The sequence below is a fragment of the Schistocerca nitens genome, chromosome 9 (genome assembly GCF_023898315.1).
Source record: "Schistocerca nitens isolate TAMUIC-IGC-003100 chromosome 9, iqSchNite1.1, whole genome shotgun sequence".
Classification (NCBI taxonomy): Eukaryota; Metazoa; Arthropoda; class Insecta; order Orthoptera; family Acrididae; genus Schistocerca; species Schistocerca nitens.
Window position 1 is genome coordinate 421,765,203 of NC_064622.1, and position 72,089 is coordinate 421,837,291.

The 72,089-nt window shown below is 41.9% G+C and overlaps 1 pseudogene; it reads left to right on the forward strand.

Moving 5' to 3' along the window:
* Positions 1 to 28,596: 28,596 nt before the first annotated feature.
* LOC126204600 (5S ribosomal RNA) lies at positions 28,597 to 28,714 on the forward strand (annotated as a pseudogene).
* The last annotated feature ends 43,375 nt before the right edge of the window (positions 28,715 to 72,089 follow it).

Below are 72,089 nucleotides of genomic sequence, written 5' to 3' on the forward strand. Positions count from 1 at the left end.
TGCAAGAACGAGACATCAAAAGAATGATCGCAGAAGGTAGCATGTAGGGATGCTAAGTTAACTAAATTCCAGGAGACATGTATCGCCATCAAAGCCAAAGAGGCAATTGAATGCCAGAAAACTTTACATAACGGTAAATATAGTGAGATGAGGTTAGTGAAAGAAATTAACTTAAAACTGGATTCTAACAACGCAATCGTGATTAAGTCAGATAAGGGCAGTACCTCGGTTGTCATTTACGAAAAGGAATATATAGATAAGACAATGCGGTTTTTTCAGGAAAATGGAATTAAAGAAGTCAAAAAAGATTTAACAAAGAAGTTTCAGACAGATTTAAAGGCAAGGATTGAAGCAATACAATTTTTATTCACTCCAAATGAAAAAGCTAGATTAGTAAAGATGAATCCAAGAACACCAGAAGCAAGAGCGCAAATAAAATTGCACAAGGAGAATAAACCAATGCGTGTTATTTGCAATGGGAAGGAAGCCGTTAATGAGCTCTTGAATAAGGCTTTGTACCGTAAGTTAAAATCGGCGTATAAATACGAGCAAGTTTACAACGTAAAAAATAGTGTGTGTTTCGCGAACGAAGTGAAGGACATTGCAATCCCAGAGGATGCAGTCCTAGCCTCATTGGACGTCGTGAACCTCTACACTAATATACCAATACCGGACACTTTGCAAATTATAAGGAAAAACCTGATAAAAAATAAGTCAATGAGCATGGGTGAAATCGTCGAACTCGTAGATATGCTAGAGTTCACACTGAGTTTTAATAGTTTTATTTTTAACGATAAAGTTTTTATTCAAGACGAAGGTTTAGCTATGGGTAACAGTCTATCAGGTATTTTAGCTGAAATTTTTATGAATGACTTTGAGAACAAAGTTTTTAGCTCTTTTCCAGAAATTAAGGAGAAGTTAATTTATTACAGACGGTATGTTGACGACACTATTTTATTATTCAAAGGGGAAAAAGAAGACGTAGAGGAAATGACTAAAGTTTTAAACGAGCAGCATCCAAAAATCCAATTCACACTAGAAATGGAAAACAAAGGGGCGATTAACTATTTAGATTTGACTGTCAGAAAGGAGGGAGGCAGGCACGTTTTCGGCGTCTATAGAAAAGAGACTTGCTCCGACAACATCATAGTAGCGACGTCGCACCACCCGGCACAGCATAAAAGAGCGTACTTTTATGCAATGTGCAACAGAGGCCTCAGATTGCCACTACAGGAAGATGAGTTGCAGAAAGAACTGGATATTATTAAGCAAGTAGCAGCAGCTAACGGATACAGGACACAAGATGTTACACGTATGTTTAACAAAATCAAAAACAGATCCGCGGGCGTCAGTAGCGATTCTAGGAAAATTAAAGTTAAGAAGAAGTTTGTCACCCTGACATACAAAGGGCGTGTGTCGGAAAGAATTGCTAAATGCTTTCCAAAAAACATCGCAGTGGCATTTCAGAACCAAGGGCAAATGGCACACAGATTAAGACATAAACCAGCAACGACGAAACAAATGAAATACAATAAATCCGGAGTGTACAAGATTAAATGTGCTGAATGTGACAGTTATTATATAGGACAAACAGGGCGGAATTTTGAAATTCGATACAGGGAACATTGCAGTCATAGCAATCGAACAGCATTTGGAACACATGTAAAAGAGAGTAGACATGAAGTGAGTAATATAAATGATCAAATGGAGGTGCTACATAAAGCTCCAAAAAGTCTCTATCTCAACGTGCTCGAAGAGATTGAAATATACGCACATCACAATAAAACCCCAGACCTACTACTTAATGAGCAAAGTGATTTTATGCACAGGAATTATTATGAGATTTTTAAAGACCTGTTTTAGGCTTCCTCTTGAATACAACAGCACGACCCAGTAAGAAACAGCTACAGCGGAACGGCCCTCAGCGTACTGGCGGCGAGGTGAATTGGGCGCGGCGCAAGACGACTCGGCGTGGCGTTGTATACGTTCTGACGTAGGGAAAGCCACTCCACCACCAATCGAAAACAAAGAAGAGCAAACGCACATTTTCGGAAGAATATCTACATTTTAATTATATTTTACTTTTCTCTATAAAATTTTTTTTAAATTAATGTAAAAATTTTTCGTTTCGTGGTCCACTCAGAATGATTATTCATATGTTATTACCTTAAAAATTGTTTTATTAAAAAGAATATTCGCCATTAATATATACGGCGAAATATATGACAGATGCACAATTGTTATAGGTAGAGGGCACTTTTTACTGTTACCAATCAGGTTACTCTTAAATACTGCGATATAATGTTTTAACAGATTGAAATTTACTTTACTTATGACAGTGAACTGTGTGTTCTGTACGGACAAGTTACTCTGTAACTACAACATATGGTATGTTGGCATTTAATACATTCCATAATTTCTTTTTGTAAACTAAGATATTTTTATCGCTAACTGTATCTCTCTTATTAATTACATTTTTAACATTGTCTAACAGATCTGAAGATGGGCAGCTAGCCCGAAACCGGTTATTGAGAATAAAGAATAGCGATCGAAGACTGAAACGCCATATTTTACTTAATGAACGATCGCGGACCTCACAGTGAGACAACCATGTCTTGTTTTGATAAAGGTTGATCTGAATACGCTTAGACGTGCACAGCTGTGTACAAATGTTGCAGGGGATCACTCTGAACATCTTCTGTAAACGTATTTTTCATTGTAAAGAAATGGTAATTCCATTCCAGCTCCTCGTTTCTGTAACTTCACCGCATTTCCTTATTCTTACATGGGCTACTTTTACCTGTGCCACCCTCTATATGAAACTTCTATTACAGGGCTAGAGAAGAAGGCCTGAAAAGTTCAACACTCCCCTGCAGTGTCTTCAACAAACGGAAGTGACTTGATTTCTTCAAGAATCTGAAAACTTCGTTTAGGTAGCTGAAAATACTTTTAGTGATGCAGAGTCTCTTTACTTGACCTCTCTATCAGTTTTGAGTTTCCTACGATGCTGATGAAGTCTAATGGAGGCTACACCAATGATTCGTACGCTATTTGGTATAATAACAAAAGTTGAATCAATAAGTGATTTTTAAAGGCCATTAGAATAGAGCGCGTTGAAACTGAGTGAAGGGGGTTCTAAAATATATAAATCTCAAACAAAATGGTGAGTCATATTTATTCCTCATTCAACAAGTTTATTTGCTAACTCCCAAATGTCCGTTGTGTAATATCTATTTATAAGCCCACCTCGTTCTTTTATTTGATTAAAATTCAGTCTCTTTTGTGTGCAGTGACTAACGGGTAAGTTATTGAGAGCTCTACAATGTTGTCTGTCTCCTTTGATGTGAAGTAGCACAATTATAACATTCTTTCAGTTTTAGGAAATCGTCATCTTTCCGAAAAGTTCTGTAAATAATTTTACAATTTCCTTAAGCATAATTTTTCTTTCGGTTGTATTCATTTCTAGCGCTATTCTGTTGTCTTCCGGCACCTTTCTTTTCCCCATATCTCGAAAAGCTTTATATGCGTCATTATGCATCACTAATCGTTAGTCATGATTGTATTACAAACTATCTGTGATTCAGCTTTATATCCTGAACTACATAAACATTTAGAATTGTTCTACTGTCTGAATAGCGTCCACCCAATCGTTAGCTGATGTGTTATTTGCTACGTTACTCAACATAAGTCACTTCTCACTTCTTCATAGTGTCATTGTCTTACGTTATTTCTCATAGCAATTTTTTTTCGTATTTTTTTCCTATTCTCTCGAAGATATTGAACAATTCACCCCATCCGCTTATAATTTTACTACAGTTTATTTGAAACTCTTGCCTTCTCTTTACCAGTTACCTTGTTCCCCTTGAGATTTTCTTTTGACTTCATCGTAATACAGTTTTTGCTGTTTCTCTAAACACTTTTGTTAAATAATTACTCCTGTCATATACGTCAGTATAATCTTCATTTTATAAGAACCTAAACTTTATGTTTGATTTGATTTCGTTCAACATCGTATTGGTGAGTTTGTTTATTTCTAGCTTCGTGTCTATTTTCACTTTGTGTCTTATAGGCTTTTATCGCTGGAAACTGTAAAATGATTTATGTTCGCCATATCCTGTGGAATTTACTATTAGATAAAATGTAGTACATTCCATTGTTTTTAAATTTGGTGTTCATTGAGTCCATTTCTAATTGTTTTCTTCTGAAATAGTATTTTGAAGGTAAGAATATTGTTCGTGTACGCATTTTCTACTAATGACCCATTTCATTTATGCTGCCTTACGCAGTAGGAATTCTTTGAGGTGTGCAGTAGTAAATATACAATAAGTTACCAGGTTGATTATATCTTTGTCAGACAGATTCAGAAAGCAGGTAATGGATTTAAACTATATGAAGGCGCAATTCTAGATTCTAGTAACAATCTCATTATGGTGTTATGATGAGTAGGCTCAAATTCAACTGTAAGAAAGACTCAACTACGAGTTGGGTAGTACTGAGATATTAAAAAACATGTTCATTCTAAGTACTTTTAAGCCTTAGATATTGCGATATTAAATATCACAATAAATATTTCGGTTGAGGACAAATATATATATCTAAAAATGGTAATCACAGAATAAAACCAAACAGTTGTAAGCATACGACATGTAAGAGAAGTAATTCAATCGATTGACGAAACAAAGAAGTACGAAAATGTTCAGAAAAAAGGGAAAACAGTAAAAAACGTCACTTAGGAAAAGTAAATAGGATTTACTGGCCATAGAAAAATAGTTGCTAGAGAAATGTGAAGAAATCAGAAAAAAAATGATCGCCAGAAGTACAAACACAGCACGCAGTAAGCTGAAAAATTTCTGGGGAATTTCGAAGCAAAGGAGAGAATATTAAGAGTGCAAAAGGAATTCCAGTGTTGAACGCAGAGTAGAAAACGGACAGGTGGAAAGAGGGGTGTCTACCAGGTTGAGGGTCTATCTGCTGACATGGCAGAAAAAGAAACGGGCATCTATTTGGAAGACATTCGATTTCTAGTAATAGAGTCTAAGTCTGGTAGCTTTGGACGACTAACTGCCTGCCGGCCGCGGTGGTCTCGCGGTTCTAGGCGCGCAGTCCGGAACCGTGCGACTGCTACGGTCGCAGGTTCGAATCCTGCCTCGGGCATGGATGTGTGTGATGTCCTTAGGTTAGTTAGGTTTAAGTAGTTCTAAGTTCTAGGGGACTGATAACCACAGCAGTTGAGTCCCATAGTGCTCAGAGCCATTTGAGCCATTTGACTAACTGCCAAACAAGGCAGATTGAACAGAAAACAGTGCTTATGAATTTATGAAATCATTGCGGAAAGTTTCAATCAAATGATTATTCAAGTTAACGTTTACGATAAAGGAGACTAGAGACTACCGTCAGTCTTTGAGATGAGTAGCATTCACGTCCACATGGTTGAAATGTTTCCACCTAAAGACTTTTGCGACTGTGAGCGCCTTTAGAATGCGATGTTCACAATAGTCTCACTATCAGCAGGGGCAGACGACTGCCAGGACTACCGAACAACACGCTTGATATCTCATGCATTAACTTGCCAACTGGAGTAACACGAATCATGGAGAAGAAAACTGATGGCTTATTAGATGACATGTTTAGCTTAGAAATGGTAAAGGTAGCAGAGACGCAGTTACACTTGATAGCGAATGCAATACTTGCGAAAATTAAAAAAATCATCGTATGATAATTAGGTCCAGAAAAAGAGTTTGACAATGTAAAGTGGTGTAAGATGTTTGAAATATGTTACAATATCTACAAGAACTAGTAAGGAAGAAGCAATGAAACCTAAAAGAAAGGTTCAGATATGGTGTTGAAACTGGTGATGAAAAGATATGACTGATCAGATTCACAAATGATATCGCTAATCTCTCTAAATGTAAGGAATAATAACAGTACTTGCTGAATGGAATGAAATGTCTACTGAGCGTAGAATGTGGACTGATGTGAGGGCAAATCAAAGGAAGAAGAAAATATCAGGAAAAAACAGAAATTATAATAGAGACTATCTTAATAAAACTATGAACTGCGAAGTAGACGAAGTGAAGGAATTTAGCTGCCTTGAAAGCAAAATAACGCTAGGCGGACGAAGTGTTCCAAATGGTTCAAATGGCTCTGAGCACTATGGGACTTAGCTTCTAAGGTCATCAGTCCCCTAGAACTTAGAACTACTTAAACCTAACTAACCTAAGGACATCACAGACATCCATGCCCGAGGCAGGATTCGAACCTGCGACCGTATTGGTCGCGCGGTTCCAGACTGTAGCGCCTAGAACCGCTCGGCCACTCCGGCCGGCTTTCTCTCCAAAAGAAGTCCTTAGATCTTAATCAAGGAAGAAAATTGTGAGAACGTACGTCTGGATTACAGCACTGAATGGATGTGAATCAGAGCTGTGCGAACCAGAAACTGAGAGGAAGCGATTGAAATGTGATGTTTCAAAAACAAAATTAAGTGGAATAATATAAGAAATAATAAGGTTCTCTGCGATAGGGCGAAATGGTGGGACATGAATCGAGAAATCAGGAAAAAATTCCATATCATTAGAGGGAGCAGTAAATGGCACAAATATGAGACAGAGATTGAAATATAAGTGCGAAATTGAAGATGCCTTGCATCAGCAATGCTCTGAAATATAGAGACTGGTACAGGAACGAAATTGTGGCAGAGAGCATCGATCTATCAGCCTTGCCACGGAAGTCAAGGTCCCGCGTGCGAGCCCCGGTCTGGGACGCACAGTTTTAATCTACCAGGAAGTTTCAGATCCTCGCACACTCCGCTGCAGAGTGAGAATACATTCTGGAAACAATCCCCAGGCGGCGACGAAGCAATATTTCCGCAGTATATTTTCTTCTAGGAGTGCTAGATCCACTAGGTAAGCAGGGAAACTTCTGTGAAGCTTGGAGGGTAGGAAATTAGTACTGATGGAAATAAAATTGCGAGGACGAGTCGTGAGTCGTTCTCGGGTAGCTCAATCGGTGAAGCATGTCAGTAGCACGTAACAAGTAGACTAGGCAGGATTTACACCACAGAAGTTGTTCTACGTAATGCTGTAGACTGCGAGATCTGGCCAGTTAATTTTCCGGACCGTTGTGCCTGTAAAATCACGGCTCACTACAAGTAGAAAATAATGCCTCCTGGGGCGAGGGGTCTGGAAACTCAGCCTGTCGCTTCTCGATGACGGGGAGACGTGAACTCAACGCCTCCGGACCCAGACAAGTTACCCAAGGCATTTATCTGATGAATTCGTCTGTAAAACAGCAAATAAGAAAACGTTTAATTCAATTTACCCGAACAAAATCATACTGGCGGAAACACACAATGGGATACTAAACACACCAAAAAAAGTTTTGCATCACCACGGTTTCCAGAACACAGGTACAGTCCCTTTGACTGTTCAGAGCTGTCACTGAACCCGCCCAAAAATATAAAAACCCATGCATGAGCAGCGGCTATTAGAGTGAGGGGGGACCGACAGTCGATCAGTTCCAGTCATTCCACCAGGAAGAAGGTACACGGCTCGTGTTGTCTATAGTTCAACCATGCCTAGACGGTCAATAGCGCGGTTCCATCGGTCCGCATTGTTACTTTGTGCCAGGAAGGGCTTTCTACAAGTGTCCAGGCGACTCGGAGTGAACCACATCTATGTTGTTCGGACATGGAGGAGATACAGAGAGATAGGAACTGTCGATGGCGTGCCTCACTCAAGCCACCCATAGCAGTGAATGGCCGCTACCAACGGATTACGGCTCGGAGGAACGCTGACAGCAATGCCACCATGTTGAATAATGCTTTTCGTGCAGCCACAGGACGTCGTGTTTCGACTGAAACTGTGCGTGACAGGCTGCATGGCGCAACTTCACTCCCGACGACCATGAAGAGGTCCACTTTTGCAACCACGACACCATGCAGCGCTGTACAGATGGCCCCAACAACATGCCGAAATGACCGCTCATGATTGGCATCACGTAGTATTCACCGACGAGTGTCGCATGTGCCTTCAACCAGAAAATCGTCGGAGACGTGTTTGGAGACAACCCGGTCAGGCTGAACGCCTTAGACACACTGTCCAGCGAGTGCAGCAAGGTGGAGGTTGCCTTCTGTTTTGGAGTGGCATTATGTGGGACCGACGTACGCCGTTGGTGGTCATGGAAAGCGCCGTAACGGCTGTACGATACGTGAATGTCATCCTCCGACCGATAGTGCAACCACATCGGCAGCATATTGGCGAGGCATTTGTCTTCATGGACGACAATTCGCGCCACCATCGTGCACATCTTGTGAATGACTTCCTTCAGGATAACGACATCGCTCGATTAGAGTGGCCAGCATGTTCTCCAGACATGAACCCTATCGAACATGCCTGGGATAGATTGAAAAGGACTGCTATGGATGTGACCCACCAATCACTCTGAGGGATCTACGCCGAACCGCCATTGAGGAGTGAGACAATCTGGACCAACAATGATGAACTTGTGGATTGTATGCCACAACGAATACAGGCGGCTGAAGGTCCACAATAAAATTTTTAAGATTTTGAAATAAATTACGATAACCTTTCAAAGGCAAAAGGCCGCAATGTTTAAGCTTAAAAAGTAATTTTAAGAATAAGGTTCCAAGGCTGAAGGCCCACAATTAATTTTCCAAAATTCTAAAAAAATATAGCCATAAACCTTAAGTTTTAAGCAGCTGAAACCGGACTAAAAAAAGACCACACAACGGCAATGACCTTTCAGCAAATATCCACTTGCCGGAATTCAAACTTACTTACATAAATCACAGTAAAACCAAGATTTTTTTAAATTATTGGCTATGATAGATTGTAAACAGACAACCAAACACCGTAAAGTAAAAGACAGTAAAGACAAAAGCACTTAGAAGGCTCCAGGGGGTCGGTCTGCCCTCGTTTACTTAGGCGAGACAGGTGGTGAACCCAATTACACGTGATCCGTCGGAACCCAACGAACGGACAGCCACGGACTGACCGACAATCGACTTGATTGCCACCAATTAGTACATGAGAATTAAAACACAAAATGTTATTTGCGTGATTATCCACAATCAAATTTGTATATGTATTAAGCTGTCAAAACTACACACCGGGTTGGACAGCGACAACAGGTGAGGAAAGGACAGTGCCTGAAATTACGTTAGTGTCCAGGGCAGTTAACCGGAACACTAATGGCCGCTGGCGCACTTGCATTGTAGTCAACCAATATAGTTAATTCCACCGCACGGCGGCTTAATATCAGCAATACAAACATTCGGTGTTGCGCACAGGAAAACCTCCCCAACAGTGAACCACCGAAACGAACCAAACAACATGAATGGACGTGACTTGGGTACTTAAAACACACTTCAACTTTGACGTACTGGGTCGGTGAACCACGAAGCTCGTAGCGATCGACAGCTCCACGCACGCTCCGACACGGCGGTGGGGCCACCAGCGGACGCAGCTGACTGCACCGTGAGGAGATAACTTCCCTGGTCTGCAGTAACTGACCAACTCCTCTCAGAATGCCAATAACATCTAAAATATTCGTTAGTGTAAATAACACCAACTACACACACAACCTGCCAAAAGCTTGCAAGAAGACCTGAACGATACCCCAGCAGTAACTAATCACGCACGAAGACAAGTCGGGAGTCGATGCACACACACACAGCCGACTCATGAACGATCGACGAGCCAAAACGCGTCGTCCGGTAGGACGACCGACCGACGATCCACCAAGACCGTGGCCCGGCTCAAGTGATGCGTGGCGGCAATGGTCGGGCGAGCCATGTCGACGTAGACCTCACTGCTCCAGCCCAATTGCACTAGTGCCGCATTGCAACTCCCCAACTGGCAGGTCCGGACAGCGCTCCAGACGCTTTCCAACTGACTGGCAACCCGAACTCGCGACCCGAACTGCCTTACGACAGACAACGACCAGGAAGTAATAGCAGTCAAGCAAAGATAATACGAGAGGATATATTGATACGCACTGCTAGCAAAACAGCAACTCAATGAGACCAGTAATTTATATTAACGTAGATAGGTGGAAGTACGTTAAAAATAGGGTGTAAAATACATGATTGCGGAAACATGAGCCACGCACGGCTCAATGTCCGAAATAATGCTGGAGGGAACTGACACCATGAATCCTGCAGGGTTGTACATGAACCTGTAAGAGTAAGAGGAGGTGGAGATTTCTTCGGAACATTGCAAGGCATCCCACATATGCTCAATAATGTTCGTGTCGGGGAGATTGGTGGCTGGCAGAAGTTTTTAAACTCAGAAGAATGTTTCTGGAGCCATTCTGTAGCAGTTCCAGAGTGAGCTGTGCTTGGCTCGTGTTCCCGCCATCATGTATTTTACAATCTGTTTTTAACGTACTTCCACCTCACTACGTTAATTTTAATTATTACTGTCACTGCTTTGCCTGACCATGAGCGGCGTTAGCAGTGCGTATCGATATATCCCCTCTCGTAGTATCTTTGCTTGACTGCTATTACTTCGCGGTCGTTGTCTGTCGTAAGCCAGTCAGTTAGTGAGTTCGGATCGGCAGTTCGTGTCGGGAGTTCGGCGTCGCGAGTTCGGATTGGCAGTTGTACGTAGTTCGGGTTGCGAGTTCGGGTCTGCCAGTCAGTTGGAACGCGTCTGGAGTGCAGTCCGGACCTGCCAGTCGGGGAGTGGCAATGTGGCACTTGGGCAGTCGGGTTGGATCAGCAGTGAAGTCTGCATCGACATGGCTCGCCAGACCATTGCCGCCATGCAATACTTGAGCTGGGCCACCGTCTTGAAACATCGTCAGTCGGTCGTCCTACCGGACGAACCGTTTTGGCTCGCTGATAGTTCATGAGTCGGCTGTGTGTGCGTGCATCCACTCCCGATTTGTCTTCGTGCGTGTTTAAGTACTGTTGGGTATCGTTCAGGTCTTCGTGCAAGTGTTTGTCAGATTGTGTGTGTAGTTGGCGTTATTACTTTGACAAGTAATTTTAAATGTTGTCGGCATTCTGAGAGAAGTCGGTCGGTTGGTGCGAACCAGGGAAGATGTCTCCGCGCGATACAGTCCCTGGGTCCGTTACCGGACCCTGTGCAGTGTCGGAGCATGTGTGGAGATCTCCGATCGCTACGAGATTCGCGGCTCACCGATCCAGGATGTCAGGGTTGAGTAGTGCTTTCAAGTGCCCAAGACTTTGACAGCTAATACATACTCCATTATGGATTATCACGTTTGTAACATTTCCGGTTTGAATTCTCATGTACTGATTGACGAGAAGCAAGTTGTTGTGTCGGTCGGTCCGTGGCTACCCCCTGGTTGGGTTCCGACAGATCAAATATAGTTGGGCTCACCACCTGTCTCACCTACGTGAACGAGGGCAGACCGACCTCCCTGGAGGCTTCTGAGTGTCACCGGTGTTTAATTATCTGTTCTCAGTTATTTTAAATTTTAAGCTTATGGCTATTGTTTGTTTCTTAAGTTTTGCAAATTAAATTTTAAATTTATCTTTGAAGTAGAAACACCTTGGTCTTCTGCCTTTGAAGGTCTATGGTAATATATTCTAAAATTTTGGAAATTAATTGTGGCCCTCAGCCATTTGTATTGCACTTTGCGTATGTTTTTTTTTTTTAATTATCTTGGTGCTACCTTAATTTGGTTTTATCTTGTTAAGATTTCTTTTTGAAGGCCTTCAGCCGTGAAAGAATTGCTAAATTACAATACATGACAATTAGAAGCAGAAACTGACTTCTGCCCTTGGCCCTTTCCACAATCCTATTACCTGTTCTGCCCAACGGTTTAGCGGGCGTTTCATGGAGGTATGGGGTGTCGCATTTTTCTGCTGGAATTGCCCAAGTAAGTCGGAATGCACAACGGACATGAATGGATGCAAGTGACCAGACGTGATGCTTACGTACGTGTCACCTGTCGTATTTAGACGTATCACGGGTCCCATATCACTCAAACTCGACACGCCTCACACTATTACAGAGCCTCCACCACCTTTAACAGTCCCATGCTGACATGGAGGATCCATGGATTCACGACATTGTCTCTATACCCGAACACGTCCATCCGCTGGACACAGTTTGTAACGAGACTCGTCCGACCAGGCAACATGTTTCCAGTCATCGATAGTCCAATGTCGCTCATGACGGGGACAGGCGAGTCGTAAAGCTTTGTGTCGTGCAGTCATCAACGTTACGCGAGCGAGCCTTCGGCTCAGAAAGCCCATATCGACTATGTTTCGTCAAATGGTTCGCACACTGACACTTGTTGATGGCCCAGGATTGAATATGCTGCAATATGCGGAAGGACTGCACTTCTGCCACGTTGAAAGATTCTCTTCAGTCGTCGTTGTTCCTGTTCTTGCAGGATATTTTTCCGGCCACGGCGATGTCGGAGATTTGCTGTTTTACCTGATTCCTGATATTCACGGCACAGTCGTGAATTGGTCGTATGGGAAAATCCCGATTTCGTCGCTACCTCGGAGATGCTGTGTCCCATCGTGCGTGCACGTCGACTATTACATCGCGTTCAAACTCACTTGGTAACTTGTCATCGTAGCAGCAGTAAGCGATCTAACAACTGCGCCAGATTCTTTTTGTCTTATATAGGCTTTGCCGACCGCAGCGCCGTATTTTGCCTGTATTTGAATACGCATGCCTATACCAGTTTCTTTGGCGCTTCAGTGTATAAGGTGTACTAGGTAGAATGCAACAACACCAAACAGGGGTTTGACGAAGCAGTTAGAGTACTCAAACAAACTGTAAAGCCAATACAGTAAAACTTAGTGGAAGAGACCGATTCTTTCGTTAGAAATGACTCTTGCAGCAACATGGTGAACATGTTGTTCACAATCGATTCTCTTTTTATTATATAATAACATCTTGTAAAGGGAAGTTAAAGGCACCAGAGCGGCACTTCCGACGTTGTAATTGATAATGAAAGAAAGACTAAAGAAAAATCAAGACACGTGCATAGGGTTTGTCGACATGGAAAAAGTGTTCGATAATGTCAAATGGTCAAGATGTTCGAAATCCTGAGAACAATATGGGAAGCTATAGGCAAAGAAGGATAATACACAATATGCACAAGACTAAAGAGGAGACAATAAGAATGAAGTGCACGAATTCAGAAGAGTGTAAGACACTGATGTAAGTAATCTTTCATCCATACTGTTCGATCTATCTACATGTACGTGGTTACTCTGCAAATCAAAATAGTTCAAATGGCTCTGAGCACTATGGGATTCAACTTCTGAGGTCATTAGTCCCCTAGAACTTAGAACTAGTTAAACCTAACTAACCTAAGGACATCACACACATCCATGCCCGAGGCAGGATTCGAACCTGCGACCGTAGCGGTCTCGCGGTTCCAGACTGCAGCGCTTAGAACCGCACGGCCATCTGCAAATCACACTTAAGTGCCTGGCACAGGGTTCATCGAACCATTTTCATACTACTTCTCTACCATTCCACTCTCGAATGGCTCTCTTATTTTATTATGATGAACATTTCTCCCTACGTAGGTGGGTGTCAACAAAATATTTTCGCATTCGGCAGAGAACGTTGGAGATTGAAATTTTGTAAATAGATTTCGCGGCAAAGAAAACCGCCTTTGTTTCAGTGACTGCCACCCGAACTCGCGTATCATATCTGTGACACTCTCACCCCTATTGCTTGTCGAATGGACTGAACAGTCTAATGAGTACAGAATAATGATTGACAGTAAGCTGTAAGAAAGACGAAAGCAATGAGAAGTAGCATAAATGAGAACACCGAGAAACTTAACGTCAGAATTGATGATCACGAAGTAGATGAAGTTAAGGAATTCTGATACCTAGGCAGCGGAATAACCCAGAGGAAGGAGGACATTAAAAGCAGATTATTACTGGATAAAAGGCGAAGAGAAGTCTAATAGTGTCAAACATAGGTCTTAATTTGAGGAAGACATTTCTAAAAAAGTACGTTTCAAAAATAGCATTATACCGCAGCGAGACATGGACCGTGGGAAAATCAGAGCAGAAGAGCATGCATACATTCGAGTTGTGGTGCTGCAGAAGGATTAGGTGAACTAATAAAGTAACGAATGAGGATGTTCTTCGTAGAATCGGCAAGGAAAGGAATACATGAAAAAAAAACTGCCAAGAAGAAGGGACGTGATGCTAGGACATCTGTTAAGACATCTTCCACATATTAGAAGCCGCTGTAAAGGGTAAGAACCGTAATGGAAGGCAGAAATTGGAATACATTCAGCAAATAACGGAGGACGTAAATTTCGCAGGAGAGGAATTCGTTTGGGCCAGACAGTCTACAAAAACGGCGGGCCAGGATCAGCATTCAGCACATCACGGCATACGACCTCACGGTCCACCTTATAGGGCGACACAGACAGCGAACTGGGAGGGACAGAATGTTCTCAGGACGGCGTGTGAGCCGACCATACTTTCGTCGCAATCACAACCTCATCTGCAGCAGACCAGGCGACGGGGAGCGTCAACCCGCCGCTCTCTGAGACTCCGGCCTGTGTTCGGCTATGGCCACACTTGCCTTTTTTGAAGCTGGACGCTCAACGTCAAACGTAGCGGCCTCTAGTGGTGGCCACACTGTGCGGCATATAGATTCTTTCAACTCAACGACGCCAGACGAGAATGTGGGCAAGTCTAGCTCAGCAGCGTTTCAGACCCGTCTGGGTGATAACACAGCATTAAAATATAGAAATAAATCTGCAACAATAATATGTGCTGCATAGTTGCCGGTTCGATGGAGACGACGTAGACAAAGAAGACGGTTTTGATTCATCCAATAATTGGGGGCAGATAAGAAAGAGGAAAATTCAGTCTACTACACAACAGACTTAAAGAAAGCCCTGAAAAGTTTTTTTTTTTTTTAGTACTAAAGGATGTTTATTAAGTCATACAAAACTCTGCTATCTAATGTGTCGAGCACTATTGGTGGAAGAAACTCTCGACGCGCATTTGGGAGGACGACGATTCAAACCCGCGTTCGGCCATCCTGATTTAGGTTTTCCGTGATTTCCCTAAATCGCTTCAGGCAACTGTCGGGATCGTTCCTTTGAAACAACATGGCCGTTTTCTCTCCCCATCCTCCCCTAATCCGATGGGACCGACGACTTCGCTGCTTGGTCTGCTTCCTCAAATCAACCAACCAACCAACCAATCTGACAGTTCCCCAAAGTCCATTGTAGGTGTGCTGCTTGTGGAATGAGATGATCGTCGGTCACATACAGACGTAATTCTGGACGACTTTGCATGTGTGCAGAACTGAACCAATTGTAAATATTTCAACTGTAAATTCATCTTGTCAGCTGGGCTAACGTTCTTAATAAGGGGCAAGAACATTTCTCTGAATTATCAGTTCTAGGTTCCGTTAGCAGTGGTTTCATGCTTTTTTCAAACTGATCCTGTTTCCGTTTCTTTGGACACGGACTTTCTTTCTCCCTCCTCCCTTTTCAATTTGCGACCAGGGGGAGTGGCTTTGGATGTAGTATATTGTATTGTAGGTGTCGGCGTGTGTACTTTTTGTGCAGTGTTGTTGTCGGCGTATGCATAGTTTCTCTTAGATAAAAAAAATGGTTCAACAGGCTCTAAGCACTGTGTGACTGAACATCTGAGGTCTTCAGTCCCCTAGACTTAGAACTACGTGAACCTAACTAACCTAAGGACATCACACACATCCATGTCCGAGGCAGGATTCGAACCTGCGACCATAGCAACCGTGTGGTTCCTGACTGAAGCGCCTAGAACCGCTCGACCACAGCGGCCGTCCCTTAGATCAAAAGCCATATTCAAAGGCGTCTTATTGTAAAAAGAAAAAAACTATAATTGTCCACAGTGTGTGAGTTGCGTCTGCGTATGTGTGTGTGTGTGTGTGTGTGTGTGTGTGTGTGTGTGTGTGTGTGTGTGTTGTGTGTGTCTACGTCTATTGTTGACGAAGCCCTTAATGGCCGAAAGCTTTATTTATTTGAGACAGTCTTTTTGTTGTGCCTATCTACGACTCAGCATCTCCGCTTTACGGTGAGTGGCAACTTTCCTATTCATAATATTGTTATATTCCACCCTGGTGTTTCCATTGTTGGATTTTATGATTTGTTTTACGAGATGTATATTTTACCATTTATATACTGTATTTAAAAATGTAGAATATGTAGGCCTGTATCTATCCCACATTAGTACCATGGCAACTGTAGGTTGATTTAGGTTGGGATAGGGTTCAACAGATTGTAATAAAGTAGACTTGTAATGGAAATACGAAGTGCCAGTAGTTAACCGTCCTGGCATTCACGGAGAGTGGACTAGAAACCACGGGAATCTAATATCACTTCGCCCCCCCCCCCTTCTTTTTTAACATTTCGGGGGAGGTCGGGTGTTGTATCCCCAACCCCCCTCTTTGGATACTTCCATGCAACCGCCACCATGTTACCATTATAACCATTACCAAGACAACTAAAATCGAAGGACATAGTCAGGCAAAGACACTATCAAGATCTTTAGATCTTAGCCACTAGGCAAATTATCTACTAGATTTTCGGATAGGTTATTTGATAAAGATTCTTTTTGAATTATCTACATGTAACTATGCTACAATTTATTCTTTCCGACAGTATTTTTTTCGTTTCAAATTACGAATTTCGTAGAGACTGTGCAATATATTTTTACAGGAGAGGTTACCGTATACTTCATCATCTGATTTCCCCCACAATTTAAAATTGTTTGCGATTATCATATTAGCTTATTAATAGGAACGTAAAAACGCACTAACTTTTTGCAATACTCACTGCCTTTTTACACATGAAGATTGGAGAAATGACAGTTGTTTGCGATAAATGTATTGTTTTCTGGGTTTTGATGGATCTCCACTTTTGCCATCCTGATCTTTGTAGTGGCAGTCCTTACTGCTCTTCCACTGTTTTTGCACATCCTTCCCCACAAGAAAACACTTAACAGTATAGATATCCGAGAGACATGCTCAGCGATCTGGGTGATAATGCAAGGCCAATATCTGAAACAGTTAACTGTTGAAGGCTGGCTGAATATTAGTTTACAGTTTGATAAAAAAAGCTAATTTTCCACATTGCGTGGGACGTATTAACAATTAGCATAGTAGAGTGCTTAATCTATGGGGATCGAGTAGTGAATACGTTAACTACAAGAAGTATTTTTCAATAGTTTTAATAGCAGTAGCTAAAGCAAATTACAGCTTTAGATCTATAGATTTTGAGGCCTTTGGACAAGAAGGAGATTGAAACATACTAATTTTGGCAAGAAACTCTATTCCAACAACTTACCATTAGCACCACCAGCCGTCTTACCAAACGATACATCTGGTCGACTACAGCCGTATGTGCTTGTGGCAGACGAAGCCTTTTCTCTGTGTGAAAATCTAAAGGACATGACTAACATCAAAAGAAAGACAGGTGATACGTGGAATGTTCATTTGGTTAGCCTATAAATGGCGTATATTCCACAGTCCGATTGAAGTCAGCATCGCCGGTCAGTGTGGACGAGCGGTTCTAGGCGCTGCAGTTTGGAACCGCGAGGCCGCTACGGTCGCAGGTTCGAATCCTGCCTCGGGCATGGATGTGTGTGATGTTAGGTTAGTTAGGTTTAAGTAGTTCTAAGTTGTAGGGGACTGATGACCTCATATCTTAAGTCCCATATTGCTCAGAGCCATTTGAACCATGTGAAGTCAGTATCGACTTGGTTGACACCATTGTTTACTGCACAACTTAGTGACGGAAAGTGATGGGTACAATTTTGAAGACACGTAATCGTGTCCTTTGGACAGCATTCCGACCCAGGGGGGACAACAGGGGCCGTGAAAGGAACACACACACACAAACACACACACACACACACACACACACACACACACACACACACACACACACACAAGAGGTCAGTTTGCTGAATATTTCTGTTCTTTACCCTGGAAAAACCGATATACAAACATTGCTGAGTAAAAGAAGACTGCTGGCTTAACAGGACTCCTCAATTATTCTATTCGTTAAAAAAGCACATATATTGAGACCTACATCTTTCATAAAATATGAGTATTAACTTTCATGTATTTTTGATCTTTTTATATTACCGTAATTAAATGTTCTCTTTGCATTTACCTAACGCTTCTTTTTTTTGTCCATCTCGTCCCAACCTTCATCAACAACACTGGATGTCACTGCTAGCCAACCATCTCTTCTGTTTTATAAAAAAGAGTCGTATAAAAATGTCATGTAAGAAAGGTCGAGCTTCAATTTAAAAAATAATACGTTCGCTGTCAAGTTCCATTTTGTCTACTGCACACATAGAAACAGCTGTAATTCAACACGTCACTACCCACACTATACTACATGTGTTGTACCAGGACTGGCGCAAGCCCAACTGCCGTCCTGTGCGGGATGCTAAATTGCCGCCCCCCACCCAGTCTTTTTTTTTTACAAAACGTTTGTGGAATTTTATTTAAACAAATCTGTAGGAAATGTCAGCAATCAATCGACATTTTTGTTTTTGCTTTTCAGATCCACCTAGGTTTCGGCCACTGATTGGCCAGTCTCAAAGCTTTTAATATGTGCTTATATCTAGTGTGCGAGTAGTATTGTCAAACAAAAGTGCCTGTCAGAGTTTAATTATTGTTCATGCAGGCGGAGACAGGTGTTTCATCGCTCAAAAACCAAAACGTCCGACTATCACTCAGAAACGGATTGCAAAAATTTTCAAAAATACGTCGAAACCCAACTTATGCCAGGCTTATTAGCAATGTCTTTATCCCTTGTAATTACTCGCAGCGTATTTATCCATTCGGAATACTTTTATCCATTGTAGGTGTGGGACATGTTTGACTGTAGTGATATGCACCCATTTTTTTCCATAGTGAGGGAAGAATAAAACATTCAGAAAGGGCTTAGCAAAATTGCTTCATGCTTAACATGTAACCGCAGTATCGAACATTGCATTCGATTTTCCAAATTAGATCTCGTCTTTTGCAAAATTAGTTGTGAGTAAACGCACGGCGCGTAACAGGCTGGCAGCGCTCCACTGATAAGAATACTGGCGTGTACACCAGACTGCTTCCCCCTCTCTGTTCCTCCGGTGTAAATACGACGGTGCTGCCACAGTGGCGAGGAAGAAATTAGCCCTCCTCCCTCCCCTTGTTCAACAGGGGCGGCTGGCAGGTAGTCGAGACGCCATGCCACAGTTCCCGAAGCCGCTCCCTCCGAGGTTTGGTTTCGAATCCCGTCTTGGGCATGAATGTTGAGTTTGTCAAAAAAAAAAAAAAAAACAAGTGGGAGGGGTGGGGGGAGGCAGATTTGTCGCCCCTCAGAAAGTCCCGCCCCGTGCGGCCGCACGTTTCGCACGTGCCTTGCGCCGGCCCGGTGTTGTACGCACTGCAAAGAATCTACTGAGTTCGCGTCGGAACGCAATGTGAGCAGCGTCAATTGACGCTAGGAAACGGGCCTCGGCCTATACGACCAGCGTCTGGCCTTGAGGATGCGCGTTCTCGTCCGATGTTGGCATAAAAAGACACTGTGTGTGTGGCCACAACCGCCCCATCCTGTCTGCCTGTAGCTGGGCGTCCAGTTTCATAAAAAAAGCGGGTGTGGCCGCAGCCTTCAGGGTTGATGCAGCCATCTTCGGCAGTCCTGAGTCTGCCTCTGGATTCAGCAGGTGCCACTCAGGCTTACGAAGCCATCAGCCGCCGCGGAATACATGGCGACAATATGTATTCTGAGGTACACCAGTAAGTCGGCATCCGTACTGACGAAACAGTTGGGGTGTCCATCCCAGGAGTGGGTGACACCTACATAGGCATCGCCAAAAACTTGTTCACTATCTTAGCCTCGAAAGACCATAGGGAGCTAGTAAACGTGGGACACATTAATGACCAACTGGCAAGCTACTCATCTCACTGACCATGGGACAACAATAAAATCCTATAGAACTGAAATAGCCAACCAAAAATTGGGAAAATGTCTGGAAGATCATAAACAACAACGTCCTTAAGTGAGACCTAAGAACTGTGTATTATGAGATTGTCAATGAGAAAGTTCTAACTGAGGGAGAACTGTGCAAGATTAACTGAAGCCTGAACGATGTTGTGACCACTGCTATCTGGCAGACACGATAGCACTTACTTTTGTTTGCAGAGACAGCACTAAGATCTGGAACCGGACGCAAAAAAAAAAGACTAACACTCATCAACAGGTCGTCGGAGACCACAATATCTATACAGGAGGTGCTCTATCCAGACTGTATAACCCAGCACGACACACAACAGTTACGCCCGGCTGCATGGAAATTTCGCGAACAATGCAATTAAGGGCAAAGTGGTAACGCTGAAAGTTTTTTATGATTTATGTTGGAGTAGAACACTTTAAATTAAAGAAATTCCACAAATCCAAAGAGCGTCCTCAGAACATCATTATTAACACTTTGAGATAGGAATGTAAATACGTTTTAATGACCTGGGTTAGCAAAAACGTGTTTAGCTTACGTTCAGAAGTTTTTCTTTCATATTACCGTCACCTGGTCGCTCCAAGAACATAGAACTTCGGACAAAAAATAATATTGTATTACTTTTCTTAAGAAGACATCAATTAAGTTCAAGGAGATTGTTTATTTGTACTTCACCCTGTTTACCACTTCGTTCCACGTCTGAACGACGCAATGGCGGAAGCTCTTCAGGTAACATAAAAAATTAATTAATTAAAAATAAAGATGAAATAAGAAAATATGTGGGCAGCTTTCCGCGAGTGACTCGTTCAAAGTTAACACACACGGAATCAGACAACAAACAACGGGAAATCGCCATAAGGTTATCGAATAAGCCGGATAACATATATCCAAGAAGAGGTACTTTGAAGCAGTGACAGAGACGAGATAATCATAAGTTACATTTTTAAGGGAATACAAATTTTAGTTCATTTATAGAGGACTGTACAAAATTTTTTTTTACCGTTTTCTGAGCCAGAATTCCACGCTGATATTCCGTTGTGGGTCGGGTAACTCCTGTGGAATAAGCTCTGATGTAAAGCCGAAAATTGAGAGCGTTTGAAACTTTTTCGGTGATACAGAACATCTAAAATGCCATAAAGTTTAATCCCCGATATGTCTCCTTAAATCCTTATGAAGAACTTGTATCCGGTACTTTTAATTTTCAACGATAAATAGGAAAGTGGAAAGTATGTAGTGAACGCCAGATGTAAGTATGAAACCAACACTTTATTATCTTTTTGTATAGTGAGGCGTATTCAGATTAGTTGTCGTTAGTGCGTCTGTGGACTATTCCGTAGATGGGGTACCAACCGATAACGATGAAACTTCACTTAAAACGTAGGTTTCGCTGGAATTGCAGAGGCCGCATACATCATCTCAGCAGTTCTCCTCCAGCCGCCGCGCCATTCCGCTCGCAAGCCGTGAAACACCTGTTACCCGTACAGGCTGCTGTACACGGGGCCAGAAGTGGTAGCCAGTTCTGGCGATCAGAAGTGGACGGCACCAGTTTTACCGGCCAGTAAGCTTAAACAAGAAGCCAATATTGGCTTCCAGTATTTTCTCATCTGTGGCCGCCAGTGTGTCGTCACAGGTGGTAGAGTAAACAGTGTTAAGGGTTTCTTGGTGAAAAATATGGAATGTGACAGTGATAGAGAGTTTGAGGACGCTTTTAACGAAGTGGTGGGTGAACTTGTTGTAAGTTTAAGTGAGGAGGTGAGAACAATTTTAAATAAACATAGAGTGTGGGTAAAAGACTGGGTAGGTCGAAGGGAAACCCTTGGAGCATCATCCACTTTGTTTCGTGAACTGTCAGTGGAAGATCGTTTAGAATACAAGAGACAATTAAGAATGACTGTTGAACAATTTAATGAGCTTTTGAGCATAATTGAACCGCAAGTAGCCAAGAGAGATACTATTATGAGAAATGTAATAACTGCCAAATAGAAACGAGAGGTTACGCTGCGGTATTTAGCAACTGGCGATAGTTTTCAGTCTCTAGCATTATTATTTCGCATACCAGACACCACAATTTAAAGATTCATTCCTGAAGTTCTCCAGTCAATCATAAGTGGATTACAACACTACTTAAAGGTGAATTTTACTGGTTGATTATTGTATAATTTGATAAAAGTAGAATTTTAGAAAGTCATCTAGGCATACCTTCTATTAATTACGTAATTACTTTAAATGATTATTTTATCATTATTATTTAGAAACAAAAAAATCTTTATCCATAATCTACTATTACGATATTTTGTCAAGGCATATAAAAAGTTCATCGGTTTTTACTAAGGAAAAACTTTTTACAAATGAAACATTACTTTATATAAGCATTAATTCAGTCTTTATTTCTGGAGAAGTTACTGAAGTTTTCTGTATAGCCTATCATCAACTGTGAATAGGTCTGAGTCCAAAGTGGGAAGGTCTTCCTCTTCATCTGACACATGTGAAGAAGTACTTCCATATGGTGATGCAGAAGTAACTAGTGTATCTGGCGGCGAGTATTTTAGCTTCTCATTGGTGATAAGGCTCTGGAACTTTTCTGGCAAGATCGCAGAGCTTCTGGCAGGAGGTGTTCTCAATTGGCCAGCAATATGTTGGCCAAACAGTTCGTACTCGTCCACAACTTTTTGGAAGATGATGGTCTATCCATTGCAATTTTTTGTAATTTGTTAATTGCACTTTCAACTTTGGAAGGTTCTGAAATGCGTCTTCTCTTTGCACCTGGCGACGCAAATTGGTTCTCTTGCGCCGACGTTCCAGTTGCGTTTACTGTGCTCTTTGCAATGCTATCATCATCCATGTCTTCAGGATTTTCTTCTTCATTTTCTTGAGGCTCAGTAAGGACACTAATGAGTTCCTGTTGTCCATCATCACATTCTTCAGTGGGACTTCTCTGAAAAATACAAATGCGACATTACAGAAATTTGCGATGATTTGCAGATTTAAATACTATATTGTTTGGTTTTGACATAGATTAACAAATCAATAATATTTTAATGTTTATTTATTTTGTTGATGGTACCTCAAACTTTGGAAGAGCAAAGACATATACAAAATAGTTTTAAGATTTAATGGAATTTTCCATCCTGTTGTGGTGCATTGGATGGTAAACACATAGCAATCAAACGTCCACCTGGAAGTTGTGCAGAATTTTACAACTACAAAGGGGGTTACAGCATAATACTGTTGGCTTTGTTTGACGCCGATTGTAAATTCATTTATGTAGATGTGGGAATAAATGGAAGGGCTAATGATGTAAGTGTGTTTAGGCTGTGTGCTTTGAAAACAGCCATAGACAAAAACAGCCTGAATTTGCCTCAGAAATACATTATTGTAGAAGATGGCGCATTTCCCCTGTATACAAATTTGATGAAACCAATCTCAAGAAGAAACTTGTCCTTAGAAGAACGCATATTCAACTACCGGTTATGAAGGGCACGAAGAGTTGTTGAGAACGCTTTCGGCATAGTAGCAGCTAGATTTAGAATATTTCGAAAAAACTTTGAAGTTAATTTATCCACAGTTGATGTAATTGTGCAATCTGCATGTACGATTCACAACTGATTACGTACAGTATCGCCAGGTTCGTACTTTGAAAGGGGGTGGGCTGATTATGAAGACACAGAAACAGGAGTGCTGCATCCAGGACTTTGGCGCACACCTGGAACGGAGCTACCACCCATGTTCGTATAGCAAACGCCTACTCAAAGCAGGCATCAGAAAAGAGGAATAAAATGGCTGCTTACTTCAACAAAGAAGGACAAGTTCCTTGGCAAATGAAGGCCATCGGAATGTAAATATGATGGAAGATGTTTACTAATTAAAACTTCTGATTTTACCTACTTTTGTACAGCGACTTAGCTCTTTTACTCGTACAAAATTAGAATTTTAATTATTTCTAATAAACAGTTCAATCTCAAGATATAGAAGCTTGTAAATACTATTTTGTAAATAATCAATAAAAAATTAGTTATCAAATTATTAAAAAAATTGTTTCATTTTACCATTGAAAGTTTTTTGCTTACATTGGAAAATACAAATAAACATTCCATGTATTAACAATTCTAAAATTCTAAAAAGCCAATTTTTAGCCATTTTTATATTTAGTAATTTTCAAGCCATGTACTTAGAATAGAATACGTTAACTTACCAAATTTGATTGAGTCTCGAGTTACGACGACGCTGTTTAGTAACGTGTCAGCCGTTTTAAACCAAGGTAGCTTCGGCGTATAAACATCATCAGCCCCAGTTCCGCTTCTTTTTGACGAGTCTCTATTCTAGCTCTCAAAATCGCAACATCGGGAACAGCTACATCCTGACTTTCAAGGTCTTCTTTGAGTTTCAAAATACTACTTTCCCTTTTTGTTTTGTTGGAGTAATCTTCATGGCGTATATTCCACAGTAGTTCATAGTTTTGGAATGTTTATAGAAATGTTTCAGTATTATCAGGCCCCCACTTCACGTTCTTCTTAGTACAGGTATCTTTGTTTGCTTTTGAACAAGACATATCAAGTCACTACACGACAGCACGGCACAACTGCTTGATCTAGGCTCAAAAACAACGGCACAGCTCCTCACACGGCGGCTGAATCAGCTCTACTGACGGCCACTACACTTAAGAACCGTCCAATAATGGCCGCAGGTAGATCACGTGACGAGCTACTGGCCGCCTCTTTTTTTTTTTTTTTTCATCAGTCTACTGACTGGTTTGATGCGGCCCACCACGAATTCCTTTCCTGAGCTAACCTCTTCATCTCAGAGTAGCACTTGCAACCTACGTCCTCAATTATTTGCTTGACGTATTCCAATCTCTTCCTCTACAGTTTTTGCCCTCTACAGCTCCCTCTAGTACCATGGAAGTCATTCCCTCATGTCTTAGCAGATGTCCTATCATACTGTCCCTTCTCCTTATCAGTGTTTTCCACATATTCCTTTCCTCTCCGATTCTGCATAGAACCTCCTCATTCCTTACCTTATCAGTCCACCTAATTTTCAACATTCGTCTATAGCACCACATCTCAAATGCTTCGATTCTCTTCTGTTCCGGTTTTCCCACAGTCCATGTTTCACTACCATACAATGCTGTACTCCAGACGTACATCCTCAGAAATTTCTTCCTCAAATTAATGCCGGTATTTGATATTAGTAGACTTCTCTTGGCCAGAAATGCCTTTTTTGCGATAGCGAGTCTGCTTTTGATGTCCTCCTTGCTCCGTCCGTCATTGGTTATTTTACTGCCTAGGTAGCAAAATTCCTTAACTTCATTGACTTCGCGACCATCAATCCTGATATTAAGTTTCTCGCTGTTCTCATTCCGACTACTTCTCATTACCTTCGATTTACTCTCAAACCATACTGTGTACTCACTAGACTGTTCATTCCGTTCAGCAGATCATTTAATTCTTCTTCACTTTCACTCAGGATAGCAATGTCATCAGCGAATCGTATCATTGATATCCTTTCACCTTGTATTTTAATTCCACTCCTGAACCTTTCTTTATTTCCATCATTCCTCCTTCGATGTATAGATTAAACAGTAATCGGAGCGCTTCACCAACGTGAATAGTCGTTTTGTTGCCGCTTCCCCCAATGATTTTAGAAATTCTGATGGAATGTTATCTATCCCTTCTGCCTTATTTGACCGTAAGTCCTCCAAAGCTCTTTTAAATTCCGATTCTAATACTGGATCCCCTATCTCTTCTAAATCGACTCCTGTTTCTTCTTCTACCACATCAGACAAATCTTCACCCTCATAGAGGCTTTCAATGTATTTCTCCACCTATCTGCTCTTTCCTTTGCATTTAACAGTGTAATTCCCGTTGCACTCTTAATGTTACCACCGTTGCTTTTAATGTCACCACTAAAATCAAACATGTTTGACTTTTCTGGCCGCCACTCGCTAATTGCCGTGGAAGGCGCCAGTACCCCTACACACGAGGCCAGTAGCACCATAGTTGGTGGCGGCCAGTACTGGCCAGTTATAGTGGACGCCACTACTGGCCCTGTGTACAGCAGCCTGTCCGCATGGGTTACCAACCGATAACGCTGAAACTTCACTTAAAACGTAGCTTCGCTTGGCTGTTCTCATGCTGCATTACTATTCCAGCAGCCTAGCCGAAGCTACCGGTCAACAGGCTAAACGGCACACGCCAATGACAGTTTATCCAGTCGTTAATCTTGAACCGTTGCACGTATGTGTATACATCCGCAAGCCAGTTCTCTCCAGCCGGTTTCCTGTTTTCCGCATGATCTCACCGACAGTCACAACAGGCAATGCTAGGTGGTTTGTGAGTCTATTACAATTAATCTCAGCGGCCTGCTTACGAAATTACTGCACCAATTTCAAAGAAGCTAACAGTCTCTAGCTTTTTCCGTTTGCACACAATGACACTAGTAGAACAACGATATGGGTGTTGTGAAAAGCCCGCATCTCGTGGTCGTGCGGTAGCGTTCTCGCTTCCCACGCCCGGGGTCCCGGGTTCGATTCCCGGCGGGGTCAGGGATTTTCTCTGCCTCGTGATGGCTGGGTGTTGTGTGCTGTCCTTAGGTTAGTTAGGTTTAAGTAGCTCTAAGTTCTAGGGGACTTATGACCACAGCAGTTGAGTCCCATAGTGCTCAGAGCCATTTGTTGTGAAAAGATTATGTATCACCCGGGTTATATTGCAGTCGATGACATATGTCAGCAGGAGAATTTATATATGCAAATCATTATAAAGTGATCGACATAAGGTACTTCTCATCTTTCCGCACAATGCTTCTTTCTATTGCTTCATAAATAAAATATGGACAGACTAATTGATGAATGCCGATGTTCGAACTGATGTTAATGGAATTTTGTGTTTATGGTCTCTTTGGGTCAGAGGAGTGAAACACAGAGGATTCTTACCTGGAATCTAGTTCATGGAAATTTTTATGTAGACTTTTCTTTTGATTGTTTGTCGTTTGATATTCTTTGTTACGCTCTCCTGCCGGACGGATCACTCTGTGATAATTCGTGTTCCATTATTTCCATATATTGCAGTACATGTTTGTAGCTACTACTACCTCCCAGTTGTTAAGCCTAGATTTTAGCGCAGCCACATCAGAGAATGTTGAGGCCGGCGAAGGATTCAGTAGATTCTCTCCACGCTATAAACGTTTCCTAACTCCGATGTGGATGTTACGAGATATCGGAATGTCGGCTTTCAGCCGGCACCCTAAATAAGACGGAATTCATAGGGAACACCAGTTCCAGACTACAATAGTGTAGTCGCCTTGAAGAGAACCACTAAAAAGACGATCGAAACATCGCTTTTACACTGTTTTAGTGTTTCGAAGTGATCCAACCTAACATCAAGAAGCATTTTATTCAGAAAGGGCCGGTCGCGGTGGCCGTGCGGTTCTGGCGCTGCAGTCCGGAACCGCGAGGCTGCTACGGTCGCAGGTTCGAATCCTGCCTCGGGCATGGGTGTGTGTGATGTCCTTAGGTTAGTTAGGTTTAAGTATTTCTAAGTTCTAGGGGACTTATGACCTAAGATGTTGAGTCCCATAGTGCTCCGAGCCATTTGAACCATTCAGAAAGGAATAGCAACATGCAGAAATAAAATGTGGGCTTGTTACTAGTATAAGTAGCAAAATATGGCAGTTTCAAAGAGGTGATTTTAACAGATTAGGAAATCCTTTACCTATAAACTCCTAGTAAAGATGATCGTTTATAAAAAGGATTTTTTTAATCTGTGGATTTGCAGTAAAAAGAATGTGAAACATGTTGATGGGTAAGAGAAGGAATATAGGCATTTGGAAACTGGTGTTGCAGATATGTGATATTTATTATAAGGCAAGATGCTCTCTTAAAATGAAATAGGACTGAAAGCACACAACAGAATTTTTTTTTTCAATAGCCGTAACAGGTCGATGGACAAATATATTTGACCTAGACATGGGCAGTGAAAAATTGCTCAGAGATGGCACAAACTGTTGAGTGAGAGAGGGATGTAGCGGCATTTTTAAAAGCAGTACATGTGCTTAATTAAAAACAGTTAGGAGTACGCTTAATGACACATATTATCTGGATTTAAGAATAGGAAATTAAACTGTTAGGAGCTCAAAGGGGTGACGGGCTACAGACGGATGATACTAATAACAAACGAGCAGTTCCATACGTCTAAAGCTCACAACCAGAAACGAAACTTAATAAAATAGGTTTAGAGATAATTAGTTTCTGGAAATCCAGCTTTAGACTGCTCGAAATAAAAGGTTGCTCCAAAATATCTCCTTGCAAGAATGACTAAAATCGAAAAGAGCGTCTTTCATGATGTTGGTTCCATTCACAAATATTTGGTTGGCACAAACTGGATTTCAAGACCATGGAAACGGAATGCAGATTTATAGGAAAAGCTGATTGTAAAGACTATACCATATATGCATAGAAGCACTCACATTTGACTTTTTCACGAAAGATATGCATACTCTTGTCTGAGACGTTCCAAATCAAATGTTTACCAAAACGTGAGTTTCATGGGGCTACATATCATCGCCCCTCGTAAAACATGGTCCTTGACGATTATTGGGAAGGCTTGCGTGCGTCAGGCAACAGCCTTGCTGCAGTGGATACACCGGTTCCCGTCAGATCACCGAAGTTAAGCGCTGTCGGGCGTGGCCGGCACTTGGATGGGTGACGATCTGGGCCGCCATGCGCTGTTGTCATTTTTCGGGGTGCACTCAGCCTCGTGATGTCAACTGAGGTGTTACTTGACCTAACAGTAGAGACTCCAGTCAAAGAAAACCATCATAACGACAGCGAGAGCAGTGTTTTGACCCACGCCCCTCATACCTGCATCCTCATCTGAGGATGACACGGCGGTCGGATGATCCTGATGGGCCACTTGTGGCCTGAAGACGGAGTACATTGAGTGCCTCAGCGATACAGACAGCCGCATAGACGTACCGTAGGCGCAACCACGATGGAGAGGTATCTGTTGAGAGGCCATCAAACATGTGGTTCCTGAAGAGGGTAGAAGCCTTTTCAGTAGTTTAGGAGGCAACAGTCTGGATGATTAACTGATCTGGCCTTATAACAGGAACTAAAACGGATTTCTTAGGTAAGATAGTCACCCTTTCGGATCTCCGGACGGGGACTACTCAGGAAGATGTCCTTATTAGGAGAAACAAAACTGGAGTTCTACGAATTGGAGCGTGGAGTGTCAGATACCGTAACTGACAGGTTGTTTGAAAATTTGAAAAGGGAAATCGACATGTTAAAGTTGATATAGTGGGAGTTAGTGTTCGGTGGTAGGAGGAGCAGGACTTCTGGTAAGGTGAATACAGGATTAGGAATCCAAAATCAAATAGGGATAATGCAGGAATAGGTTTAGAAATGAATGAGAAAATGGAAACGCGGGTAAACTACTATGAAACGCATAGTGAACGCATTATTGTAGCAAAGATAGACACAAAGCCCACACACACAATAGTAGTACAAGTTAACATGCCAACTAGCTTGGAGATGATGAAGAGATTGAAGAAATGTATGATGGGATAAAAGAAATTAATCAGATAGTTAAGGGAGACGAAAATTTAATAGTCATGGGGGACTGGAATTCGAAAACAGGGAAAGGAGGAGCAGGAAAAAAATAGGTGAAAGGAATGAAAGAGGAAGCCGTCTGACAAAATTTTGCACAGAGCATAATTTAATCATCGCAAACACTTGGTTTAACAATCATGAAAGAAGGTTGTATAGATGGAAGAGACCTGGAGACACTAGAAGTTTGATTATAAAATGGTAAGACAGATTTCTGATCCAGATTTTAAATTGGAATACGGTTCCAGGATCAGATGTGGGCTCTGACACCTGTTTATTGTTATGTACTGTAGATTAAAACAGAAGAAAGGGCAGAAAAGGAATTTAAAGGGCGGGACCTGGATAAACTTACAGAACCAGAGGTTGTTGCGAGTTTCAGACGGAGCATTAGGGAATGACTGAGAAGAACAGTGGAAGGGAATACAGTAGAAGAATGAGTAGCTTTGAGAAATGAAATTGTGAAGGCAACAGAAGATCAAGTCAGTAAAAAGACGAGAGCAATCAGAAATTCTTGGGTAACACAGAAGATATTGAGTTTCATTGATACAATGAGCAAATATAAAAATACAGAAAATGAAGCAGAGGAAGAGGGACACAAATGTCTAAAAAATGACATTTACAGCAAATGCAAAATGGGTAAGCAGGAATGACTAGTGGGCGAATGTAAGGGTTTAGAAACAAATATCAGTAGGGTAAAGCTAGACACCACCTACAGGAAAATTAAAGAGGCTTTTGGAGGAAACAGAACCACCTATATGAATATCAAAAAGTCAGATGAAAATCCAGTCCTAAGCAAAGAAGGGAAAGCTGGAAGGTAAAAGGAGTATATAGTAGGGCTATACAAGGGAGATTTACTTGAAGGTAGTATTATAGAATTGGAGGAGGACACAGATGAAGACAGATGGGAGATAGGATACTATGTGAAGAATTAGACAGAGCACTGAAAAGACCTGAGTCGAAACATGGCCCCAGGAGTACACGATATTCCGTTAGACCTACTGAAAGCGCTGGGAGAGCCAGCCATGACAAAACTCTTCCATGTGGTGAGCAACATGTATGAGACAGGCGAAATACCCTTAGACTTCAAGAAGAATATAATAATTCCAATTCCAAAGAAAGCATGCTGACAGGTGTGGAAAATGGTGAACTATCGGTCTAACAAATCATGGTTACAAAATACCGACTCGAATTATTTACGTAAGAGTGGAAAACCTCGGGAAAGATCCGTTTGGATTTCGGAGAAATGTAGGAACGTCCAAGGCGATACTGGCTCTACGACTTCTCACAGAAGATAGGTTAAGGAAAGACAAACCTACATTTATAGCATTTGTAGATTAAGAGACCTTTGGAGTAAAGAGAACCACTTGTATGAATATTAAGAGCTCAGATGGAAACCCAGTTCTAAGAAAAGAAGGGAAAGAAGAAAGGTGGAAGGAGTATATAGAGGGTCTATACAAGGGCGATGTACTTGAGGACAATATTATGGAAATGGAAGAGGATGTAGATGAAGATGAAACGGAAGATATGATACTGCGTGTAGAGTTTGACAGAGCACTGAAAGACCTGAGTCGAAACAAGGCCCCGGGAGTAGACAACATTCCATTAGAACTACTGACGGCCTTGGGAGAGCCAGTCCTGACAAAACTCTACCATCTGGTGAGCGAGATGTATGAGACAGGCGAAATACCCTCAGACGTCATACTAACGCGAATTCTTTACAGACGAATGGACCTCGGGGAAGATCAGTTTGGATTCCGTAGAAATATAGGAACACGTGAGGCAGTACTGACCCTACGTTTATAGCATTTGTATACATAGAGAAAGCTTTTGACAATATTGACTGGAATACTCTCTTTCAAATTATGAAGGTGGCAGGGGTAAAATATAGGGAGCGAAAGGCTATTTACAATTTGTATAGAAACCAAATGGCAGTTATAAGAGTTGAGGGGGCATGAAAGGGAAACAGTGGTCGGGAAGGGAGTGAGACAGGCTTGTAGCCTCTCCCCAATGTTATTCAAACTGTATATTGAGCAAGCAGTAAAGGAAAGAAATGAAAAATTCGGAGTAGGTATTAAAATCCATGGAGAAGAAATTAAAACTTTGAGGTTCGCCGATGACATTGTAATTCTGTCAGAGACAGCAAAGGACTTGGAAGAACAGTTGAACGCAATGGACAGTGTCTTGAAAGGAGGATATAAGATGAACATCAACAAAAGCAAATCGAGGATGATGGAATGTAGTCGAATCGGGTGATGCTGAGGGTATTAGATTAGAAAATGAGACACTTAATGTAGTAAAGGAGTTTTGCTATTTGGGGAGCAAAATAACTGATGATGGTCGAAGTACCGAGGATATAAAATATAGACTGGCAATGGGAAGGAAAGCGTTTCTGAAGAAGAGAAATTTGTTAACATCGAGTAATTTAAGTGTCAGGAAGTCGTTTCTGAAAGTATTTGTATGGAGTGTAGCCATGTATGGAAGTGAAACATGGACGATAAATAATTTAGACAAGAAGAGAATAGAAGCTTTCGAAATGTGGTGCTACAGAAGAATGCTGAAATTAGATGGGTAGATCACATAACTAATGAGGAGGTGTTGAATAGGATTGGGAAGAAGAGAAGTGTGTGGCACAACTTGACTAGAAGAAGGGATCGGTTGGTAGGACATGTTCTGAGGCGTCAAGGAATCACCAATTTAGTATTGGAGGGCAGCTTGGAGGGTAAAAATCGTAGAGGGAGACCAAGAGATGAATACACCAAGCAGATTCAGAAGGATGTAGGCTGCAGTACGTGCTGGGAGATGAAGAAGCTTGCACAGGATAGAGTAGCATGGAGAGCTGCATCAAACCAGTCTCAGGACTGAAGACCACAACAACAACAGAGTAAGAGAAAGTTTTTTGCAATTTTGACTCGAATATTCTCTTTGAAATTCTGAGGGTAACAGGAGTAAACTATAGGGAGTGAAAGACTATTTACAACTTGTACAGAAACTGTGGTGTCACCGCCAGACACCACACTTGCTAGTTGGTAGCCTTTAAATCGGCCGCGGTCCGGTAGTATACGTCGGACCCGCGTGTCGCCACTGTCAGTGATTGCAGACCGAGCGCCGCCACACGGCAGGTCTAGAGAGACTTCCTAGCACTCGCCCCAGTTGTACAGCCGACTTTGCTAGCGATGGTTTACAGAAAAATTACGCTCTCATTTGCCGAGACGATAGTTAGCATAGCCTTCAGCTACGTCATTTGCTACGACCTAGCAAGGCGCCTTTATCATTTGCTATTTATCTTGTGATGCATGTACCGTCGGTGCGATGTTCACCAATTATGGATTAAAGTTAAGTATTCCAGCACTACGTACTTTTCTTGATAGTCTAATTACTTTACCTGTTCCAGACCTCACGCCAGCCTGCGTGAGCTTAAACGCATGCCTTTCGGCTTCCTCCAAACCCCATGGATTGGCGACGAGAATTTTGCGTTCGTATTGATATTCCTGATATACCTGTGTCATGGCTTCGCCACAATCTCCACATGTACTGTTCGAATTTTATCGCTTGCATAATCAGCAGACGCAGGCCTTATTGGATGCCCTTGGACAGCTCGTCCAGGGTCAACGTGCAATGCAAATTGATGCAGCAGCCGCCACTCCACCGCTACCGCAGCCACAACTCGCTGTTGCACCAACTTTTCGTCCTTTTGATGCTGCACTAGTAAGCTGGACGGAGTGGTCACGCCAATTTGGATTCCATCTCGCCGCCTACAGAATTCAAGATAATGAGCGGCAGCCTTTTCTCCTTTCTTGCGTCGGAGTGACCACGTACCGTGTGATAGTCAAATTATTTCCCCGACGCGACGTAGCAACTCTGTCCTACGACGAAATTTTGTCTGCATTAGATGCATATTTCAAAGAATCAGTCAATGTCGTTGCCAAACGGTATACCTTCTTTCGTACAAACCGTACGGCCGGTCAGACTAATCGGGAGTGGGTTGCAACTTTGCAAGGCCTTACTAGGGATTGTGCATTTGAGTGTGAATGTGGACTCCCTTATTCAGATACTATGGTACGTGATGCTATTGCACAGAACGTTGCTGATGTTCGTATACGGGAACAGATTTTGAAACTAGTCAATCCCTCCCTTCACCAAGCGATGGACATATTGGATCGGCAGGTCACACTTGACTTTGCTCAGGAATCATTTGAAACTTTGCCACCCGTGTGTCAGGTTAACCGGCCCGCCGGGCGAGCTGCACGGAACAGTAAACAGACCTCGCGCCCGGCCGCGCCAAAGCGGCCTGGCTCTCCGCCACGTGTACCATGCAAGCAAGCAAATGCAGTGCTAAAATCATGCCCGCGATGTGCTACTAGACATTCGCGTGAGAATTGCCCGTCACTCCAGGCTATTTGCTTTTTCTGTAATAAAAAAGGACATGTTCAAAGTGTTTGCCAGAAAAAGCTCCGATCGGACGCGCTAAACCATTCCAGGCCCTTTGCTTCACGCCGGAATCGGAATCGTCCAAGGATACAGTGTGCGTCGACGTCGCCGGAAATCCCGTCAAGTCGCAAGTGATTCTGTCCCAGTGTCAGTTCATGTTGCACGAGACAGTCGCTCTTGTCGTCAGCAGGACAATAAACTTTTTGTAGACTTGGACATTAATTGCAACGTGATACCATTCCAGCTCGATACCGGAGCTGCAGTTTCCTTGATCAATCACGACACGTACAAACAGCTGGGCACGCCTCCGTTGCGTGCCGCAAATGTTAAGCTAACTACATATTCAGGTCACGGGCTCCCTGTGTTAGGACAGTGCAGCCTTCTTGCAACATACAAGGGACAAACAAAACTTGTGTCATTGTACATCCTTCGTTCTTCTTCTGCAGTGAACTTGTTTGGTTTCGATTTGTTTCAGTTGTTTAACTTGTCTATAGTAAATCAGGTCCTATCAGTGAACCAGACTGTGCCTTCAGCCAGTGTTTCTCGTCTATGAGACGAATTTGCAGACATTTTTGCACCGGGCCTTGGTTGTGTTAAGAATTATAAAGCACATTTGGAACTGAAAGTAAACGCGCAACCGAAATTTATCAGAGCGCGCAATGTTCCCCACGCATTGCGTGATGAGGCCACAAGAACATTAAACGATTTGGAATCACAAGGTGTAATTCAACGTCTGCGGGCTTCTCTCTGGGCGTCACCCTTAGTAATTTTGCAAAAGCCTTCCGGAAAATTGAGACTTTGTGTGGACTTCAAGGCAACAGTGAATCCACAAGTAGTTATTGCAACTTTTCCTTTACCCCGCCCGGAAGATCTTTTTGACAAACTGTGCCCGGGTAAATATTTTTCGAAGTTGGACCTAGCAGATGCGTACTTGCAAATACCGGTGGACGAAGAATCCCAGCGCGTTTTGGTGGTTAACACGCATCTTGATTTGTATCGCTTCAAAAGACTGCCATTCGGGTGTGCATCCGCCCCTGCATTGTTTCAGCAATATCTACAAACTGTTTGTGCGTCGGTCCCTACTGCAGCAAACTATCTGGACGATATTGTGATCTCCGGAAAGACGGAAGAAGAACATTTAGCCAATCTCAGAACATTATTTCAGGTCTTGCGACAAAATGGTCTTCGCTTGCGGAAGGAGAAATGTGTGTTTTTTGCTCGTGACTTGCCCTACCTGGGACATTTACTCAATGCCCAAGGCATACATCCTAGTCCCGAGCACCTCCGTGCCATACAAGACTTGCCTTTGCCGCAGAATTTGAAGCAGCTACAGAGTGTGCTGGGAAAAATCAATTATTATCATCGCTATGTGCGCCACGCCTCTTCCATTTCAGCTCCGCTTCATCGCTTACGCCGTAAAGGTGTTCCGTTCGTCTGGACGACGGAATGCGAACGCGCCTTTCGCCAGTTGAAATCGGCGTTGCATTCCCATACTTGCCTTACGCCATTCGATCCTCAGAAACCCCTTTTGTTGATGGTGGATGCATCGGATTTCGGGATCGGTGCTGTGCTTGCGCACAAAGATGGATCGCATGATCGCCCTATTGCCTTTTCGTCCAAATTGCTCTCGTCTGCACAAAGAAATTATTCACAGATCGAGAAAGAAGCATTGGCTCTCGTATTTGGTGTTACTAAGTTTCATGATTTCTTGTATGGTCGTCACTTTACCATCATCACAGACCACAAACCTTTGACATCGCTTTTTCATCCGAACGAGCCTGTACCTCAAGGTACAGCGCAGAAATTCATTCGCTGGTCAATATTCCTCTTGCAGTACCGCTACGATATCTTGTATCGGTCCACTGCTAAGCACGGAAACGCTGATGCGTCGTCCCATTTGCCTGTTGCTGAGGATAGAGCATTCGATTCTTCCGAACTTGCTTGCATGTTCATTGATGCGGAAACCGATGACGTGGTCGAATCGTTTCCGATTGATTTTCGTCGTGTAGCTACAGCCACAGCTGCTGACCCTGTCCTTGCTAATGTTCTGCGTTTTGTTGCCACGCAATGGCCCTTGTCAAAGTCACGGATCGAGGATCCGTTGGTTCGCCGATTTTTTGCTCACAAGGAGAGACTTTTTGTTCGACGTGGTGTTTTGCTGTTGTGTTCTGATAATGATCAGTCCAGGGTCGTGGTCCCACGTTCGTTACAGTTCTCTTTCTTATGGCTTCTCCACCAAGGACATTGGGTTGTAGTGAGAACGAAACAACTTGATCGTCAGCACTGTACTTGGTTCGGAATCGATGCTGCGATTACGCATATGTGCTCTTCTTGCATGGCGTGTGCCGAACAACAAGCCGCACCACCGCGGAAATTCTTTGCATGGCCAAAAGCCACTTCCCCTTGGCAACGCTTAAACATCGATTTTGCTGGTCCATTCTGGAATGCTCGATGGTTGGTTGTTGTTGCTTCATTCAGTAATTTTCCTTTTGTTGTCCGGATGTCTTCCACGACGTCATCTGCCACCATCCAATCGTTATCTGCTATCTTTTGCATTGAAGGTCTTCCACAGACTATTGTTTCCGACAATGGCCCACAATTCATGTCCGCAGAATTTCAGCCATTCTGCAAGGCCAATGGTATTCAACATCTGACATCCGCGCCGTTTTCGCCTCAGTCGAACGGTGCCGCTGAACGATTGGTCCAGACTTTCAAGTCACAGATGTTGAAGAGTCGCGTTCTCGGGAGGACGCGTTATTGCTCTTTTTGTCCTCGTATCGCTCTCAGCCACGCGATGGTCGCTCGCCGGCTGAGTTGCTTCACGGTCGCCCTCATCGAACCTTGATGTCTTTGCTACATCCGCCGCATCAGGTTCCTGTGCAGCGGCAGACACCTGCTTTTGCCCCAGGCGACGTTGTATACTATTGCAACTATCGAGGTTCACGGCGTTGGCTCGCAGGACGCATTCTTCGCTGCCTCGGCCGCGCTATGTATCTGGTTTTGAGGGCCTCTGGTGAGGTGCGTCGGCATCTCAATCAGCTGCGTCTCTGTCGTCGCCCGGGATCTGCCGCTCCCCGTCTGCTTTCAGCGATGGTGCCGTCCAGTTCAGTGCCCTGGGGACCCATCTACTGGCTCGCCTCAGCCCCAGGTGTTACCGACGCTGCCTTCCATTTTGCCCCATGGCGACGCGCCGCAGCCGCCGCCTGTTCTCCCGCCGGCGACGCCCGCAGTGGACGCGTCGCTGCAGCTGCCGGGCGCCTCCCTGGGTCACGCGCCGCCGATCGCTTTCCGTGACCAGTTGTCCTCCGCCATGGAACTCTTGCCCGCTCCGGACCATATGTCGTCTTCGCCCGTCGGGTGCCCCAACTCGATGGAGGTCGACCCTTCGGCCCCTCCTGTCTCTCTACGGGCGCATGCACCGCATGTTGGCGTGCACCCTGGACTAGGTTTTCAGGCGTTTCCTAGCTACCCTCGGACCGAATGGCAGAGTGCGGGTGGCACAGCCTCGCCTGTTGTTAGGCTCCCCACCTCGTCGCATACGTCAACATGGGGTCCTCCCCACGGCGGGCGGAAGCCTTATGCCACAACCGTCCGCCGATTTGCGGGGAGGAATGTGGTGTCAAGGAATCACCAATTTAGTATTGGAGGGCAGCTTGGAGGGTAAAAATCGTAGAGGGAGACCAAGAGATGAATACACCAAGCAGATTCAGAAGGATGTAGGCTGCAGTACGTGCTGGGAGATGAAGAAGCTTGCACAGGATAGAGTAGCATGGAGAGCTGCATCAAACCAGTCTCAGGACTGAAGACCACAACAACAACAGAGTAAGAGAAAGTTTTTTGCAATTTTGACTCGAATATTCTCTTTGAAATTCTGAGGGTAACAGGAGTAAACTATAGGGAGTGAAAGACTATTTACAACTTGTACAGAAACTGTGGTGTCACCGCCAGACACCACACTTGCTAGGTGGTAGCCTTTAAATCGGCCGCGGTCCGTTAGTATACGTCGGACCCGCGTGTCGCCACTGTCAGTGATGGCAGACCGAGCGCCGCCACACGGCAGGTCTAGCGAGACTTCCTAGCAGTCGCCCCAGTTGTTCAGCCGACTTTGCTAGCGATGGTTCACTGACAAATTACGCTCTCATTTGCCGAGACGATAGTTAGCATAGCCTTCACCTATGTCATTTGCTACGACCTAGCAAGGCGCCATTATCAGTTGCTATTTATCTTGTGATGCATGTACCGTCAGAGCGATGTTCACCAATTATGGATTAAAGTTAAGTATTCCAGCAGCTACGTACTTTTCTTGATAGTCTAATTACTTTACCTGTTCCAGACCTCACGCCAGCCTGCGTGAGCTTAAACGCGTGCCTTTCGGCTTCCTTCAAACCCCGTGGATTGGCTCCTGCCAATGCACAACAGAAACAGATGGCAGTTGTAAGAGTCGAGGGGCATGAAAGGGAAGCAGTGGTTGAAAAGGGAGTGAGACTGGGTTGTAGACTATCCCCCATGTTATTCAGCCTGTACATTGACTATGTATTAAAGGAAACCAAAGAAAAAATTGTGGTAGGAATTAAAGTTCAACAAGAAGAAATAAAAACTATGAGATTGGCCGATGACATTGTAATTCTGTCAGAGACAGCAAAGGATTGGAATGGCAGTTGTACAGAATGGACAATGTCTTGAAAGGAGGATGTCAGATGAACATCAACAAAAGTAAAATGAGGATAATGGTATGTTGTCGAATTAAATAAGGTGATGCTGAGGATATTAGATTTGGAAATGAGACACTTAAAGCGGTGGACGTATTTTCCTGTTGGTGTAGCAAAATAACTGATCGTGGCCGAAGCAGAGAGGATATGAAATGTAGACTGGCAATGGCAAAAAAAGCGTTTCTGAGGAAGAGAATGTTGTTAACATAGAGTACAGATTAAAGTGTCAGGAAGTATTTTCTGAAAGTATTTGCATAGAGTGCAGCCAAGTATGGAAGTGAAACCTGGACGATAAACTGTTTAGACAAGTGGAGAATAGAAACTTTTGAAATGTGGTGCTACAGAAAATGCTGAAGATTAGATGGGTAGATCACGTAATTAATGAGGAGGTACTGAATAGAACTGGGGAGAAAAAGATTGGTGGCACACCGTGACTATAAGAAGGGATCGATACATACATATTATAAAAATGTTTGTATTATAAGCTTTCCATAAAAAGCATCACAATTTTTATCTCCATAATGAAGTATTCCAGATAGCTTCTCCAAGATACACAGATAGCAGAACTCAGTGGCTCACTATTCATCATCATCATCATCATCATCATCACGATCATCTGGATGAACTTGGTGAACGATATGCCTCCATTGATTTCATTCCCGGTATAGCTTTTCCCTCTGCTCTACACCCCATGTTACTACTCTCTTCTTGAGATCTTCCTTAACCTGGTCTGTCCATCTCTTTCTAGGCCGCCGAGTTGGTCGTCTTCCTGGTACCTCCATCTCCAAATAGTGGCGTGGAGTTCTGGTCGGGTGCATTCGCTTCACATGACCGAACCACTCCAGTCTCAAAGCACTCATCCTCTCCTCTGTAGTCAATGTCACCTGCAGGTCTCTCCTCACATAATCATTCCTGATTCTGTCTCTCCTAGTTTTTTGTGGAGCTGACCTAAGGAGCTTCATTTCACATGCTTGTATTTGAGTCTCTTCTCTCATATTAATGACACAGGCCTCTAGACTATACATCATGATTGGCAGGAGATAAGTTTTATACATAGTCTTTTTGGCTCTTAGAGGGACTGCCTTGTCCCAGATTAGATTTCGTACTTGATGGAAGAAGTCAGATCCTTTTGTTATTCTGTTTAAGCTTTCTAGTATGGCACTTCCATTGCGCTATATGATGCTACCCAGATAATTGAAGCTTTTCACACATTCAACCTTCTCCCCCTCCAGTATGATGTTACAAGGTATGGTTTTCCCGCTCATCTTCATTTCAGTTGCCTAGTTCCTACTCACAGTTAGCTTGAATTTTTTAAATTTTGTGATCCAGTAGTCTAGTCTCCTCTGAACCTCCATTTCCGTTTCTCCCCAAATGCCAATGTCATTAGCAAAGACAAAAGTTCTGAGATTTTCATTTGCTTCTTCCTTTATTTCTTTCACGATTGTGTCCATAAGTGTAATAAAGAGTAAAGGGGAGAGCGAACTGCCTTGCTGAACACCTTTCTTTGTTTTAAACCATTTTGATCTTCCACCTCCTTCTCACAATCATCGTACAGCGTCTGGACTTTATTAATTAATGAATCAGGAACATTATGTTTTCTCAAGCATTCGCATATTTCATCACTTGGTACACTGTCATTTGCTTTTTCCAAATCCACAAATACTACTATCAAGTCATTTATTTTTTCCCAATACTTCTCCATTAACTGACAGACGGAGAAAATGAGATCTATTGTTCCCCTACTACTTCTGAACCCATGCTGTTGTTCCTCTAATTGATTTTCTAGAGTTTCCCGCAATCTTTTTTCTATGAGTTTTTCCATTATCTTAGGGCAGTGTGATAACAGTGTGATTCGTTGGTAGTCGGTGCATTTCTTTGTACTACCTTTCTTGAACAATCGTATTATAATTCCTTTTTTCCATTCATCCGGCACTTTGTTTTCTTTCCATATCACCCTCAGCACCCGGTGTAACCATTGTATTCCATGGATTCCTGCGGCTTTTATCATATCCGCTGTCAGCTCATCTACTCCAGCCACCTTCCCACTTTTCATCTGTTTCGGGGAATTCTCAGTTTCTAATCAAGAGATTGGATCCTGCTCCTCCTCTATTCAATGACTTCGGGGTCACTTTCTTGTGCACCTTCCCAATTCAGTAAGATTTCAAAATAATTCTTCATTTTTTCTCTGATACCTTAAATGTATCTGATAATATCCCCATCCTCTGTTTCAATCGCTTTTAGGCCTTCTCTATCAGATCGTTTACTTTTCAGGGGAAACTACGGCCGTAATTTTTCCCGAGGGCATGCAGCTTTACTGTATGGATAAATGAGCATGGAGAGCTGCATCAAACCAGTCTCAGGACTGAAGACCACAACAACAACAACAACCCATAAAGCAGTTTTTGGCTCCATTTGGTATCCTAGTTTCTGGGTGAATATTTCCCAACTCTTCTCCTTTTCTTCTCTCACGATTCTCTTTGCCTGGAGTTTCTTTTATCGGTATTTCTTCTCCAGTCTTGTCACCTTGTGTTCATCTTTTGGCACCAGCCCATGGTTCTGATTTTTTTTTCAAACTCCACGTTTTTCTTTGCCATATTGCGTTTGTTAATTGCGTCTTTTACCCTATCGTTCCACCAACTGGTTTCTTTGGCTTTGACTTTACCCTTTGTTTTGCCGCATATCTGTTCTGCACTGTTAATTATTGATGTTTTAAATAGGTTTCACTCTTTCTCTACACTAGCCCTTTCAGTTTTTGGCAATTTTTGCGCTACTACATTTTGCAAACTTTCCTTATTTTCTTCTTATTTGAACTTCCACTACTTAATTTCTGGCATTCTTTGTACAGTATTCAAACTTTTCATCTTATAATTTAGATCAGCTACTAGTAACTTGGTCACGATCCAAGTGCCCAGTTGGTCTGACTTTAGTGTACCGTACTTTTCCTGCAATTAATTTGTCTATTAATATATAGTCTATAACTATCTTATATATGCCATCCCAGCCATATCTCGTAATCTTGTGGCTATCTCGTTTCTTGAAGAATGTATTTTTCACTAAAAGATGATTGCTTATGCACAGATTTAGAATTCTTCACCGCTCAACATTTCGTCTTCCGTATCTAAAAGGGCCCATCACCTCCTCATATCCGTTTCTATCCGTGCCGATCTGAGCATTCAGATCCCCAATTATCTTAATGTTATCTTCTCTTACTTGGTCTTCCAGTTCTTCAAGGAATATCGTTTTTTCTTATTACGGTATATTGATAATTTTTACTTTGTGGAAAAGAAAAAAAATCTTCCCCCCTTCGCCATCTGGACACACACACACACACACACACACACACACACACACACACACACACACACACACACACACACACACACGCACGCACGCATACACAAATGCATACACAAACAGATCACCAATACTTCAATAATTACACTCGAAAGTTCGGCAATAACATTTAGGAATTGATCGTAGAATTGCATATGCAAATAAGAAATATCATTCTGGTTGAATATGGATCTTTGGCAATAACATCTGACAGTTGCCAACACAAACCAAGACATTGCATCGAAACAAGTGTCAAGTTCATAGTGCTGTGAAATATGAAAAAAAAAAACATCAAGTTGGCATTTAGAAGAAGAACAACAACATCAAAGATGCAACAGGAGCGTAATATATAGGAAATCGTCCACGTAACCAGTAAGTACAGCTCAAAATATTACTACTTTATAGGAAATACCAACCACCATAACTGTTTATAACCTATAGGTACAGTGACCAAAATGTAAATTAAATAGCAAACATTTGTACATATTCCAGGCCACTGAAAATGCCTTGCAGAAAATAAAGGCGAAACGCGTATGGCACTCTCAACTTGTTTTTGACTTATTGTTGGATTCTAGTTTCCTGTTCTTGTTTAGTGTATCTTCTTGCGTTCCTTGCATTTTCTTCCGGATGTGAAGAGCCGTCATTCCTTCCAGGGATAAAAAAAAGTGCTGTCTACATTAGGTATTTTTAATCCGAGACTCGTTCTTTTATTAAAAGCAATAACAACGTTTTCTCGTCTGCTGGCCTGCTAAGCCTAACGCATCTGAGGTTTTTCTTTCACTGTTTATTCCCTCAGACTTTAAAGATCCCTCTTCACCACAAGGCAGTGGTTCCACTCATTTGCCCTGAGGAGGGAAAGGGTGCCTCCTCCGCCAGCTGCGCCGTACCAAAGATGATGTTCTCCGCCGTAGTTGCCGTTAAGGACTTTGCCATATCCTTGGCAAGGGTTGATAATGCTAAGAAAAAAGCAGAGGTTTAGGACAGGATAGGCTAGGAGGCACGCTAATGATAGCTCGTTGTCTTTGCCTCGAAAAGAATATCCCAGCACAACTGGCTAACAAGTCAAGCAGAGATAAAACTACTCCTACGGTGCGCTCATTCATCGTTGTCCCAGTACCGTAAAGGATAATTATTTACAATAGTAGAAAACATACGAGAACCTTACATTTTGTGTGTACCACATCTCCTCCTAAACTACTGGACCCATTTCAACTAAACTTGGAACCCATTTCAGATACTGTATGTAAAATGTGCTGTGGTGGTGAAAAAGAAGTACAGCCCACTACGAGCGAATACCCAGAGTTCATTCTTCCAGTATTTGAGAATGAGAGTATTCAGTGGCTTGCAATGAGTTTTATACATAATCTCAAACCTTTACGAAACTTTTTCTTGCTAACAATCTTCACACAACGATGATAGGAAAAAAGTTTATCGGTTACTACATTTTCACTGTTCTTGCAGTGATACTACGGTATCAGACATGACGTTTTAATTTATTACTTCTTTACTACTCACTGCACTCGCGACCCGTTTAGGAGACGGAATTCACACACAACACTGAACTTACCTGAAAAATTATGTCATCGTAGTTATGTCATGCTTGGAAACCTGCCACATCATGGAAGACATTTAAATTTATTAATTCTTTGCTTCTACATCAATTCGCAACACATTTTCAAGACAGTATCCACATATGCTGCTGGATGTGCCTGCAAACTTGTATCATTACGACACATTGCTCAGCAAGTATGACGACATAAACACTGAGCTGCATGAAAACGAAACTGTAGGGCGAAATTCGCCACAGGTACAAGTGACCTATATGGTCAAATCTGTAAGAAATATGTTAAGTGTCTGTGAAATATACGTGAGCAAAGGCATTGTTAAAAGGCTCCTCCTAAATCACTGAATCGATTTCAACAGAACTTACTACACGTACTGGAAATAAATAGAGTGGGAATAAGAACCGTCAATTTTCTACTAGGGTAGAGGTGATAACTTGGAGAGAGAAGGGGATAGGAGGAGATGGAAACATCTAGGGTGGAGGAGGCGGTGGACTGAGGGAGAAATAGACAAAAAGGGAAGGAGATAGAGAGAGGGAGGAGAAAATGAGAGAGGGAGAGGAGGACATGGATAGGAAACAGGAGAAGATGGAGAGAGAGGGGGAAGGAGATGGATGAATGGATGGGTGGGGAGAGAAGGCAAGAAGACAGAGGAGGAAGGAAGAGAGAAGGGGGAGGAGATAGAGGGGAAAAGAGCAAGTGGACTGTGCACAGATGGGTAGACGCACAGAGAAAGTAAATATGTGGATATGGAGAGAGAAAGGAGGAGGAAGACAGAGGGAGAAGGAGGATGTGAACAAAGAGGGGGAGGAGTAAATAGGAAGTTAAGAGGAGGAGATGGACAGACAAGGGGAGAGAAGCACAGAGAAAGGAAAGAGGGCACAGAAAGAGGAAGGGGTAGATGGACAGAGAGAAGGGGGAGAAGGAGATAGGGAGGAGGAGGAGGAGGTGGAGTGTGTGAGGAAGAGGAGATAGACATAGAGGGGTGGAGGAGCTGGACGTGGAGAAGGAGATAGAGGGATATGGCATGCTTAACACAGAGAAAAAGATTGGATGGACAGAGATGGGAGAAACAAATGGACAGCGAAAGGGAAGAGAAGGAGATGGACAGAGGTGGAGGACGAAGAGATGGACACAGAGATGAAGAAGGAGGAGATGGACAGAGATGGGGGAAGATAGTATAGAGAGAGGAAGGAGGAGTTGGACAGAGAGGAAAGGATGGAGGAGATGGACTAATAGAAGGTTGGCATAAATACATACCTGGGGAACACCAGGTATTAAACTAGTATATTATTATTTTACATGTCTACTAGTTGCGAGTAATCTATGCCACCATATCTGCATCCAGTTATCGACTCTCCACATACTCACTGGTGCATCTGCTGTTCTGGGCTATCTTGTCTAACAGAAGCTCTTTGAGGCGAGAGCGGCATTGGTCAATGATTATTACAAGCCTTCATTCGCCACACGGCTTGCAAGTTTTGAAGCAGGGACAAAGCGTTCTTCTTCATGTATAATCTGTTTGGACAGTTCTGGAGTAAAATTCTGTTTTTGCTTGTGTGTGATATAGTGTGCCTTTGAGTGGGATGCGTAGAATTATACTTAGAAACACGGAGAGCAATATATAAAAGCAGCTTATAGTTTGCATCAATGAACGGTTTCCGGAAACTGTATACAATATTTTTCTGTAAGTCGACTTCAGAGAACAAGGTAATGAGTTTGTTTATTTTACAACTTGATGAGCCGCACAGGAAAAAAATAATATCCCATATTTACTAAACCACGAAGAATAGCAGTGATATTCGTGGTTACAAGTAATGTGGGGCAGTTTCCGTTCTGTTTAAATTTTGAGTTGGTTCGAAATCGACTTTAGTAATCCGCGGGGAACGCACATTGGAAGCGTGTATTCGTCATCGCCATATTGGCGTATCACCCGGCGTGATGGTATGGGGTGCCATTGGTTACACGTCTCGGGCACTTCTTGTTCGCACTGACGGCACTTTGAACAGTGGACGTTACGTTTCAGATGTGTTACGACCCGTGGCTTTACCCTTCATTCGATCCCTGCGAAACCCAACATTTCAGCAGGACAATGCACGACCGCATGTTGCAGGTCCTGTACGGGCCTTTCTAGATACAGAAAATGTTCGACTGCTGCCCTGGCCAGCACATTCTGCAGATCTCTCTCCAATTGAAAACGTCTGGTCAATGGTGGCCGAGCAACTGGCTCGTCACAATAGGCCAGTCACTTATATTGATGAACTGTGGTATCGTATTGAAGCTGCATGGGCAGCTGTACCTTACACGCCATCCAAGCTCTGTTTGACTCAATGTCCAGGCGTATCAAGGCCGTTATTACGGCCAGATGTGGTTGTTCTGGGCACTGATTTAGGATCTATGCATCCAAATTGCGTGAAAATGTAATCACATGTCAGTTCTAGTATAATATATTTGTCCAATGAATACCCAATTATCATCAGCATTTATTCTTGGTCTTGCAATTTTAATGGCCAGTAGTGTATTAATGCCTTGCATAGGAATAATAAGAGGCACCATTTTATGCCTTCAGCTCACTCATTAGTTCAATGATAACCAACTTCCAAGTCATACAAATTGTACGACCCAGCAAAGCTTTCCATTTCTTTAATACTTTTTTGTTTTCGAATTTCAGAAGGTACGTTCGCATAGAGGATTCCAGTCGCAGTTCTTCGACGTATTGATACAATGTTTGGTGGGAACGATGTACCAGCAGTAATAAACGGTCAATGTTACAGAATATGGCTGAACCTTCGATATGGTGCGTGTCTTGCCTACTAGGTTTAATCCAGATGATGCCTACGGGACCCAAGATTAGATTTAGTGACAAGAAATCTGCTCAGTTAACATAAGTAAATCATTCCAGGTGTGACAGAATATCCGTTGTTTTAAACATATGTCTCTGTGTCGAAGCTCACCTGAAGGTAGTCAGATCATGTAATCTTTTGTGCTTAACTCATTTAATAAAGAGGGCTTCTCCAATCACGTCGATTTTATGGGTAACTGATGATCACGGCTGCAACCAACACATTTACGGATACGTAAGTGAGCAATATAAATTATTTCATGATTATTTGCGCAAGTGAAACTGTTGCATGGGCTAGCCTTTACATCAAAATTAGGACATTCTGGTTAAATAAAGCCTAAAGCGATCAAAAACAAAAGACGAAAATTTAATCTGAATGACCGAAGCACGGATTTACTGTGGGAATCATAGTACGGTTTTGATATCGGTTAAAGCACGCAGTGATACGGGTAAATAACATATATCTTGGAGAAATCCTATCATTCAGCAACACTTGGAAAGTGTAAATGCTAAAAATAGATTGCTTTTTTACATCCTGTAAAGCATCTGTGAGCTGTTACCTGCGGAGAAGTATGTATGATGCTGTGTAATTAACATAACTGTAAAACATAAAAAAAGTATTTTCCAAAGTGATTTCTGCACCAGGATTTTTAAACCTATGGGTTCAAATAATTCCACACAGCGACCCGCACAATTCTGGAAAAAGTCACTGAGAAGACTCATCTGACGATGAGTCTCTAAGCGACTTGGAACTAGTAATGGTAGAATAACAATTCTGCCATTGCAAAATGCGACTGGTTGCAGTCATTTCTGAAAACACATATTCATCACGGCTGCAGTATTCCGCATCCATAACTTCTAAGTGTGTGAGTGATGCTTCAGATTATATATATATATATATATATATATATATATATATATATATATATATATATATATATATATAGTATGCGTTGTTGTTGTTGTTGTTGTTGTTGTGGTCTTCAGTCCTGAGACTGGTTTGATGCAGCTCTCCATGCTACTCTATCCTGTACAAGCTTCTTCATCCCCCAGTACCTACTGCAACCTACATCCTTCTGAATCTGATTAGTGTATTCATCTCTTGGTCTCCCTCTACGATTTTTACCATCCACGCTGCCCTCCAATACTAAATTTGTGGTCCCTTGATGCCTCAGAACATGTCCTACCAACCGATCCCTTCTTCTGGTCAAGCTGTGCCACAAACTTCTCTTCTCCCCAATCCTATTCAATACTTCCTCGTTAGTTATGTGATCTACCCATCTAATTTTCAGCATTCTTCTGTAGCACCACATTTCGAAAGCTTCTATTCTCTTCTTGTCCAAACTATTTATCGTCCATGTTTCACTTCCATACATAGCTACACTCCATACAAATACTTTCAGTAATGACTTCCTGACACTTAAATCTATACTCGATGTTAACAAATTTCTCTTAATCTGTTTGATAATAGAAATAAGAGACATTATACAGTTTTCGTTGCTGCAAGACTATAAGCAACCAGCACTGGAACGTTATGACGCGGATTCTACATTGGCATCACCACGCCAAGGAAGTTTCATCCTGGGGGGGGGAGAAACAAAACACGATATCTAATGTAAAACTTGAACTAGCCGTCTGAAGATGAACCTATGGATTTGAAACCGGTAACGACGCTGTTCTAATAAATAAATAACGTTGTAAAAAGTGGCTCGTTGCTGTAATCTTCTGAGTAAGAGTCAACCTATATTTTGTACACAGCCTCGGGCTAAAAATGTCAGTTTTTGGCAAAATAGTACGTCACACATATTTTTAAACAAATTAGCAGACCTTTTGAATAACAGACATTAGGGATTAATTTCTGCAAACTGTGTACTTTTACACACACGAGTTCCACAACATATCTTTATTTATGATGTCATTGTGTTGCGAAAATGTAGGTAGTATCAAAAATGTAGGTCGTTCGAAAATGCTAGATTTGCAAAGAATGTGCTGAATACAAAAATTGTCAATATAACTGTTACCAGTTTTGACAGAGGTTAGTTGCGACGATTTGCTTACGTATGTCCATGGAAACTGAAGGAATACGTCTGAACAGTAACAAGACAGTGGGCCATTATGTCATTATATACAGAGAGCATACCAATGTTCACAAAATGAGACAGGCTTTTTTGCCCAAACTAGGTGAGTGTTGTCACCAGAACATCAGTTGGGAAATCAGCTGTGGTAAACGAATGATACGTCAATAGTGAAAAAATTGACATTAATTTTGTATTTTGTTCTCTCTCCACACTCGTTTAGCAGTTTTCTTATTTAATACACATATTGTCCCAGGCGGAAAGGTTATTATCCAGAGATATGACGGGAACGATCATTCGAAGCACAAAAGACTAATAAAGATAGGCTCTAAAATCGATACCTTAAGATCTATGAACACTTTTTGATCTTCACTACTGTGAAACATATCGCTTCCACAGGACGTGTATTCATAGCTATTGAGGTATGCGTTTCAGAGCTCATATTTACTGGACTTTTTGCTTCGAATCATCGTTCCTGCCATATCCCTCAATGCTAAAGATTCCTCCTGGAACACTCTGTATTCCACATTGGTGTTACAGTAACTCATGAAAAAATATATAAAGGGGTATTTCTTTGTGCATACTATTTATGAAGATCATTGGTGATTGTTTAAATGATCAGCACACGAATATTTCAAGTCCCATGTGGATGTTTTGAAAACCTACTTCATTTTAATCGAATCCTGAAACAACGTCATCCTCATTCAATCGAAACACGTGCTCCAGTGACATCGACTTACACGGGGCGTTCGTTCGTCTTTCCTATTTGTTTATATTGACTGGATTGATGCCCTAAAGTTAAACAAAAGACAATATAATGAGAATAACAGAGTTTACTTTTCATTTCGGAAAGCTACTGTCGTAAACGCTTGATGTTTACATGTGAGACAAATGTAGGTCTGGGTTTCCTTGGCCTCCTGAAATACCCAGATTGGCTCCTTGCAAAGGCAAGTTGCACTATAATTTAACAGACGCTTTTCTCATTTTCCTTAATCAAGAGGCGTAAAATGGTTCAAATGGCTCTGAGCACTATGGGACTCAACTGCTGTGGTTATCAGTCCCCTAGAACTTAGAACTACTTAAACCTAACTAACCTAAGGACATCACACACATCCATGCCCGAGGCAGGATTCGAACCTGCGACAGTAGCAGTCCCACGGTTCCGGACTGCGCGCCTAGAACCGCGAGACCACCGCGGCCGGCTCAGGAGGCGTAATACATGCGGTGCGTCAGTTGTAACCCGTCCTCTATGCAACCTACAATTTACGAAATGCGTTTCTTTAGAAGCCGTTTATAGAAATTAAGTGCACGGGCTCTTTACCTTTCTGAAATGCTCGAATGGCGAACGCTAGCGCAAAATCTTAAGCTGTTGAGGAAATGTAACACTAACAGCAATGAATATTCTGTGAGAGGTTATGCAGCACGGTTATGGTACAGCTTTATGAGGAGAAATGTTTGCGCAACGTAAGTTACTGTCATTATTCAGTCGTATGAGCGTATCTTTCTTTCCTTTTTTTTCCGTAACGCATGCCGTTTCCAACCTTTCCAAGAGATTACCGACCCTAGCTTAGAATATGTGGTGAAATAAATAATCTCATTCCGGCAACGAATGGCTGCACCGTACGGCTGGTTTTACGTGTATAAAATTTTAGATGTATGTCGATGTCATTTGTTAGATGCTGCAGTTAAGCGAGACACTTTTTTGGCTAGAAGCATAAATTACCAAAGTTGACTGCTACCTGTTTCAAACTCGAATATTCTACCACTGTAGACGGCGTCATGCCGTCTTATTTTTCTTCCTTAGTGGGTGTTGATGTAAGCCGTTAAAGTCGCACTGCCGTTCACCTGGATTCCAAATTCCACCACTGTTTCGTTCCGTACTATCGTAAGTGGTCCTCCACGGGATCGCGGCTAGTCTCGCCATCTTCCTCTTTGCATACCCCTTCCTTTTCCTTCCAAGGTCAGTCATTATGTTGTTAAATTGCTCCATCTGCCTGCAGATCTTCTCATTACATGCCAATTGCCATTTTCAGCGATTTGGTTAGGATTACTGAATCGTTCAGTCTTTTTTTTTTGTTTCATGATTCTTTATTTCTCACACTATCGCTAATCTACTGCGTTACAACGGCATATCTGAAACTTCTAAGTGTGTGAGTGATAATTTACATTATGTGCATATATGTACACAAAAAAGGGCATTATAACGTATAATGTAGTTTTTATGCTCATTCAAAAGGTCTGCTGATTTGTTCAAGAATGTGCTCAAAAATGTGTTCAAGAATGTGCTGTTTTATCAAAAACTGACATTTTGAGCCCGTGGCTGTGTACAAAATATAGGTTGACTCTTACACAGAATATTACAGTAACCAGCCACTTGTTACAACGTTATCTATTTATTTGAACAGCGCCGTTACCGGTTTCGAACCCATAGGTTCATCTTACATTATGTGCATATATATACGCAAGGAGTGCATTATACAGTTTACGATGCTGCAAGATGATAAGCAACCTGCACTGGAAAGTTATAAGGTTATGGCGCTGATTCTTTATTGGCATCACCCACCACCCCAAGGAAGTTTCGTCCGGGGGGAGGGGGGGGGAGGAAACAAAACACGAAATCTAACGTAAAACGTGAACGAGCTGTCTGAAGACAAACCTATCGGTTCGAAACAGGTAACGGCGCTGTTTAAATAAATGAATAGCATTGCAAAAAATGGCTGGTTGCTGTAATCTTCTGTGTAAGAATCAACTTATATGTGTGACGTGATAGCTATGCCTTTCAGGTAACGATATTTCTGCTGTTGCTTTTTTGTTTTGCTCCTTAGCAGGTGGGCACAGAATGATACCTCGAAGTGCATTCGAATTTGTGCATTCGGCTGAATGGAGTAATACATGTGTATATGTGATTTAGAAGTGATCAGATGAGAAGAAAGTAGAAACTAGGATTTTCATTGAATTTATACATTCTTAAGACAAGTATTTTCATCCTTATGCCACTATGTCTGTTCTTTGTCAGACTGTACACGCATTTAGAAAGTGATTTGTCAGTATCACAGTACAAATGATGAAAGGGTGAATGAGTCTTATTATCATTATGTTGTTATTGATAGCATAATAGTACAAAAAAAACATTCTATGGAAGTTAATAGTAACTCTAAACGTCAGAATACTACGCCACGCTGGATAGCCGCGCGGTCTCAGGCGTCTTGTCACGGTTCACGCGGCTTCCCCCATCGGAGGTTCGAGACGTCCTCAGTCGGGCATGTGTGTGTGTGTGTGTGTGTGCGTGTGTGTGTTGTCCTTAGTGTAAGTTAGATTAAGTAGTGTGTAACCTTAGCCGCCGATGCCCTCAACAGTTTGGTCTCATGAGAACTTACCACAAATTTTTCCAGAATACTGTACGCAACGTACACCCCGTGCATTCTACCCGAATTTGAATTATTAACATTTCCAGTTAATCATTAGAATAAATTTCATGATATTGATTACACGTGGTAACCATATTTATGCCCTATGCTACAATGTATACTTGTATCATCATCTGCAGTGATGCAAATGAAATTAAACTATCGTCGTTTAATTTTGTTTACGTGGCAAGCCGCATTTCGGGTTACAGTCTAGAAGAAAGTTTCATTTAAATTTTCGCACATTTTCTTTGTGCTTTCATGATAACTAATGCAGTGACTCAGTTTCTATCAGTTTTTGTCTAAAGCAGGGTTATGTTGGTTGCTTTTATCTAAGTACTTCCCCATAACCTCTTGTTGCTTGTGGGCATTGTCCTTACCAAATGCAGAAATTTTAAATCGCCTTTTATTTCTATTATGAAACAGATTTACATACACTTTGCACTTCCTTTCACCTCTTATGATTTTCTGTCATCTCCTGCAATATTTCATCCATAACCTGCAGTATCCCCTCTCTCTGTCGCAGATCTGCCCCGTAAATAACAGATTTCACGTAGGCACATGTTCGTGGAAGCATAAACACATCCAGACACAAATAACAGTCTTCAGCTACCGCACTACTGCTTCTAATTTGCATGATTTTCTCATTAGCAGTAACAGTTCTTCACATCAGATTTTCTACATAGAAGTTGCTGGAAGTGAAATGCGCTTCTTTCCACCAATGTGTTCCACTGTGATACTCTGCAGCTATTTCCTGTCTGCCTCTGGGGTCAAGGGCACTATAATAAATATAGTACGTGGCGCTCGACCTCAAGGTAGCTGGTTCAGATCTTGGTGGTGGCACAAATTTTCAGCGTCAGATTTGATAACGCAAAGTTTCTTCTCAGACGTATCACCCAGATTAAATCTCAAACCACCTTGTCTCAAATGACTCCGGATGGTTTTTACATTATTTTATTTTTTGACGCCACATTAAGAACGTTACCACAAAAGCTATTGCAAATGATTTTATGATACATAAAGCTGGGGTGTTCGGAAAGCCAGGTTAAAGATTTATTTATCAAGAGCTCTTGGCGGTTCTAAATACAATGTGACAAATAGTCGTTGGATAGCGATACGCGCATATCCAGATGGCGGCGGTATTGCGTACACGAGGTATAAAAGAAGAGTGCATTGCTGGAGCTGTCATTTGGGCTCATGTGCTTTACGTGAAAAGTTTCCGATGCGGTTATGGCCGCATTACGGAAATTAACAGGCTTTAAACGCACAATGGTAGTTAGAGACATTCTATTTCGAAAATAGTTGGGTAATTCAGTATTCCGAGATCGACATTGTTAAGAGCGTACCGAGAATATCAAATTTCAGGCATTACTTTGATTGTATCCATACTGGATGAGAGGTCGTGGTTGTGAATGTCAATGTTCAAAAATATATCGGCTCAACCACTTGTTTGCAGTATAAAACACTAAGACTGACGCGTTTCGGAAGTCAAGCTTCCATCATCAGAATAATAAAAAGTAAAAGAACCTGTTAAAACTCGCTAAAGTGGAACATGCACCAGGCACAATAAAATTGATAATAAAATTAATTTTATAATAATAATAATTTTTCAATAATATAATAAAATTAATTTTATTATCAATTTTATTGTGCCTGGTGCATGTTCCATTTTAGCGAGTTAGGTTCTTTTACTTTTTATTATTCTGATGATGGAAGCTTGACTTCCGAAACGCGTCAATCTTAGTGTTTTACACTATAAACAAGTGGTTGAGCCCATAAATTTTTTAACATTTAGGCATTACCTCTCACACCGGACAACGCAGTGGCCGACGGCCTTCACTTAACGACCGACAGCAGTCGCAACTGCGTAGTGCTGTCAGTGGTGTCAGACAAGCTACTCTGCTTGAAATAGCCGCAGAAATCAATGTGGGACGTACTAAGAACGTATCCGTTGGGACAGTGCGGCGAAATTTGGCGCTAATGGGCTATGACAGCAGACGACCGACGCGAGTGCCTTTGCTAACAGCACGACATCGCTTGCAGCACCTCTCCTGTGCTCGTGGCCATATAGTTTGGACTCCAGCTGATTGGAAAACCGTGGCCTGGTCAGATGAGTCCCGATTTCATTTGGTACGAACTGATGGTAGGGTTCAAGTGTGGTGCAGACCCTACGGAGCCATGGAACCCAGTTGCTAACAAGGCACTGTGAAAGTTGGTGGTGGCTCCATAATGATACGGGCTGTGTTGACACGAAATGGAGTGCGTCCTCTGGTCCAGCTGACTGGAAATGCTTATGTTTGGCTACCTGAGATCATTTGCAGCTATTCATGGACTTCATGTTCCCAAACAATTATGGAAGTTCTGTGGATGACAATTGGATGTGTCACCTGGCCACGACAGTATGCAATTGGTTTGAAGAGCATTTGGGACAATTCAGCGTATGATTTGGCCACCCAGATCCCCCGACGTGAATCCCATCGAACATTGACGGGACATGATCAGGAGGTCAGTGAACTAAATACTGCACTGGCACAGTTTCGCAATTATGGACCGCTCAGTATAACAGCCGGGGACTTCCAAAGACTTGTCGAGTCCATGCAATGTTGAGTTGTTCCACTACCCCGGGCAAAAGGAGAACCGAAGCGGCATTAGGAGGTATGCCATCTCTTTTGTCATCCCAGTGTATGATTTTTTTTTCATTTCATGATCATTCATAATCATAACAACACAGATACATTTCACGCACGGTCACCCATCACAGTCTTCCACTGACACTCCACAGCACGTCTGAGGAAGGCCGTGGTCTCGCGGTCGCGTTCTCGCTTCCCAAGCACGAGGTCCCGGGTTCGTTGCCCGGCAGGGTCAGGGATTTTCATCTGTCTCGAGATGACTGGATGTTCGTGTTGTCCTCATCATTTGATCATCATTGATGAAAGTGGCGAGATTGAACTTAGCAGATGTTAGGAATTTGTACAGGCGCTGATAACCGCGCAGTTGAGAGCCCCACGAACCCAACATCATCATCATCTGAGGAAGGCAACCTAAAATCGTCTCCATTCGGATCTCTCCTCATAAAATAACGCGAAACTCAAGATATTACTTAGAAGTTCATCTGACTATTTTCATTTATTCTAGCGTGCTGCTGAATTGATTTCATAATGTTTTGGTTAAGAATCTTCCCGCTCATGTTTCTTTTTGTCTCGAGCCAAGCTCTTGAAACAAGCTACCTCCGCAGAACTTAGTAACCTGAAAGATAAGCCAAGTTTAGTGTTTTCTTAGAGCTTATCATTTTTTACAATCACGCCTATTACACAAAATTAGCCTAGGAACCATCAATACATCTCCCATGGCTTTCTAACTTCATGAAGAAACTGTTTGCGGTAGATATTTCTACTTACACTACTGGCCATTAAAATTTATACACCAAGAACAAATACAGATGATAAACAGGTATTCATTGGAAAATATATTATACTGGAACTGACGTGTGATTACATTTTCACGCAATTTGGGTGCATAGATCCTGAGAAATCAGTACCCAGAACAACCACATCTGGCCGTAATAACGAGACGCCTGGGCATTGAGTCAAACAGAGGTTGGATGGCGTGTACAGGTACAGCTGCCCATGCAGTTTCAACACGATAACACAGTTCATCAAGAGTAGTGACTGGCGTATTGTGACGAGCCAGTTGCTCGGCCACCATTGACCAGACGTTTTCAATTGGTGAGAGATCTGGGGAATGTGCTGGCCAGGGCAGCAGTCGAACATTTTCTGTATCCACAAAGGCCCGTACAGGACCTGCAACATGCGGTCGTGCATTATCCTGCTGAAATGCAGGGCTACGCAGTGATCGAATAAAGGGTAGAGCCACCGGTCGTAACACATCTGAAATGTAACGTCCACTGTTCAAAGTGCCGTCAGTGCGAACAAGAGGTGCCCGAGACGTGTAACCAATGGCACCCCATACCATCCCGCCGGGTGATACGTCACTATGGCGATGACGAATACACATTTCAAATGTGTGTTCACCGCGATGTAGCCAAACACGGATGCGACCATCATGATGCTGTAAACAGAATCTGGATTCATCCGAAAAATGACGTTTTGCCATTGGTGCACCCAGGTTCGTCGTTGAGTACACAATCGCAGGCGCTCCTGTCTGTGATGCAGCGTCAAGGGTAACCGCAGCCATGGTCTCCGAGCTGATAGTCCATGCTGCTGCAAACGTCGTCTAACTGTTCGTGCAGATGGTAGTTGTCTTGCAAATGTCCCCAGGTGTTGACTCAGGGATCGAGACGTGGCTGCACGGTCCGTTACAGCCATGCGGATAAGATGCCTGTCATCTCGATTGCTAGTGATACGAGGCCGTTGGGATCCAGCACGGCGTTCCGTATTACTCTCCTGAACCAACCGATTCCATATTCTGCTAACAGTCATTGGATCTCGAACAACGCGAGCAGCAAATTCGCGATACGATAAACCGCAATCGCGATAGGCTACATTCCGTTCTTTATCAAAGTCGGAAACGTGATGGCATGAATTTCTCCTCCTTACACGAGGCATCACAACAGCGTTTCACCAGGCAACGCCGGTCAACTGCTGTTTGTGTCTGAGAAATCGGTTGGAAACTTGTGTGAATGCTCTGAAAAGCTAATCATTTTATATATCACAGCATCTTCTTCCTGTCGGTTAAATTTCGCGTCTGTACCACGTCATCTTCGTGGAGCTGCAATTCTAATGGCCAGTAGTGTACTTGCAAGGGGAGATCACGACGTTCGGATCATGTATTTAATTCAAAGTTTTTGCAATTAGTATTCAAGTAGGACAACATAATGTGTAAGTTATAAGGCGCACTACTTAGGCCAGTTGAAGAAAATCGCAAGGAAAGTGTTACGCCTCGATGATGTACCGGTGCTTTGTGATCTCAGCACGAAGTGGCGGCGGTCATATGGTTAGCGTTTTCAATGCTAGTCATATTATTTCGTATATATACGACGTGTGAAAGGTTATACGACGAAAGACACATATTTGTATTAACTGTTATTGAATTTGCAGTGTTATTTGGCTGTTTAATTATTTTTATTACTACAACAAATATTACGCGACTTTTATTTATGTAGTAGTAGTAGTATGGTATTCGGCCTTACGGTAGGACTTGTCATGGGTTAAGTTGTAAGTAGGCTGTTTATGTTTTCTTATTGGCAACGTTACGTAGCGCTCTGTATGAAAATCACTGGCTGTGCTGTGTGCAGTCTGTGGCTAGTTTGCATTGTTGTCTGCCATTGTAGTGTTGGGCAGCTGGATGTGAACAGCGCGTAGCGTTGCGCAGTTGGAGGTGAGCCGCCAGCAGTGGTGGATGTGGGGAGAGAGATGGCGGAGTTTTGCAATTTGTAAGACTGGATGTCATGAACTGCTATATATATTATGACTTTTGATGACTATTAAGGTAAATACATTGTTTGTTCTCTATTAAAATCTTTCCATTGCTAACTATGCGTATTAGTAGTTAGTGCCTTCAGTAGTTTGAATCTTTTATTTAGCTGGCAGTAGTGGCGCTCGCTGTATTGCAGTAGTTCGAGTAACGAAAATTTTTGTGAGGTAAGTGATTTGTGAAAGGTATAGGTTAATGTTAGTCAGGGCCATTCTTTTGTAGGGATTATTGAAAGTCAGATTGCGTTGCGCTAAAAAATACTGTGTGTCAGTTTAAGCACAGTCATGTATAATTGTTCAAAGGGGATGTTTCAAAGTCTCTTCCACTTTCGCCTATCCATAGTCAGTCTCTTCATTTCTGAATATTTGCCTCCTTAGATATTTTCCAGCATTTGATATCTTCTTTTTCCTCTTCCCCTTTTTCCCTCCATCCTTCTATTCCTTCCTTCAATAAACTGTCCCTCCTCAAACAATGACCAATCCAGTTCCTTTTCCTCTTTATGATGACTTGCAGCATGTTTCTTTCGTCTCCAACTCTTCTTAATACGTCTTAATTCCTTACTCGATCTTCCCATTTCACTTTTCCATTCTTCTCCATATCCACATCTCTAGTGCCTCCAATCTTCTTTCATCTTCCTTCGTCAATGTCCAGGTCTCCGCACCATATAGTGCAACGCTCCAGATTTAACATTTGGCAAGTCTTTCCCTCAGATCTTTGTTTAGTGGTCCACAAAGTAATTTCTGTTTCCTCTTGAATCCTTCTTTTGCCGTTGCAATTCTTTTCCTAATTTCTGTTGAGCAATACGTCTCATCCCCATTATTACACTTCCCAAGTAATTAAAGTTATTCATTTGCTCTATTTTCTCCCCCCTATTTTCATACGGCATTTTCTCCCCTTTCCTCCAAACTTTTATCAAACTGCTTCGAACTTGCTGATGTTTGATTGACAACGAAAGAGGAATTGTTTTTCGTGAAGATGCTGTTAACATACATTCAATCGTACATCGTCAATTTTCGGCACCTATATTTACGACAATGTTGTGTTACGCATGGTTTGCATCCAAGTCGTTGAAAGAAAGAGATTTTTTTTTAAATTGTCAAAGCACTGTGAGACTTAAAATCTGAGGTCATCAGTCCCCTAGACTTAGAACTACTTAAACCTAACTAACCCAAGGACATCACACACAGCCATGCCGGAGGCAGGATCCGAACCTGCGACCGTAGCAGCTTCGCGGTTCCGGACTGAAGCGCCTAGAACCCTCGACCACAGCGGCCGGCTTCAAAATGTCAATGAGCTTTGTTTTTTCTTAGAAACTCTGAAGAATGCTTGTGCACGCGGGGAAATCGTGTTCATTCGATGTATTAGATGCCGTTTTAATTTGTGTTTTCCGTGTCTGAATGAAAAACATCATCCTGCAACTTGTAATGTCGAATGCACATCTGACGATTAAAAATTTACATATTCCGGCATTTGTAACTGCCGACCGGGGTGGCCGAGCGGTTCTAGACGCTCCAGTCTGGAACCGCGCGACCGCTGCGGTCGCAGGTTCGAATCTGCCTCGGGCATGGATGTGTGTGACGTTCTTAGGTTAGTTAGGTTTAAGTAGTTCTAGAGAACTGATGACCTCAGAAGTTAAGTCCCATAGTGCTCAGAGCCATTTGAACCTTTTTTTGATAATTCTTATTTTTGCAATATTTACTACATGTTTTGCCAGATCTGTATTGATTTTGATTCCACTTTACTCAAAATATTTCCATAGTACACATGTTTTCATTGGTGCCATGATTTTAATTTAATGTAGATCTGCCCACAGTAACTTGAAAAGAGCCTGCAGCAATAACACTTGGTTACGGATGGAAGTCCGACTGGCTCATAAGCGGTCGGGGAGCAGGAGAAGAATTGCATTGCCGCCACGTGGTGAGGGAACGTGAAAGGGGGAGTGCGTATTTATTTCTGTCCAGTGCTGACAACTCTCGGGTTCGCGCACCGTACCAATCAGCAGCTATGGAACAAATTACGACAGAAGTAACAAGGTTTGGTGAAAGCACATCATAGAGACGTTGACGTTCAAACACAAGTGTTACGCTTTTCCTGAATCGACACACATACGCAAGATTTCGCCACACTACTTAATATTCACTACGTTAGATCGCTGATGTTTGCAGAACTCAGTCGATAAGAAATGTTGAGATTTGTGCTGACGTTACACGACGAATGCTAGAGGACAGTCGGACGTCTTTCCGTAATCAAGCTATAGACAGGAAGTCAACATTCTACAGGCTATAAAACAAAAGATGAAAAATTGAAATTTTAATTGTAAGGGTGGTCGATTATGTAAAATTAAGTGACGGGATATAAATTTCGAAACATTAATAATCGATTATCCGAATCATTACATAAGTCAATTAATTGCAATTAATCGGTCGTCCCTACATTATGGCCGAAACGCGTACACAAAACTTACCAGTGTCTCGACTGGTTTCACGCTTTCCATCTGTCCCTATTTTTCGCTCTTCCTAATCTCTGATCCATCTCCTGCTCTCGCAGCGCCACATTACGTCCCATTAACGTGCCCCTTCTTCGTGTAAGGGAATTCCATAGATTTGTTTCCTCATTAATTTTTTTAGCACTTCTTCATTTAGTGCTTCACCTGTCCACTTAATTTACAACGCTCTTCGATAGCAACACATTTCAAATGTTCCTTCTTCGTACCTTCAATGGCTGACGCTTCACTTGCATGCAATGCTGTGTTCCAGGCGTACACTTCCAGATTCCTCAATATCCAATATCGTCGGTGTTCTTTTAGTGAAAGAAACTTTTATCACCAGTGCCGACATCTATCTTCCTTACTTTGGACAGATCTTTACTCTTGTTTCCTAGGTGGGAGCCAGTTCTTCCAGTTTTTCCACAGCTGTATTACCATCATTATTTTTCTTTCTACTGCTCTTCCTCAGAGTCGTCTTTGTTCTGTTTAACCTTTAGCTATGTTTCGTGCTAATATGTTTTCCAGCCTGTCAGTAGGTCCCCTAAGACATTTACATCCGAGCTGTTTCCTAAGTGGACCTTCCAATTTATTTTTGTTCCCGTGAACTACTTATTTCTCTTCCGAAATTTTCTTGCATTGCCATTATTGTTTCTACGACGTGCAAATTAAAGAGCGGTGGTGATAAGCTGCAGTCTTGACTTCTGAATCCACTAAATTGTTGTGATCAATTTTTTTTAGCTTTCCTTTGATCAATGAGACCCACTAATTGGAAAAGCTAGTGTCGAGTGCGCACTATATAAACACAAATGAAGTCGGAGTCTTGAGTACAAGAAGTTATAAGAGCATGGTGTTGATTAAGTCGTAAGTTAAGTAAAGAAGAGGGTTAAGGGATTGTCAACATGGAGAGACGGAGCGATAGCGCAGTCGGAGAAGCACACAAGAGAGGCTTTGCTGAACGACTCGTCCCAGCATTTAACAGAATTGATACGGGAGACCACAGAGAATACAACTATCAAAGAGCAGTCGTCACTTCCGAACGTTTTACACTAACAGGGGTAGGGTCATGGATTTACTCCACACTATGTAGATATTTAGTAGCCCATTAGGACAACAAATTGTGCAAGTTATAAGATGCGCGAATTAAGGGATTTCAAGAAAGTCACAAGAGAAATTTTTTGCGTCGGTGACACGTCGGTGTCTTGGGTCTCTGAGCTCGAGCTGCCGCCAGTCATGTGGTTAACGTTCCAGCTCTGTAATAGGTGGATCACGGGATCGAGTTCTGCTCTTGCTTTTTTACACGTTTATTTCAACACTACGTGTAACTGCGTGTATTATTGAGTAAAGTCATTTATACCTTTATTTATCGATGTTTTACTTGGGCTTTCCAAGCCTGTCTCTCGTCCTTTAAAACCTGTAACTGCACATCGGAGCGTCGAGGTGCAAAGCAGTTCTCAGTACCTTAGCCAATTACAGGTTTAACGGATTTCCGAAAGCACGGCAGGCATACATTTTCAGAGAAACTTTATGCATTTGGCCATTTACTTGTCCATAATTATTAATGCAATATTTTTTATAATAAAAATTAGCAAAAAACCAAATGACATTGGAAATTCACAAAAGTTAGTACTGATATGTCTTTTCAGCATATTCATTCAATAGTATTACGTTTGAAACATTTTAAAATTAACGGTGTGCGTTTTAGTACACTACTTTGTGCTGACGACCAAGTAAGTGTTAGTCAGTATGCAAATGACTTACAAGAAGCTGTCTTTAATTTAAGTAAGACGGACAGAGAATACAATCTGAGTGTTTCCATCACAAAAACGAAATCGGTGGCATTTTTGAGACATCAGTCCATGCGAGCTAAGACTGAAATTGACAAACATATCATAAAGAAAGTTAATAGATTTAAAAATTTAGGATGCAGTTTTACATACGGAATATCAATGAAATACAAAATAAGTTAGCTTATTTAATTATGTCTGTGGAACTTTACGCAGAACATTGGAACAAAGTCCAGAGAGATACTCTACTAAATTTCTATACAAGTTCGATACTTATACACTTTGATATATTTTGATGGCTAAAAGGAGAAATGTTGACATCCGATCTAAACTGAATACGAAAAACATAACTGACATAATAAAGCAATATTAGATAAAACGGAAAGAAAATATAAACCGAAATCCAAATGCAAGAATCTCTAAAGCCGTAAAACAAGAGGCAAAAGATCTTGAGGAAGTTTAATGAAGAGATGGATTGACCAGTTTTGAATGAGACGGAACAGACCAAAATGTCCAATCCGTGACGTAGATGTAGATGTGTGGAAACAAAGTAAATGTAAGCTGTGATTCAAGACCGTGAAATGTATGAGAACTACAATAAATACGATGAACCGCTTGAAAATTAACCATATGTCTTTAAAAGACAATCGCGTAAGTACTCCGGTAGCAGTAACTACTGCCGTTGGAAAGTTACAGGCCGTTGTTCAGGAAAAGCAGACACCGAAAGTAGGAGAAATCGAAGAATTACAAATACAACTACCGCCTGTCGCAGTAGATGATTTGTGGAGCATTCATGAGGCATCATTTTCAGTATGTATTGTTAGTTACAGAAAGAGAAATAAACGTATGGTAGTATAGAGGTTTTTCTATAGAACAAATATTTTTATTAGTGAAAAATAATTTTTGGTGAATGTTTTATAGACTTAAAAATAAAGACGTAACGTAACAATTAATCGAATATACGATTATTAAGACAGTTTTAATTGACACGATTAATGGCTTCATTTCAGTATCCTAAAGGCATATTAATGTTCTCTCACTCTCAAAATCGCCCATCCCTTGCATAGCCTATCATTAGAAGAATTTATAAAAGGAGCTAATACAGAATACTGTGTCACGTGAATTTAATCTCAATAGTGGTGCTCAACTAGTGTTAAGACTGAATCCACGTGACACAACGCATTAAGTACCATTATATGACGTTCTGATGACGGGATGCGCAAGCAACGCTTAATCAAATAAATTTTTTTCGACTTTTTTGCTTTCCATCGTTCCTTGTTTCTGTATTCTTGGAGCTGTGATTCGTCTACTCCAACTAAATGAAAGGGTATTTGTGTTGTGCAATACGTCTTTTGCTTCTTTCTGTTTGTGAAACATCTTCAGCGGTCTGTAATACATATTCGTTTTTGTATATAGTAATTGCGATATACAGTTTTTTGTTTATCTCTTGTTCTTAGGAGGGAAATAACTTTTTGCAGCAAAGGTTTCGTGAGGTTAAATTATTATCTCTTTCTGTTTACGATTTGTGATCTTGTTAGAGCATATATGCCTTCCTGGAGTAGTACGTGGTTGATTGCGTGTCCAGGAAATCCGAGTTTTGGCATTTTTGCGAACGCAATTCGGCGTATCACCTCCCACACATAGTTCGCTACGTTTTTGTTTGGTGTGTTCATTGTATGTAATGTTGTCAACTGTAGCTCTGTGTTTTATTTTACGTTTGTTCTTTGTTTGTGTTGTGGTGTCCCTATGTACTTTAACATTATTTTATTTGTTGCACGCGCGCTATGTGTGCGTGCATGTGTGTGTGTTTTATTTTATTTGGTTACATTTTACTTTTAGCTTTCTTATTGTTTTTGTGGCTAACATGATCAATAAATTGTTTCTTATATTGACTTTGTCATTTATTACTTTCTTGTTCGCTGCAAGAGCTTTTTCTTAGTAATAGTTTTCCTGCAATATTAGGATAGTAAAAATTTTCCTGCAATATTAGGAGTTTTCTTTTATGATTGTTCAGCCTTACAATATTCAAATCCTGTTGTATATTAGATAGTACATGACCATGCTTTATTAGGTGCAAAGGTAGATTGGCTAATTTCTTACTTCGAGCTTCTTATGCGTCCCTTATTTTTAATTTTGAAATTTCTGCCTATCATTCCCATATGCACTGATTTGCAGTCTTGACATTTTCGTTGACGTATACTAGCACACTGGTAACTGTGTGGTGCCTTTTCTACTGAAAGTTGTAAATGTGACAGGAAAGTGTTTCTTGTTCTGTATATTATGTGTAATCCTTGTATCTTCAGTATATTAGCTTTTCTGTGTGTTTTGTGGTGCTTCTGTGTTCTGTTTATTTTCATTTTTACATGCTTCTTTTCTTTGTGGTTGAGTTTTGTATTATGTGGGTGTTACATGCATCGCTTTTTGGGGTCATTTATTGTCCGTCTGTCTGTACGACTTTTTCTCAGCAACGGGCATTTTTTTTTTTGGGTCCTCAGTCTACTGACTGGTTTGATGCGGCCCGAAACGAATTCCTTTCCTGTGTTAACCTCTTCATCTCAGAGTAGCACTTGCAACCTACGTCCTCAATTATTTGCTTGACGTATTCCAATCTCTGTCTTCCTCTACAGTTGTTGCCCTCTACAGCTCCCTCTAGTACCATGGAAGTCATTCCCTCATGTCTTAGCAGATGCCCCATCATCCTGTCCCTTCTCCTTATCAGTGTTTTCCACATATTCCTTTCCTCTCCGATTCTGCGTAGAACCTCCTCATTCCTTACCTTATCAGTCCACCTAATTTTCAACATTCGTCTATAGCACCACATCTCAAATGCTTCGATTCTCTTCCGTTCCGGTTTTCCCACAGTCCATGTTTCACTACCATACAATGCTGTACTCCAGACGTACATCCTCAGAAATTTCTTCCACAAATTAAGGCCGGTATTTGATATTAGTAGACTTCTCTTGGCCAGAAATGCCTTTTTTGCCATAGCGAGTCTGCTTTTGATATCCTCCTTGCTCCGCCCGTCATTGGTTATTTTACTGCCTAGGTAGCAGAATTCCTTAACTTCGTTGACTTCGTGACCATCAATCCTGATGTTAAGTTTCTCGCTGTTCTCATTTCTACTACTTCTCATTACCTTCGTCTTTCTCCGATTTACCCTCAAACCATAGTGTGTACTCATTAGACTGTTCATTCCGTTCAGAAGATCATTTAATTCTTCTTCACTTTCACTCAGGATAGCAATGTCATCAGCGAATCGTATCATTGATATCCTTTCACCTTGTATTTTAATTCCACTCCTGAACCTTTCATTTATTTCCATCATTGCTTCCTCGATGTACAGATTGAAGAGTAGGGGCGAAAGGCTACAGCCTTGTCTTACACCCTTCTTAATACAAGCACTTCGTTCTTGATCGTCCACTCTTATTATTCCCTCTTGGTTGTTGTACATATTGTATATGACCCGTCTCTCCCTAGAGCTTACCCTACTTTTTTCAGAATTTCGAACAGCTTGCCCCATTTTATATTGTCGAACGCTTTTTCCAGGTCAACAAATCCTATGAAAGTGTCTTGATTTTTCTTTAGCCTTGCTTCCATTAGTAGCCGTAACGTCAGAATTGCCTCTCTCGTCCCTTTACTTTTCCTAAAGCCAAACTGATCATCACCTAGCGCATTCTCAATTTTCTTTTCCATTCTTCTGTATATTAATCTTGTAAGCAGCTTCGATGCATGAGCTGTTAAGCTGATTGTGCGATAATTCTCGCACTTGTCAGTTCTTGCCGTCTTCGGAATTGTGTGGATGATGCTTTTCCGAAAGTCAGATGGTATGTCGCCAGACTCATATATTCTACACACCAACGTGAATAGTCGTTTTGTTGCCACTTCCCCCAATGATTTTAGAAATTCTGATGGAATGTTATCTATCCCTTCTGCCTTATTTGACCGTGCCCTCCAAAGCTCCTTTAAATTCCGATTCTAATACTGGATCCCCTATCTCTTCTAAATCGACTCCTGTTTCTTCTTCTATCACATCAGACAAATCTTCACCCTCATAGAGGCTTTCAATGTATTCTTTCCACCTATCTGCTCTTTCCTTTGCATTTAACAGTGGAATTCCCGTTGCACTCTTAATGTTACCACCGTTGCTTTTAATGTCACCGAAGGTTGTTTTGACTTTCCTGCATGCTGAGTCTGTCCTTCCGACAATCATATCTTTTTAGATGTCTTCACATTTTTCCTGGAGCCATTTCGTCTTAGCTTCCCTGCACTTCCTATTTATTTCATTCCTCAGCTACTTGTATTTCTGTATTCCTGATTTTCCCGGAACATGTTTGTACTTCCTCCTTTCATCAATGAACTGAAGTATTTCTTCTGTTACCCATGGTTTCTTCGCAGCTACCTTCTTTGTACCTGTTTCCTTTCCCAACTTCTGTGATGGCCCTTTTTAGAGATGTCCATTCCTCTTCAACTGTACTGCCTACTGCGCTACTCCTTATTGCTGTATCTATAGCGTTAGAGAACTTCAAACGTATCTCGTCATTCCTTAGTACTTCCGTATCCCACTTCTTTGCGTATTGATTCTTCCTGACTAAAGTCTTGAACTTCAACCTACTCTTCATCACTACTATATTGTGATCTGTCTATATCTGCTCCTGGGTGCGCCTTACAATCCAGTATCTGATTTCGGAATCTCTGTCTGACCATGATGTAATCTAATTGAAATCTTCCCGTATCTCCCGGCCTTTTCCAAGTATACCTCCTCCTCTTGTGATTCTTGAACTGCATTCCAGTCGCCCATGACTATTAGATTTTCGTCCCCCTTTACATACTGCATTACCCTTTCCATATCCTCATACACTTTCTCTATCTGTTCATCTTCAGCTTGCGACGTCGGCATGTATACCTGAACTATCGTTGTCGGTGTTGGTCTGCTGTCGATTCTGATTAGAACAACCCGGTCACTGAACTGTCCACAGTAACACACCCTCTGCCCTACCTCCCTATTCATAACGAATCCTACACCTGTTATACCATTTTCTGCTGCTGTTGATATTATCCGATACTCATCTGACCAGAAACCCTTGTCTTCCTTCCACTTCACTTCACTGACCCCTACTATATCTAGATTGAGCCTTTGCATTTCCCGTTTCAGATTTTCTAGTTTCCCTACCACGTTCAAGCTTCTGACATTCCACGCCCCGACTCGTAGAACGTTATCCTTTCGTTGATTATTCAATCTTTTTCTCATGGTAACCTCCCCCTTGGCAGTCCCCTCCCGGAGATCCGAATGGGGGACTATTCCGGATTCTTTTGCCAATGGAGAGATCATCATGACACTTCTTCAATTACAGGCCACATGTGCTGTGGATACACGTTACGGGTAGATGCATCAAGTCGAAATTTATGACAAATGCTTAAGTCCGCCCGTCTCTCGACGGTATAAAGAATTTAAGCTACTACGTCAATGCAGTCAAAAGATACCACCATTTAAGTCACACATTTTGATATCTTCACAGTATCGACACCGACAAGAGACTACAATCGTCGCAGTTTCCGATAGTCGCAATGGATTAACTATCTATAACCTTAATGAACTTTGTGTGGAATCCTCGGTGCATGAGTCCTACTTGCATTTATCGGAAATGTTGGGTGTGAAGTGTATCATTTCTAAAAGCTTTTCATATTTTTATCTGCTGAGTGGAATTTTCTTCAGTCTCTGTATCATATGTTGGAAAGCTGCTAGTATAGATTTTGTGGATGATTTGGTGTGGCATGTATAATTGTGTCTGTTACTATCTGCTTTTTGAAAACGTCAAATTTTCGCTTATTGCCATATCCAGGAAGAGTATTTGGTTTTGGATAATTTGGTGTATACTGTTTATGTCTGCATGAAACTGATTTAATTTCTGTATTAGTTAATCTTCCACACAGATCGCATCATCCACAGCTCTGCTGTACCAGTAAACCATTTTTTATCATTTCTTAATGACTACTATATCAAAAATTGCGTTTTCCATTTGGTTGATAAACATGTTTTCCCTATTTTTATTTATTTTTTGTTTTTTTTTAAGAAGAAGTGAACTATTGTTACTAACAGCCAAATAAAATAGTGAAAAAAAATAAAAGCTCTGCAAAGTGTTCACTAACTACACATACGTTTCTCGTAACAGGAAACCAACAACTGTTGATATTGAAGGGAAACGATCGTATGGCATTGTTGGCCCAGGAGGTTCCATTTGGATTGGGCTGCCAAGTGCAAGTCTTATTTCAGTCGGCGCCACATTGGTCGACTTGAGGTCGATGACGAGGATGAAATGATGATGAGGACAACAGATCACCCAGTCCCCGAGCGCAGAAAATCTCCAACCCGGCCGGGAATTGAACCAGGGCACAGTGCATTGGAGGTAAGCACATTACCACCCAGCTAAGCAGGCGGACACTGTTGATATTCAACAACTATGATAAGGACAGTACAACTGGTTTCAGGACTTTGTCCAGTCTTCAATTGCTGCCAAAGAATTATAAATCAGTTTTAACACCTATTCACATTGTTAACACCAGAAGAGGGATGCACTATTTTAACATACTTTAACCTATTTTAATCTAGTTATGCTTCCTTTATGGACTCACAATTTCATGTAAAAACAGGGGCTCTTTCTAAGAATTTTGGATGGATCTGTTTAGCTTTTCTTATGTTAGCAATGTGGATAGATGTTATCATTGATTTATAATTGTGTGGATGCACCTAAAGATGGGCAGGGGTCCTCAAAAAGGGTTGTGTTTTCCTTTCTAGAAATAAATAATTTTTACAAGTGTAGCTGATTTTATCATTGATGATTCACGTAGTAGTCTCGGGCCTCTGTGTGACTTTACTTCACAACTTGAATATCGTAAATAAAGAAAAGTCGGAAGGGGGAGCTGGGTTCAGAAGTGAAATGTTTTCTTTGTCATCCGCTGTCTAATTAGAGCATGCAGTAGAATCGCGTGCATTTCACATCTTCTGAACATGGTAGACGGCGACGGACAGGAGTTTTCAGGGAAAATGAACATTGTTCAGCAATACATTATGGAGACGCATAAATTGTCCTGAATATTTTCTGAATCTACAGCTGAGTGCCGCTCACTATAACTTCCTTGAGGATTAACCCTTAACTACAGTCGTGTGGTCCCTGGGACCGCGCTACTTTTCACATCCCTGTTTCTAGGAACGCTATTTACCTTATTCTCAGTCTGCTGCATGTTGCCACGGCAGTCATTGTTGCAATTGCTGTGTTTGCTTTTGTTTCGTTGAAACGGCTTCCACGGGACCGCACGTCTTTGTTAGTACAAGTCAGTGACTGACTGAACATTTTTTTCTTTTCGTTGTGGTTGTTTTGTTCTTTGCATCTTTCGGTGACAATAACTTTGGAACTATGTCAGGTAACCCTGGTCCTTCGTTTGTGAAAACAGACAATCCAAATTTTGAAGAAAAACTTTCAAGAATTATTGATGAAGTGGGGAGCGACATATCCGATTTTGTCTTTTCTGATGTGGAGGATGGTGATTTTATTCATAGTGAACATGATTCTGAATCCAGTGTGTCTGGCGGGAGTGAAAGTGACGTGTAAAGGTATGAAGGAGAATCAGATAGCGATGAAGATGAGGAACGTGCTAGGAAATACTTCTACGGCAGAAATAGGTTCAAGTGGTCGGCAGTAGAACCAAACAGGCGTGTCAGAATTCCAGCTCATAATATACTGAAGATACCAGCACTTCGACACGAACTCAGAGGACAATCACAGATCGACCCACTGACTGCATGGAGCTATATTTTCAGTGATATGCTGAACGAAATACTCACATGGACAAATGAGAAACTTGAAAAAATTCGTAGAAAATACACGAATTCGGAGAGAACAGAAGTCAGACCTTGTACAATGTCTGCAATGAAGAGTTTCATCGGCGTTCTTATATACACTGCAGTATTCAAATCGAATAACGAAGACATACGTTCTCTCTTTTGTACTGATGGCACTGGCCGTGATATTTTCCGTATCACTGTGTCATCAGCAAGATTTCCTGTAATTCTCAACTGCCTGAGATTTGACAACCCTGATGACAGGGAGTTACGTAAGGTTCCTGATCCAGCAGCTGCTATAACAAACATTCTACATAAATTCAACGAAAATTCGCAGCGATCCTATATTCTTGGGGCCAATGCTACAGTTGATGAAATTCTAATCGGTTTCAGAGGACGCTGTAAATTCAAAATGTATATTCCATCTAAACCGGCGAAGTACGGCCTGAATCTTCAATGCCTCGCCGACTCCAGGACTAACTACATCTTCAACATCTATCTCTACTGTGGAAAAGGTACTGATGGAGAAGGACTTTCCCCAGACGGGAAGAAATACGCCGTTCCCACTCAGGCTATACTCAGATTGTGCAAGCCAATAGCAAATACTTACCGAAACGTTACTGCTGATAACTGGTATGTGTCAATCGAACTTGCAGACGTGCTACGGAAAAATGGTTTGTCCACAGTGGGAACAATGCGGAAGAACCGAAAGGAAATTCCGACATCTCTCTTGCCTTCCCGTAGACGTGAAGTTGGAACAACGCTGCATCGATTTACCAAACACATCACGCTCATTTCGCACGTGCCTGAGAAAGGAAGATCAGTAATTCTTATATCAACAATGCATCACTCCATAGAAGATGACGTGTAAAGTAAAAAACCTGTAATAATAGCCCACTATAATAACACAAAGGGTGGTGTTGATACTGTAGACGAGAAGTGTGCCAAATATTGTCCAAGTCACCGCACACAACGTTGGACATGGCCGTGTTTCTCCGTATTCTTGACATGAGTGTTGTCAATGCATATATTGTTCATCAGTCATTCAAGGAAAGAACTATGCTTACCAGAATGAACTTCATGAAAGCCCTAGCGAAAGAACTGATCGAACCTTCACTGCGCGAAAGGATAATGAATAAGCGCCTCCCACGAGAATTGAGATTTTCTATCGGTCGAGTTCTAGAAACTGAAGTACATCTCCATGAAGAGCTGGAAAAGGAGGACAAACTACCTAGGGATGGAAGGAAGACATGTCGCATTTGTCTACCAAAAGAGAAGAGAGACACTAGTTATTTGTGTCGCAAGGTCCTAATTTGTTTGGAATGCTCTTGTAAGGTGTGTCCGCAGTGCGTGTAAGGTGGTGCGAAAAGTGGCCATTTTCAGTAGTGCAGATTTTTTCTGTTTAATTCGCTGTCAAGAATACTCGTTAAATTTAACACTGATGGTACTTGATCAACATTAACCTGCAACAACCAAGTTTCAAGTAACGAACTACACTTAGATATTTCGATATTTGTCCATCACTGTAAATTTCAATGGCAATTTAGAGTGCAATATGGTCTTTTTCACAGCACCGAAACAATATTTTGTGCATATGGTGTCATTTATGTATAATTGAAGAATAAATATGTGGTACTAAATTCAAAAAGTAGCGCTAGATTGGTGATTTTTCCCACCTTCTGAACGCGGTCCACGGGACCGCACGACTGTAGTTGCGAGAGAAGTACTCAAGACTGTGAGTAAGGATTAACTCTAACACGCCCATGCCTTTTTTTCTAACTTGGATGCCTGAGGTGGGGGGGGGGGGGGGGCGTTCGGCGAGCCCACAGGTATTAAATAAGTTTACTGACGAAAAATTACAACTTTCAAAATGGTTTATGTATTTCAACTAAGGCATCGGTTTATAAATGTTGTTAATTGTTATAAATATTGGATTGAGTGAATAAAAAATTGACATATTGCAATACAAAGTACAGATGTGTTCATATACAATAGACTACTCTGAGTCCTCAACTTCAAGGCAAGAGACACACTTCACAATTTTTTCTGAATGTGTGTACACAAATGTTTATGACACTGTCCACAATACTGTTTTGGTTTACTTAGATTGTTGTACTTCTGCTTCTTTGTTTTAGCTTTTCTTACACAAATATGTCACCGACCTTTCCCTGCTGGAGGCTGGCGAGCTTGTCACTTCTTTGATTTTCTTTTGTAGAATAGTCTCCATTGATTGAACAGTTTGGTTAGAGAACCCTCTTGCATTGGCACTTCTTTCTTCTACCTGAAATTTCACTAGTTCCATCCCACCTTGCCGAAGATAACGTTTCCGTTTTTTGTGTTTCTTTTCATTTCATCTTGGATGTTGCTGGATGTATATGGTGGTTGCACTGATAGCACAAATGTCAATGAGAGAGTAAAATACAGATAAGAGGCCATCTCTTTTGTTTCCCTCTTGCAGGTGTACATACGCATCATTTGATCAATGGTATCAATTCCACCTTTAGTGGAATTATAATATGCATTTATCTCGGTTTTATTCTGCTCTTCTCCAACAGTGCCTTTATCTTGGTGCACCGTTGCCAAACATCAGTAAGTTTTTACTTGGTTTC